This window comes from Vicia villosa, linkage group LG5, assembly GCF_029867415.1.
Source record: "Vicia villosa cultivar HV-30 ecotype Madison, WI linkage group LG5, Vvil1.0, whole genome shotgun sequence".
Lineage (NCBI taxonomy): Eukaryota > Viridiplantae > Streptophyta > Magnoliopsida > Fabales > Fabaceae > Vicia > Vicia villosa.
Window position 1 is genome coordinate 45,215,786 of NC_081184.1, and position 72,089 is coordinate 45,287,874.

Here is a 72,089-nt window from a genome sequence, read left to right on the forward strand (position 1 = left end):
AAAAAATTATAGTATATAATAAAAATAAAGTAGTTTTATTTATATTATATAATTAAAAATTAAAAAAGAAGATTTAATTAAAAATGTTCACGTGGATTTAAAAAATAAAAATAAATGTCATGTTGTCAACATAAAAATCCCACGCTGGAAAAGTGAGTGAATCTTTGGAGAAATCTGGCGTTCAGGGGTGTTATAGACGTAATCTAGAAATTGCAATAGGGGTTTTAAAACTTTTTTTTACCAGGGGCTAATATCAAATCTCCCTAATATTACAGGGGGGAGTTGTATATTTAACCCTTATCTTTGATTTTATCATCACATAAGAACCTCGAGTCTTCTTGATAAGGCTTGAGATATCTTCATGTTGATTACTGTAATGCCCCGATAATTTAATTAATTATTTAATTAAATTATTGCGGAATTTAATTGTTAAAAATGTTGAAGTTGGAATTATTGGCAAAATACTATGAGATATTATTTAATTGATGGGTGGATTAAGTTGTAGAAAATAATATAGTATTAATTTATTGGAGTATTATAAGACAATATTATTATGAGCTTAATTAAGTGTTGATGGTAGTTGGAGTGGGAGGTGTGAATGTTAGGCCCAATAGGTTTAATGACATTATATTAAGTTAATTATATAAGGATTAGGTTAATTAGAAGGAAAAAAGTCTTGGGGAATTGGTCATGGGAAGTTGTAACACCCCAAGTTCTACCCGAAAATATCATGCGAGAAATCAAAGTATTTTAAAAACTATCAACAAGCATTTGGGATGTCACAGTTACTTCATACAAACAACTCACAAACAGATACATAGAACTTTAATCTCAGAGAAGCACAAAACAACTTATAACAACTCTTAGACAAAACAACATCAATTTAATATGCAGTGGAATCATAACACTCGGCTTTATAAACAAATCATCTTATTTAATCGGAAACAACTTCAAACATCATAGTACTTCTCATTATCCAATTTGGAACTCAACAACTAAAACATGAACAACATAGAAACAATATAGACAACCCTCCGAGTGCTAAGTATCAGAGCGACACACTAACCGGACACGATGAAGCTACAAACTTCCACAGCTATACTTGAGTACCTGTCCATTTCCCATGGTAGGGGAAACATCAGTAGAAGGAGTGAGATATCAAATATTATAAAGGAAAGTATGATAATACATATAGAAAAGGTAAGATCATACACAATTCACCACTTCTCAATATAAGCAATTTGCATCACAAAAATAAAGTTAACTATCAACTATAACAATGTATTTAAGTTTACAAGTATGTCATTCAGGCACATAATAACATACACTTCATAATCACAACGGAAATTAATACAACTATCAACAATGGCAAAACATGGTTCATATATTCCACATATATACATATATCATTAATACATATCTATTCGCATTCTCATCATATATATTTCATTTACATATATCACATCTACACACATCGACAATTCATATCAAATGAATTCAACTTCGCAAACTATACATTCACACATCATAGCATTCACTTCATAAAAACAACAAGTCAAAATGCGACTCAAAATGCGATTCAAACTATGCATATGCATGTGGTACCATTGGAGTAAACTCCCAACGCTATCAATTGCCAGTAATTCCGAGGCATAAGGCAAAACCTTCAACAACAACAACAACAACGGCCACATATCAACATCACACCGTTCAACTTTATGGTATGCTATGCTATGCGATAACATACAACAACCTCGACTCGAAAACGAAACAACGACATAACAACAACAACGGTCACATATCAACATTACACCGTTCAAATTTAGCCATAGGCTCACAACACAACTTAACAACAATACAACAACGGTCACATATCAACGTCACACCGTTCAACTTTAGCCATAGATTCACAACAACACTTAACAACAATAAAACATATATACAATATCAAGATTCGCTAGGAATCATGCCGTAAGTCTATCCACACAACAATGCACAATAATGATCATATTGGCAATCACAACATTAATCACAACAAAAGTATCCAAAACAAAATCACAAATTACGGTCAATTTGCAAAATAATCGCAATATGCCAATATACCAAATAAGCCAAAACAACATCCAAATTAACATCTAACTCAATTAGAGATAACGTTAATTATCAAAACAACATCATTGCCATAGCAATATATTATTCTCAACATAAATATTCAACCAAAACACAATTACGGTCAATTTCTCAAGATCCCGTAATTTACCGATAAACTGAATAATTTATTCAAGTCTAAGTATTTTCCAATCAAATAGACTTATTGAAATTAATCCAACTATTAGTTTAATCGACCAATTAATATCATACCAAATTAATTCAATTCACTTCTATTTCTATTCCATTTCTAATTCTACAACAAAATCCATTATTTCACTATCAATGGTTTACCCCCAACAAATACAACAATCTAATACATAAAGATCAACAATTGCACACAACTTATCACATTTATATCATCACATTCCAACAAACCACCAAATACCCAACATTGCAACATAGAAGAACATGAATATTAAGTATAAAATCTACCCACCATAACCCACTATCATACACCCCTTTATCATGAAAGAACCCCACCCTTACCTTGGTAAATATGGACTCTTTCACCATAGCTCTAAGCTTTTCTCCAAAAGAAATCCTTTCTAACATCATTTGGAGACACACCTAAAAATCAGTTCGGGAATCAGCTTATTAGATGAACTTAAAACCCTCAAATCAAAATCGCTCCGGTCAGAACTTACCTCTATGAGTCAGGAACGTTGTGTCCAAGTACTGCAATTGGATTGAGAGATACGCCGGTTTTGCCAAGGTGACTCTATGTTGAAACTTGCTGTGAAAATTGAGGCTTCCTCCATAATGTTTCTTCTTCTCTCAAGTGCTTCTCCCTTCTTTCTCTTCTCTCTTATTTCTCCCCCAAATTGAGTTATGAGACTCCAACTCTAAAACCCTAACTTTATACTCTTACTATCTCTCTTATGTCAATTGGGCTTAACCCACCAATCCATCCATTATGTTCTATCACTTAGGCCCATTTAGTTATATCTCTCTAATAACTCAATTAAGTCAAACAACACAAACACTCACATAATTAAATACTTAAATAATTATTATATCACATAATAACTAAATAAATAAGTAATTATTAAAAATAACAAATAATACAATTACTAATATAATTAATAAAAATATTAATAAAAATTGGGATGTTATAGAAGTTGCAGAGAAGAGATAAAAGAGGAGAGAAATTCAATCCCGTTTTTCTTGCAGCAGTCTCACTAAATCGACGATCCCCATTTCGTTAACCATTGGGTCGTGCCCAAATTTTGAGGGTAGATTCGCAACACCTATATCTAACTTTTGACCGTTGGGATCTTCAAAATAAGTTCTGAGTTGTGAGATATCATCGTCGCACTGTAGCTGCATATTTGGGAAAATTTTCAGCTTTTGATTCTGATTTGGAAGAGAAAAGGTTGGAAGCTATGGCAAAAGGTTTCAATCGGTAGAAAGTTATAGAGCAACCTCCAATCTAAGGTAAGGGTGAGGTTCTGACTCTATAATGGGAATTATATCTAACTTTTGACCGTTGGAATCTTCAAAATAAGGTCTGAGTTGTGAGATATCATCGTCGCATTGTAGCTGCATATTTGGGAAAATTTTCAGGTTTGGATTCTGATTTGGAAGAGAAAAGGTTGGAAGCTAGGGCAAAAGGTTTCAATCGGTAGAAAGTTATAGAGAAACCTCCAATCTAAGGTAAGGATGGGGTTCTGACTCTATAGTGGGAATTATAATGGATATTATGTAGGGAGTTGGATTGTATAGAATTATTTTCTTGTCTGTTACTGTGTTGTGGTTAATCCTGAAAATTGTCTGATATCACATTGTATTGTGTTGATTGTCTGTTACTGTGTTATAGATGTTTATGAATGATCTGCATAACTAATTCAAGCGATCATGGAATTTTTCTGTTGTGAATTATTCATTGCTGATATGGTTGATATAATATTATGTTGTCCTTGTATGTTGTGAAAATGTTGATGATCGATGGATAATAGATGATAATAGACGGAAGAAGTCTGTGTGGAGACTGGGAAACACGATGTGCCGAGGGGCACAAGTGTTGTGCCGAGTGGCACGTTTGAGATTAGAGTGTGCCGAGGGGCACGAATGGTGGGTGTCGAGCGGCACAGGGAGTGGTAGAAGTATGCTGAGGGGCACATGTGTGTGTGTCGAGGAGCACAGTTGTGAGCCAAGCATGGTTGGTTTCAGTAATTACTTCGTATAACCGGAGTAAAGCTAGTGTAATCCAACATTATATAACAGAGTTAGTATTAATATATAACAAAGATAACTTATTAATAGTAGTATCAGTAGCATAATGGCAGAGTTATCAGAAACTAGTAGTATTGGTAGGGATACTATAATAGAAGCAAAAATTAGTTTAATTAATTACAGGATTAGTAATAAACTAATACCAGAGAGGATTTAGTAGCATAGTGTATGTAGCAGAGGTAACTCATTGGCAGTAATAATAAATAACAGAGAACTATCTATGATGTTGCTAGCAGTGGAAAGATAATGCATTAGCAGAGAAATATATTCAGTAACAGAGTAGTATAATTTAGCAGAGTATTATTAAATAACAGAATTAGTAATAATAAGAGTTAGTTAGTAAACTAGTAGTGTTGGTAATGATTACGTAGTTAGTTTATAACAGAGTCAGTTTAGTAGTAATATATCAGAGTTAATATATTAAATTGCAGAGTAGTATTGGTAACACGAATATAGTAATGACAAAATTAGTATTAATTGTTGAAGTAATAGTATACACTAGTAATATCAGTAGGACCCTGTTAATAATAGTATTAGCATATAAAAGTCGTTGTAATAATGATGTGTGTTAATTTGGGGAGTTGCAGGTGGTGTTGCTATAGTTGTTACATTGTGGTGGTTGATAATTGTTGCTAATATGTTATAGTTGTCAATAATTGTGTTGTTGTTGTTATGTGGTTGTTGTTATGTTGCCTCTAATTATTGGCAAGACTGAGTTGTAGGCTTATGGCCAGTGTTGATTTGTTGTTGAGTTGCTGTTGAATTGTTGTTGTTATTGTGGTGTGGTGTACATGACGTTTTCGCATACATATCATATCATATCAAGTTGGGGGCTTATGCTCTGTAAGTTGGCATGGATTGGCAAAAGTTTAAAGTTGAAGGCTTATGCCTTGTTTTAAAGTTGAAGGCTTATGCCTTATTTTAAAGTTGAAGGCTTATGCCTTGTTGATGCCTCTATTAACTGGCAGATTTTAAGTTGGGAGTTTTGCTCCGTTGGTACCACATGCATGTGCATCGTAATGAGTCGCATTCAAGTTGCATCTTTGAGTTATTGTGATGATGAAATAGTTGTTATACAGTGTTGATAATATCGTTGTGAAGCTGAAATAGTTGTTATGTTTTGCTGTGCATAAATGTTTTTTAAATGTTGTGAAGTGGTGATTTTGCATGAACTGATTCTAATATAGTATTTATCATACATCCGATTATATTGTTTGATATCTCACCCCTTTTGTTTGAATGTTACCCCTATGTTGGTAACGTGCAGGTGATCCAGAGTGAAGGTTGTTTACCTTCATTAGTTCGAGTCGGTGTTGGTCGCTCTGATACGTAACACTCGGGGGGGATGAACGCATGTTTTCCTTATTGTTGGTTTTATTATGTTACTGAATTTTAAGTTGAATTTTGTTAAATACTTTGTTGCTTTGAAGTCGTTTAGGTTGGACAGAGATGACATACTCTTTGAGTTAAAGTTTATGAATCCGCTGCGTGGTAATTTAAAAGTTGTTTTATTTTGAAGATCAAAATTATGTTGTTATCGGTTCATCCGAGTTTTAAGCGTTACGTATCTGCTTTACTTGCGATTAAATGATTTTGTTTTTAGTAGAAATGTGGCATCCCGTTTGTATGTTGAAACTTTGTAACTCTGATTTTAATATTATCCGCCGGGTAGAAATGGGGTGTTACAATTACCATCATCTGAGAGTTTTGAAAGGTTAAGCCATCGGTGATCTTTGAAACCTAAGTCTTCACTTGAAAGTTCTTGGACCATAATATTGACTTTAAACTGGTGTCTTTATTTTGATTCAAGAGGATAGCTTGATCAACCATCTTGTGCGTCTTTGACCGCTTGAGCTATCTTCAGTAGATGCTTGACTTCAAGTGTTGTCATCATCAAAACTAAGCATTTAATAATTGACTAACATCTTTGCTATCCATAAGCTTCGCCATCTTGGATCACTTATTGATTATACCCGTAAGCACATAGATCCACATTGTTCTCTCATGAAATACTGGATGGGTGGTTATGTAGATGAAACCTATGTTATCACAGAAGATAGTGATAGGTTTTTTATGGGGAATGGAGAATTCTTGCAACACGTAGATGAGGCATTGGGCTTTACATGATGTGTTTACTAGTGCCAAATATTCAATTTATGATGATAATTTAGAGACCACCTGTTACTTCTTGCTCTTCCAAAATATGAAAGAAGTGCCAAATAAAAGCATAATCAAATAGTTATTCTTCTAGTTTTATAGCAAACTACCTAGTTTGATTTTGTAAAACTAGTTAGTGTGAGGGTCGAATCTTGATGTATTTTAGAATTCATACAACAACTTGCATTTGTGTCTCAGTTTGTTTGGATAGGTACTAACTTAACACGGAGACAAAAAACTAATGTCAAATGTAGATTGAGTTAAATATAATAACTTACCAATAGAGCTTTTGAATTTGGTTGGATCACTAAGTGGCTTATCAGTATGATAGTAGGCAACCTATTCACAAGAAGTCTCCACCCGAAAGCTTTTATCTTAAAAGGAACTGCCATTTTCTAAATCCATTCCAAAACCTCATCATGTCTATTTGAAGGACCATAAGGAATACGCGATAAATCATGCGAAGAATAACAAGAAGAGACCGTATAACTTTTATCCAAATCCGACGTCCACTCCACGATGTCCTTTTCGCCGTTCAAGTCACTAAAAGACTCTAAAAGAGTCCTTAAGGCCGTGAAGTAAGGTAACAAATTGGCCGCATTCATTTTGACCTCCGAAATGCCTAAATCTCCCCATCTCCAAACACAATTGTAATACGGTGGGAGAACTGGCTTTTTTGAAATGTTGCGGATAGAAAGAGTCGCCACCGACTTTTATTTTATCCAATTGGAAAGGCAAAAAGAACAGGAAAGACCTTTGAAAGATTTTGAGTTCGGGGGGTAGGTTATACAAAGGGAAGGTGTAAGCACCCTTTGCATCCATGGTTATCCATGGGCTCTTAATTGCTTAGCTCACTTTGTTTGTTTGAAATGTTTGAAAAGTGTCGTGTGTGTGTTTAGAAAAATAGTTTTGTTTTGAAAATGTCTGAAAAGACAACGTTAGAAAACGGGGTGTGAAAAGTATTTGATTTGAATTGATTGTGAGCAAGCACTTAAGAGTTACCTACCCTAAGTTATAAGGTCTAACTTGTTCTTTATTTACTTAGGCGATAGTACTATCCATACTATTTAGGGGGTAGGTAGTCCTATACATTGGATGTGCGGGTCATCGAAGGGTCATCGAATCGTCATAGGGACTATCCATACCATAAAGAGGGTAGGAAGTCCTATGAGATGTGAATAGTCATAAAAGGCAACCAGTAGAGATACCTTAGCAATCCGAAGGGACTATCATCACTTATCGAAGGCAACTCGAGGGACGAGATCATTTCATTGTAGGCAACTCGAAGGGACTATGATCTTTATTCCGAAGGGACGATGATGATTTTGAATCATAGGCAGCATATGCTAAGGTATCCCTACGCTCGAAGGGACTTGACTATTGAATCAAAAGGCATCGAAAGAGGGGAAACCCTAGAGGTGAGTGTGTGCAACAAATCACGCGTGTTATGTTCAGATATTTATTTATCTTGAATTAAGGTTAGCTAGCGATTGATTTTTTATTGTCATACAATCCTATTAACCATACATCTAAACAGGTATATTGCAGTTTATATAGTGCGGGAAATAAAAGGCGGAAAATAAATCTACGCTATTACAAAAAAAACCTTTGCAACCTATACATCGATTTCTAGAATTTAAATAAACGATTAAAATAAAAAACTTAAATAACGAAAACAAATCACGCGACATTCATTAGAGTTTGAGATGAGAAGAAGAATCGGAGAAGTTGGAGATTAGTGAAAAAGCTTGATTTTGAAATTAGCAAAAAAAACCTAATTCTAATTATTTTTAATTAAATCTATCTAAAATTTATTTAAATCCTAAATACCTAATTAATTTAACCTAATTAAACTAATTATTTAAAATTAAAATTAACCTAAATATTTAACCTAATCCTAATTACTAAATTAATTACCCAATGAAAACTAAGATTAAATTAAGCTAATTACTAAATTAAAATTACCTAAACTAATCCTAATTAATGTGATTAATTTTAGTTGGTGGTTAATGATTTAAAACCTAAATGGTGTTTAATTAATGAAAAAACTAAACTAAAAGGAAAAGAAAAAAACAAGAAACAAAAAATAAAGAGAAACCATAATAGTGCAGCGCAGGGATCCTGTGCAATTGGCTCTTGAGGGTCTATGGTGAGCAGCGATCCGGGGCGTTTAGATTTGGTTGTATTGGAGATTCAATGGCGTGGCTTTGAGGACGCATCATGGACGCGTGCAGTCGCTTGCACTGGATCTGAAAGGGAACAAATTGTTAAAAATAAATGTGATAGCCCTAGTTCGAACCCAGGTCATAAAAGCTACGCCCTTTGCCACTCTGCCAATGGTGCTATACAATTAATCTGATAGATAAACACATAACAATAAATAAATATGAAAATATAAATTAAGAAAGAAATTCAAAATTTAGTCAAACGTGGGTCCAGTAATCTGATGTGAACCAATCAGGACTGGAGAGAGTCTTTGGAATGCTTGACTGGCCAATCAGACCGTATGTAACCGCCACGTAAACCTGGACCAGACCTGGAGATCTAAACCATCGCCCACGGCGGTTCCGACCTTCTTCTCCGATGAAGGGGGTTTTATCTACCTACAAGAATAAGCCAAATAAATGAACAAAAGACACCCTACCCCCCTAAATCGAGGGCTACGAGTTCATTGGTAGTGTTAGTTTCGCTCGAAAAGGCCTGCAAACTGCGTTTCGAAGCTTTGTAGTTCGAAAGCCCTAGTAATGGTGCGCGGCGATTCTGGTCGAGAGCTTCACATGTAATACGTCAGAACTATTCAAAACACTTCCAGAAACATGTTAGTACCATTATCTTGAGTTAAAACGGACAGTAAAATGAAGGTTAAATGAACAAAAAAAATGATGAAAGTAAGGTCATGTATGCATGACTTATTGTGTTAAAGTCATGGAGTTTGTTCCATACTTAACCAAACCTACCTCAGAGGTGTAGTGGAGGGCTTGAAATTGCTTGAGAAGAGCTGTAAAATCAAACTCGATTATGCAAGTTTTGTGAAGATTTTTTTAGAGTGAAACCCTAATGCTATGGCCTTCTCCTCGTCTCCCTTTGATACTGAATCAAGTGGGGATATATAGGGCATCATATTAGGGTTACAAGTTTGGAAGGAACCAATTGCTTTGATTGAGAAAATATTTGTTTTCAAAATTGCATGAAAAACTTTCTTTTTTTGATACAAATCTATTTTCATGCTTGCTTTCCATGTATCCTTGGCCTTTTAAATCAATAAAAATCTGATTAAATTTTGGTAAAATGCCTCACATAATCTTTCCCATTTAATTATGACTTATTTGATTTTAATTTGGTTTTAAATGAATAAAAATCAAAAATAAAAGAAATAAAATCATAAAATTACAGGAAGTTGATTTATGGGCTCCTTATAACCTAAATATCACGTGGAGAACTTAACACCAAAAGCCCAATACTCAAAAGTTTGAATTTTGTCAATTATGGTTTCATGCATTCTTCCACTTTTTTCCAACTTGCACCGATCATAACTCTCTCAATTTTTGTCCTATGAAGGTGTTCTACGACTTTTTGGAAAGCTCAAGATGTCCTCTATAAGCCACTTTGGAACTTTTTTTGCATTTGAGGATTTTATCTTGAAGATATGGCTCTTGACAAAAAACAACTTTTTGCGAGCTTCTAGAAGGATCTGTAATATTTTGACATATATCTCTTAGGCGGAAGCATTTCTTGACCTTGGGCCCAACATCAAAGTTGTAGAGGATGAAATTTCCTTGTGAATAGGCTTTGGTTGGACAATTTCTGATGAACCATGTGGGAGATATGCTCAGTCAAAGTTCAGTTGACTTTCTTCTACAAAACCCTAATTTAGAAACTATAAGTTTTGTTGATTTCTGAGCTTTTCTTGATGAATCATGATCAACCTTTGATCAAATGATGAATGTGATTTCAAAATGTTGATGTTGACCAAAAATTAGGAGTTTTGACTGTAATTTGACCATAGTTGACTTTCAGGTCAAGCTGGTCGACTATTGATCAATTGAGCAATTAGCTGAGCAATATTATGAATCAGAGGTTGAAACTTGATATGGGATTTCTTTGAAGCATATAGGAAGCCATGAAGTCCACTCGAGGGGTCAGAAACCTTATTTCCTTGAAAAGAAGCCAAACCCTAGTTGAGGATCTATTGCTTAGGAGAAGTGTGAGCATGCCTAATTCTTGTGTAGCCTTGAGCATCTGATGATCATATAACTTTGAAATATGGTGGGCAAATTTTTGGGTATGACAACCATCACACCAACCTCCCATAGCCGCCACTGAGACTTTTTTCAAAGAAGATACTGCATAAAGATCCATAAAATATTCCTTCTAAATAAAATTCTCTAACCATCTAACTTCCCAAAAAGGTGTGTTGAAACCGTTTCCAACACTAACTCGACAATTAGAGATAATTGGATCATTTGTAGAAAGAGAAGAAATTATAACCTTTTGAATATCGTGCCACCAAATAGAATAGGTAGACAATTTGGAATCATCTCCACCACAAGTTACTTGCAAACATAAATCTCCATATCGGGCCTTCAATACATCCAACCATAAAGAATTCTCCCCTCGAGCGATCCTCTACCTCCACTTGTTTAGAAGAGCAAAATTGAAATCGAACATATTTTTTATCGCTAATCCCCCTTTCAAATAAGATAATGTCACCACTTTCCAACTAACCCAATGGATACTTCTCTTCTCCTCAACACCCCCATAGAAAATTACTTTGAATCTTAGTAAATTCCTTTACTACTTTAGCCGACATCTTGTAAAAAGACATAGTAAAAATAGTAAGAGAACTCAAAATAGATTTCAAGAGAGTAATTCTACCTCCAAGATTGAGACAATGATTCTTCCATCCCACCAAACGCTTCCTCACTTTATCCAAGAGAGGAGACCATGTTGACACCTTTCTAGGATTGCACCCAATCGAAATCCCAAGAAAAATAAAGTTGCTTTCTTCAATTTTGCAAGAAAGATAAAAAGCGGCGGCTTCTAAAAAATGAGGCGACACATTAACTCCAAACAATTTGCTTTTATGGAAATTAATGCCGATACCCGAAATTAACTCAAAACGCTCTCAACACAATCTTTATCGCTTTTACATGCTTCCACGTCCCTTCTTCAAACAACAAAGTGTCATCCACAAACTTTATAATATCCACATTACAACTCCTTTTTATGACAAAATTCTCAAAATCTCCAATTTCAATAGATTTCCTCACCAACCTTGCTAAAGCCTCCGTTACTAACACAAAAACAAAAGGCGATAAAGGGTCACCTTGTCTTAATCCCCTCTTGACAACAAAATCCTTAGTATGACTACCATTAACTATAACCGACATATTACTATTAAATATCAATAATTCCATACACCTCCTCCATCTTTCCCCAAAACCCATATTAATAAGCAAATAACGAAGGAAATCCCACGATACTTTATCATAGGCCTTCTCAAAATCAACTTTAAAGAGAAGACAAGAATTACCTTCCTTTCTAGCATAGTCAACCACTTCGTTTGCCGCAAGAACTCCATCAAGCAATTGTCTACCCGGAACAAAAGCATTTTGACAAGGAGAGACAATGGAATTCAAAACTTGTTTCAATCTTTCCGCCAAAACTTTAACCATCACTTTGTACATACATCCCACCAAGAAAATGAGTCTATATTCATCCAAAGAAAGAGGATTAGAAATATTTGGAATCAATGCCAAGAAATAAGATGTAACCGCCTTAGACAACTCACCTCCCTCAAAAAAACGATCAAAGAACTTCATGAAGTCTACTCTTAAAAATGACCAACACCTCTTGATAAAAAGGAAGGAAAACCCATCCGGTCCCGGACTCTTAGATATGCCACAACCACTAATAGTCTCCTTGATTTCGTCCTCTTGAAAAGGATTTTCTAGCCACCCTCTATCCTCCTCACTAATCTTGTCAAAAAGAATCCCGTCAAGACTAGGTGTAACTCCATCCACTCCTCCAAATTTACTAGAAAAATGACGAACTACTTCCTCTTTTACTTCCTCTTTTCCACTAATACATAAGTAAAATAAGGAAAAAAATTTAAGCAAGCAAATAACGCACATACTAACAAACGTCCATACACACTAACAAACAACAAATAATTTTAATGCTAGCTAAAGATCATTCATTCTATTCTAACATCAAACATATCAAACATCAAACTAGTGCAACTAAAGATCATTCATTCTATTCAAGACTTAAAACATCCAAAAGATAATTTTACTCTGAATGGTTAGGGTTTGATGATGAAGAGTTTAGATTCAGACTTAAAACAACCAAAAATAATTTTACTTGAAACTTTCCGGGATTGATGATGAAGAGTTCAGATTCATGCATATCAAACATATAAAAAAAATTTGAAGATGCAGAGTTTGGATTCCGGCTACAACTACATATCATTCATTTGATTCAAACATCAAACATATCAAACATATCAAACCTATAAAAAATAGTTTAGATCCAGACTTAACATATCAATCAAAGTTAAAGACAAACAGAGAGAGGAAAATAGAGAAAGAGAGAGAAGGATAAAGTAAAAGATGAATAACTTAGATCGGTGGTGGTTTGTGGTTGAATGATGGATGGTGGTGGCGTTTTGTAACGCCCCAAATATTTTGTTATTAATTTTAATTATGTATTTTTGAATCTCTCAATGAAGTATGAAGTGGTTTAGAATTATTGGAGTTTATACTATTTTATTGGAATTAATTAATTAATTAATTAATTAGTATAATGAGAAAAATGAGTATTGGGCCTATTATGAGGTTAGGGGTAGCATTAGTGGGGGTGTAAGTTAAGCCCATTAGTGGAAGTGAGAAATTAGGGAAAAAAGAATAAAATAAAGGGAATTAGGAAAAAGGAAGGGAATTTTGAAAATTTTGAAAAGAACGTAGAAAGAGAGAAGGCCAAGAGCTAGGGTAAAGGGGGAACCTCCATTGAGAGCAACTTTTGAAGAAAATTTGCTAAGGTAAGGGTGGGGTTCTTACTCTCTAAGGGTTGGCATGATGATGGGTATGGTAGATGTTAGATTTCATAATTGTATATCCATGAATGTGTGAAGAATTTGAATTGTTATGTGTTTTTGGATATTATGAATGATGTGTGAATTCGGTGCTATTGAGGGAATAAATGTTTGTGTGTGAACAATGGTAAGATATTGGTATTTGCATTGAAAAACGATGATTTTTGGTGATTTTCATATGGGGAAAGTATGGGTTTTTGGGGTATTGAAGGGTTGAGGTTCGTAGCAGCAAAACAACAAATTTTTGGGGTCTGCTACAGCAGGAACCGGTTCCCCTAATAAGGGAACCAAGTTCTCAGAGTTTCTGGAGCCAAAAATGTGATTTTTAACTAGGGGAACCGGTTCCCCAAATAGGGAACCCGAGTTCCACTGAGTCGAACCGAATTTTCTTAAAAACTTCAAAAAGCCATAACTTTTGACTCGGGTGTCCGTTTCACGCGCCATTTGGACCGTTGGAAAGCTAAAATAAATTCCTATCTTATAAAAATGAAGTGAGAACCATTAGAAAATTATTTAATATAACTTATACTTGTTGTATGTGTTCGATCTGTATGAATTGATAATGATGTTGTATGTTAAATGCAATTGGTTGTATGTATTCGATCCGTGTGAGTTGATAATGATGCCTTGTGATGAATTAACAATAAATATGCACTTCTTATGTATTGTGTCATGATGTTATATAACTTGTGTACTATGATGTGTGCTGTTATTATGATGAATTGATGATGTTACGATGATGTGTGTAATATGAAGTCTGTGATGAGGTATGAATAACACGATGAATTGATGTTGTTGTGACGATGAAGTGATGGCCTATATTGGCGTTTGATGAAGGCTTATGCCTTGTGGTTGCATAGTTGTTGCATTGTTGTTGTTTTGTATGGTTATGATGTTGCATTGTCGAGTCGCATAGCATGGCATATTTTGACAATGGCGAAAATGGCAAACACGATGGCCTGAAAATGGCAAACACGATGGCCTGGATTGGCAAATTAAGATCAAGACCATTGTGTGGATTGAGTGCAAAATACGATGAAGGCTTATGCCTTGTTGATGCCTCTATTAATTGGCAAAGTGATGTGGGCTGATGCCCTGGGTACCACATGCATCTGCACAGGGTCGGTTGCATTGCATTATCATGGTTATGGTATTATTTGTTATTAATGATTAACGATGTGTTGTTTAATGATGAACGATGCTAATGTCGTATGAAGTGGTGAAATTATGTATAATCTATATTTCCTATATTATTTATCATGCATTCCTTTATATTTTAAGATATCTCACCCCTTCAGTTTGAATGTTACCCCTATATCAGTAACATGCACGTAATCAAGAATGAAGGCTAGTTACCTCCGAGTAGATCGAGTCGGGATTGTCGCTCTGATACGTAACACTCGGAGTGATGAACGTTATTATTTGCTACTTGTTTCTTGTTGGAATTTTAATTGCTTATTAAAGTATGTTTACAACTTGAAGCTGAATTTGTTGGATTAAAATGTCATGACATTCCTAAGCTTGAATATGTTGAATTCCGCTGCGTAATTGAAAGTTGTTTCTTTTGAAGACTGTACTGTTTTGGTTGGTTCATCCGCTTATACGTGTTATGTATCTATTATGATTATGAGCAATTGTTTTTGTATTAGGAAGAAAATTTAACATCCTGATTTCAAAGAATTATTTTAAATGAAGATTTTTATACTCTGATTTTATTAATATTATGCGGGGTAAATCAGGGTGTTACACGTTTTGTGGACGGTGGCGGCGTTTCGTGGACGACGGTGGTTGTTCGTGAAACTTGAGAAAGGTAAAAACCCTAGCAGAAAGGTGAAAACTTGGAAATGGGTTTGTGTCGTGTGAATTGAAACTGGTAATGTGTGTTGGTTGGTGTGTTGTTGGACTAAGAACTTCTTGGCCTGCAACGTCTCAGCCCAATATTATTACCCTAGCCTCCTAACACCTTACTGGGCCGGTCGATTTAGGATTTCGGTGGGACCAAAAATTCAAACCTAAACCGACCGCTTGAACCCATGTAAACCCTTTTCTTCTCAAACCGGGAAACCGATAAACCGGCCCACTCGAACCGGTAGCTAACGGGCCACATGGTCGGTTTGGGCTGGTTTCCTGTTTTTTGTCCAGCCCTAATTCTCTCTGTTTCAAAATGAATGTCGTTTTAGCAAATAAAATTTGTTTCAAAATAAATGTTATTCTCACTTTTTAATGTAGTAATAATTAATATTTTTGCAACTGTCATTTAATTATTACTCTGTACACAACTTTCAACATATTTAGAAGGTTAATATAGTAAAAATGCTATATATATTATGAATTATGACACTAGAATTACTTTCTTAATTTAATTTATGTCCAAAAATCTTAAGGGTGTGTTTGGTTGGAGGTAGATGGAGGGGAGGGGAGGGGAGGGGATATTTATAACAAAATGTGTTTGGTTCAATTTTTAGGAGAGGAGGGGAGGGGAGCAAAATCGCTCCAAATCACACTTTTTGCGTTCCCCCGAATTGGGGAGAATTGGAGGGGAGGGGAGGGAATGTCACTTTTAATATTTAATAAATTGATATATTTACTAAAATATCCTCAATTATATTTTATTATTTTAAAACTATTGTTTTCTTTTGTGTTTCTGCTTTTCTTTTTTGTGATTTTTCTCTATTGTTTTTATCAATTTATTATAATTATTCTTCAACTTCAACTTCAAATTAAATTTTTATTTAATAAAAATTATAATCACTGCAATATTTTAGTAATAAGTTATTTTATGTAATTAAAAATTGTTATCAAACATAGTTTAATTTATGTAAAAAGTTATAATATGAATCAAGTGTACTGAATTTTTAACGTTATGTGGTAAGTTATGAATTTTTAATCACTTAATATTACAAATATTATTTTCAAAAAAATATTTATGAAATTTCCACCTTTGAATATCATATCATTTATATAAAATTATAAGGATAGAAAAGTAAATTATTAATAAAATCCCTCTTCTCCCCTCGTGAATCAAACATATTTTTAACCAAAATCCCTCCCCTTCCCTCCCCTCCCCTCATTTGAACCAAACATATATATAATTAAAAAAAATCCCTCCCCTCCCCTCCACTTCCCCTCCCTCCATTAAAATCCCTCTCCTCCCCTCCCCCTTATTTGAACCAACCAAACCCTAAACGACTGTCATTTTGAAACAGATGGAGTATAATATAAAATTTAGCATGTACTACATAACAATAATTAATAACCGAATGATTTAATATTTAAAAAATTTAATATAATTAAAATTTTTAGTTTGTTGAGTTATTTATGCTATTTTTTTTATAAAATTTATTTTAAATAATAAAAAAAGCTTAGTGAATAGAATAATAATAGTAGATGTATTATGTTGAAATATTTATGGCATTCATAAATATTGTGTATAAAGGATAAAAAAAATGATAGGTAATTTGTTAAGAGATTTATGCCAAATTCATAAAAATAATCAGTCTTATAAAATCAAATAAAATAAAATATGTATAAAGAATAAAATAAATATATGTATGGATTTTGTTATTTATAAGGAAAGAATCAAAATTAAATATTCTAAATATTAAGGTAAGAATCAATTTTAATTCAAAATTTACATAACAGGAATATACGGGTAGGACAGCACACAGCTAGAATCCTAAACAGGACCAATCAAAAAAGTTATCTCTTTCGTGTTTCTCGAGTCTGAACCTATTAATTGTTTTTCAAACAAACTAACTGGCGATGTTCCTTCACGGCCCCGCTGTTTTCAGTTGACTCCAAACCTGAATATTCCACAATATATGCCAATTCCTTTTATGGCTCAACTAGTTTAATTCATATACTTTTAGTATAAATATTAAATGCAATAGATTTCTTTGAGATATTCATTAGGGTCTTTGAGGTTCAGAAAAATGGGTCTTTTTCAAAGCTTATTGGTACTACTAGGTTTGGTTTTGAATTTGGCGATTCTATGTAATGGAGGTACTACTAGTGCTTTTGTTAGGAATGTTGAGAAGGCCGTTGATATGCCACTTGATAGCGATGTTTTTGCTGTTCCTTCTGGTTATAATGCTCCCCAACAGGTATACTTTTCTTATTTTCTTTCTAAGCTTCTTTTTTCAATTTTGAATTATTCGAAGAGAATTGTGTAGTTAATCAGCTATAAACTATCAGTTATCAGTAATATGTTAGTTGATCTGTTATCAGCTATTTTTATCAATCAGGGCTTTTTATTTGATGACAAAATGATTTGGGATAAAAGTGGAGTTATTATATGATGTGATATTTTTGTGTGATGTTTATGTGCTTTTTAGGTTCATATAACACAAGGTGATCTTGTGGGGAAAGCGGTGATAGTTTCGTGGGTGACTGAGGATGAACCGGGGTCAAATGCAGTGCGTTACTGGCGTGAGAGTAGCAACCGGAAGAAGCTTGCTAGAGGGAAAATTGTTACTTATAGATTCTTCAATTATACATCTGGTTTTATTCATCATGCTACTATAAGGAATTTGGAGGTACTTTTCAATTTCATTACATACATGTCATGAATTTTGTTTCATGTTCAGATGTTTAAGCAAGATCTCGAGATTATTGAATTGGATAAGAAGAACATGATCTAGGATAGAATATTATACAGTAGAAATTGATTCATGTAGTTGACTCCGGTTAGTTGTTGTTGTTGTTGTTGTAACTGTTGATATTTGTGGTTGTTTTTGAACAGTATGATACAAAATATTATTATGAGGTTGGACTTGAAAACACAACAAGGAAGTTTTGGTTTACAACTCCTCCTGAAATCGGTCCTGATGTTCCATACACATTTGGTCTCATAGGTAAAACAAACTTGTTCACATTTATCAGCTGTCTATATAGTTGGTGCTATATAGATTCCAATAGGCTACTATGTTTGTTATTAACTGATGTATCATTGTTTGCAGGGGATCTTGGTCAGAGCTATGATTCAAACAGGACACTTTCTCATTATGAATTGAACCCGAGAAAAGGGCAAACAGTGCTGTTTGTTGGAGATCTTTCTTATGCAGACAATTACCCCAATCATGACAATAATAGGTGGGATACTTGGGGAAGGTTTGCAGAGAGGAGTGTTGCTTATCAACCGTGGATATGGACTGTTGGAAACCATGAAATTGATTTTGCTCCAGAAATTGTAAGATTCCAATAGAAATTGATTTGATTTAGTCTATATTGCACATACACCGAGTATGACATTGACACTAGTACTAATTTGAGAAAATAGATGTAATCACATGTTTCAGTTTGGTGTTTGTGTCAGACATCAAATATGCCTTCCATAGATTTTAACATTTGTGCAGAGCATTTTCCAAATCCAAATTTTGATAATGATTATCACGGACTGATGATTGTTTGCAGGGAGAAACAAAACCATTCAAGCCTTTTTCGCACCGATACCGTACTCCTTATAAAGCATCTCAAAGTACTTCACCCTTTTGGTATTCTATCAAAAGAGCTTCAGCACACATCATTGTCTTGGCCTCATATTCAGCATACGGTATTGCTAGATATCTAGATATCTCTTCTTCCCCATAGATAATTAGACATACGCTTAACCGTATTACTACGGTCACTGACTCGCTGTTTTCAAAGTTGTATAGCTGATGGTATAATGATCTATTTTTCTTTATCAGGAAAATATACACCACAATACAAATGGCTTGAACAGGAGCTACCGAAAGTTAACAGAACAGAAACTCCTTGGTTGATTGTTCTCATGCATTCACCTTGGTATAACAGCTACAACTATCATTACATGGAAGGTGAAACAATGAGAGTAATGTATGAGCCATGGTTTGTTAAGTACAAGGTTGATGTTGTCTATGCTGGCCATGTCCATGCCTACGAACGTTCTGTAAGTGCTAATATACTTAGAAGCTGCTCAAAGTAGTTTCTGTTATAATCACATTTCAGAAATAGATTCATTATTTTGTTTATGTGTCAGGAACGTGTCTCCAATGTTGCGTACAATATTGTGAATGGCATTTGCACTCCGATAAAAGATGAATCAGCTCCTGTATACATAACCATTGGAGATGGAGGAAACCTTGAAGGCTTAGCAACCAAGTAAGTTCCATATACATTAAACTTTTGAGTCTTATGAAACACTTCCTCTATTCATCTTTATTTGACATTTTAAGGTTTGAAAACTAAATTTTTTTATGGAGCTAAGTCTGATTTAAACATGATTTGAACTGCAGCATGACAGAACCACAGCCATCTTACTCAGCATTCCGAGAAGCTAGTTTCGGACATGCCATATTCGATATAAAGAACAGAACACATGCTCATTATAGCTGGCACAGGAATCAGGATGGTGAAAATGTTGAGGGTGATTCTCTTTGGTTTCTCAACAGATTTTGGAACCCACTTGATGATTCCTCAGCTCATGTTTCCCATTAACACTTTGGTTTACTTTTCAGAAGAATACTCAATGTGAATAAAGTCATGATTATGTAACAATTGTTTGTGTATCAATATACTACAATCAATTGTGGTTGTCATTACCTTTCATTTTACTTTGTATCATGACTGTTAGATAATGCAAAGGAGAAAACATCATCTTTTATGCTTTACTTTTCTATGTATAATTATTAATATATTATAGGTACTGATATATGAACTCAAATTTAAAGAAGGGAAGAAAGTGTATTATTGATAGAAAATAGATATTATAAAAGGAATGAGGTGGTGAAAAAAATTGTGACTCTAGTATAAAGACTCTGAAATAAATCAATATACAGTCGACAATTCATAGTAAATGTTGACATATTGAAGACTAATTATGACTGGCATAATAAAAATAAGGTGAATTCTTATCTACCCAACTTAAAAAGTTGAGTAAAGTTACCTTTAATGTAAAATGTCTTGGAAACAACCAAAAAATACTATTTAATAGTTAATTAAATAAGATAAAACTAAATGATGCAATGTGATTGGTAGAAGGTACATTACACAACTTTTTGTGATGGGTAGAGAAGTTGTCCCCTAAAAATAAAATAAAAGAAAGGATTAAATATGCATCTGTGTAATATTAGCAAATGTTCCTTTTTATATAATTTTTTAAAAATTTACCTTGATTTTTTTCTTAAATTATTTTTATAAACTTTTAATAAATAAATGTTTTTAATAATTTTAATTAAATAATTTAAATAATTATAATTAATTTTTTATCTTAATAAATAAATATTTTTAATAATTTTAATTAAATATTTTTAATAATTATAATTAAATATTTTAATAATTATAATTAATTTTTTATGTAAATTTATTTATGCACTAATTATTAAAACATTTCATTAGGGCCTAAAACTAATTTTTGTTTCAGCCAAATATTTGATGACTCTAAAATTGTGTAAAAGAGGTTTATAAATGTCATACCCTAAATTTGCCCTCATTAGTGTCAAGCGGTCAATTCTTAGTCTTATTAAACTTATTAGATTTTAGTGATAGTGCATTTAGCTAGAAATATAAATCATTATTTTAGTGAAAGTGGAGATGTATATGTTTGGGTGGGCTAACTATTTAAAACCAATATGAAAGGCCCATTTAAGAATATTTTTGTCTATTTAGAATGATATGATTTCTAATTAAAGGGTTGATTAAATATGAACTATTCAAATTTTGTCTACAAATATGTATAATTGACTCGTTGGTCAACTGATCAAGATATTTGACTTTACCTTTTTATTTTTACAAAAATAACATATTTAGCTTATCATAAATACTATTTTGTTATTATTAATATATTAACTATTACTTTTAAGATTTAGTATAATTTGTTACTTTTAGAATTTTAATCTTCTTTTAATATTTGGTAGACTTTTGTCATTTTTTATTAGGATTAGTATTTATTAGAATGTCATTTAAAAATAAAATAAAAAAGAAACCTTTTAGAATTACGGTTACTATTTTTTCAATTAGTAAAGAAAATTTTTCCAAAAAAAGAGTATTAATTCAAAAAAAAAAAAAAAAGAGAAACCTACGGTTACTACTTTTTGCAATCAGTAAGAAAGTTTTAATTTACTACTTTTATTAGAATAACATCAATTAAATTTTATTATTATTAAGTTTTATTAGTAGCTTTTTCTATTATATTAAAGTATTAATTATTAACTTAATTAGAATGTTTAAATCGTTACTATTATAGAATCAAATAAAGGATAGTCTACTTTTTTATTATTATTGCTACTATTATTAAGTTAATATCATCTACTTTTAATCAATTATTATCACTAAACCTGCATACTTTTTACTAATTTTAATATTAAAATTATTATTATTATTATTAATTATTATTAATTAAATCCTTCTCCAAGCCACAAGCGGCCGCCGCATACATCCTTCAGCCTTATACAAACCCTAATTTATCAGAACAAAACCCAAATTACAGATCTAGAAATGGAAACAAATCGGAATCAAATCATCTAATTTACACAACCTTTTATTGAAAGAACATATACATAAAACTGAATGCAAATCAACCCGAAAATACAAATTAATAACAAATCATTTCCTTAAAGTCTAAATATGAACAAATCAAATTCGGATCAAATATTATAACTAAGTCATAAACAAATGCAAAACTAACTAATTTGATTCTATAGACAGACTTGAATTTATTTCCTAATCTAACTAATTTTAAAACACTATAAATGAAACCTAAAACAAATAAACCGAGGACCGAAAAATTAACCGAACAAAAAATCACAAAAAATCAGAGAAAAATTACAAACGGAAGAAGGAGTAGAAAAATCTCAGCGACGAAATCCCTCACAAACAGACTTAGGTTTCGAAACCGAAACCTTAAGCCCTTTTTCCAGCCACGCCGTCGTCTTCAACCTTGATATCTGAAACTAATAGAAGAACATGATCAGAAGGAGTAGATCAGAAATCGGGAGGAGGAAAGCTCGAAAATTCACGGCAAAGAGAGAGGTAATCCGAAAAGACACTTAACTATAGGATTGAATATTGTGGTGATTGATTATTGTTTTGATTGGGTTTTTTGGGATTTAGGGTTTGAAACTATGTTTTTTTTCTTCTGGGTTTTTATATGAATGTTGCTGTTGTTGAGGCTATGTTTGGATCGATGGACTAGAACGGAGCGGAGCGGAGTGGAACATGATGGAATGGAGTGGAGCGGAGCGGAATGGTATTGAGATTCCATTCCATTGTTTGGGTATATTTTATAATTTGGCGGAGCGGAATAGAATATTTTAGTTCATTCCATTGCATACACCCCAAATTGGGTGGAATGAAAATTGAAGGATATGATGGAATAGGATGGAATGGATTCCATCATATTCTATTCCACTCCATCCATTATTTATAAATCCAAACAATGGAATCTTATTAAATACCACTCCACTCCATTCCATTCCATCACATTCCATCAATCCAAACATACCCTGAGAGAACGAGGAAGAGAGTGAAACGATAATAGGGAGAGAGCATTTGGAAATGAAAAAAATAAAAAATGGAATGAATTAAAAATAATCCCCCACGTTTTTATATGTCATAACATCCCGTGTTCCCCCATTACCGTGTACCCGCGGTCATTGCTTGATCTCAACCGTCTGATACGTTTACCGTAGATCGACGTATCAGAGTTAAACTCCGATAGCCATACGATCTAAATCTCGCACCCTAAATCCTACCAGCCCATGCTAACGCCTACACCCTGTCTCACCTTATCCAAACGGATCACGGTGATAGCTGTAACACCCCAAATTCTACCCGAAAATATCATGCGTGAAATCAGAGTATTTTAAAAACTATCAACAAGTATTTGGGATATCACATTTACTTCATATTAACAACTCATAAACAGATACATAGCACTTTAATCTCAGATAAGCACAAAACAACTTATAACAGCTCTTAGACAAACCAACTTCATTTTAATATGCAGCGGAATCATAACATTCAGCTTTATAAACAAATCATCTTATTTAATCGGAAACAAATTCAAACATCATAGTACTTCTCAATATCCAATTTGGAACTCAACAACTAAAACATGAACAACATAGAAACAACAATATAGACAACCCCCCGAGTGCTACGTATCAGAGCGACACACCAACTGGATACGATGAACCTACAAACTTCCATAGTTATACTTGAGTACCTGCCCATTTCCCATGGTTGGGGAAACATCAGCAGAAGGGGTGAGATATCAAACATTATAAAGAAAAGTATGATAATACATATAGCAAAGATAAAATCATACACAATTCACCACTTCTCAATATAAGAAATTTGCATCACAACAATAATGTTAACTATCAACTATAACAATGTATTCAAGTTTACAAGTATGTCATTCAAGCACATAACAACATATACTTCATAATCACAACGTAAATTAATACAACTATCAACAATGGCAAAACATGGTTCATATATTCCACATATATACATATATCATTAATACATATATATATATATATATATATATATATATATATATATATATATATATATATATATATATATATATATATATATATTTGCATTTTCATCATATACGTTTCATTTACATATATCACCAAAATCATGTATCAAACATCACCAAATTTAATTATCACATCTCATGCACACATAACAATCACCTAGTCACATAATTACATATATTCAAACATCACATAACTCCAATGTAACTCAATGCAAGACATGTGACTCTATGCATGTGGTACCCAATATGGACCCAAAGTTCCACCGCTTCCGATTCATATAGAATCTAGCCACACTTCAGATCCGGACAAGACCAAAGCCACCAAATGTAAACATATAGTTTACCGCTTTCCGATTCACTCTAGAATCCAAGCCACGCTTGTGTTTCAAAGCAATTCCACCTATGTTTCAAGGCACACTATGATATGAATGTATGTACAATCTCACAAATATATGCAATTAAGATCATCTCTACCATCTTAACTTTCCACATATCACAACAATTCAACTCTATGAATTATCCACCAATTGTACACAACATTCACAACACACACACATCATTCACATATGAGAGTCCAATTAATCAATTACGATTCATACAATCCAATTAACACTAGTAATCATACTATCTCATGTTAATTCTCATTTTTGTCAATTATACATAAACACACATTTTCAACATCAAGCAATTAGTCATTAGAATTAATGCTAACCAACTAACCATAAAGAATCAATATCAAAACAACATCATTGGCATGACAATATATATTTCTCAACATACATATTCAAGCCAAAACACAATTACAAACAATTTCTCAAAATACCGTAATTTACCGATAAACCGAATAATTGGTCCAAGTCCAAGTATATTCCAATCACATAGACTTATTGGAATCAATTCAACTAATAATTTAACTATCCAATTAATAATTAAACTATATTAATTTCAATTCAACTATTACATTTCTATTCCATTACTTTCCAATTCTATAACAAACCCATTATTTCACTATCAATGGTTTACTCACAACAAACATAACAATCTAATACACATAGATTATCAATTGCACACAACTTATCACATTTATATCATCACATTCCAACAAATCATCAAATACCCAAAATTGCAACATAGAAAAACATGGATATTAAAGTATAGAATTAAACCCACTATAACATACTATCATACAACCCTTTAGCATGAAAGAACCCCACCCTTACCTTGGCAAATATGAACTCTTTCACCATAGCTCTAAGCTTTTCTCCAAAATGAATCCTTCAAACATAATTTGGAGACACACCTAAAAACCAGTTCGGAAATCAGCTTATCAGACGAACTTAAAATCCTCAAAATCAAAATCGCTCCGGTCAGAACTTACCTCTATGAGTCAGGAACGTTGTGTCAAAACCACGCGACGATCCAACGGTTGGATTGAGAGATACATCCGTTTTGCTAAGGTGACTCAATGCTGAAACTTGCTGCGAAAATGAGGTTTCTTCTAGCTTTTCTCTTCCACCATTGTTCTCTTCCCTTTTGCCTCTTTTCTCTTCTTCCTATCTTTTCCCCCAAATGAAAATAGTAACCTCTAAAACCCTAACCTTCTCTTACTATCTCACTTATGTCAATTGGGCTTAACCCACCAATCCATCCATTATGTTTCTATCACTTAGGCCCATTTAGTTATATCTCTCTAATAACTCAATTAAGTCAAACAACACAAACACTCACATAATTAAATACTTAAATAATTATTATATCACATAATAACTAAATAAATAAGTTATTATTAAAAACACCAAACAATATAATTACTAATATAATTAATAAAAAAATTAATAAAAATCGGGATGTTACAACTCTCTCCCACTTAGAATATTTTCGTCCTCGAAAATACCATCGACGCAACCATCTCATCTCCAAAACTACACTTACTCTCCCCAGAATCACACGAACACAAAGGCGTTCCACACCTTCGACCATACAAAGCTTCAAAATACAAGCTCTCAAAAGATCCTCAAGTTACTGAATCGTCTTCTCCGTTTGACCATCAGCTTGCGGATGATAAACAAAACTCAAACACAACTTAATAATCAAAGTACTCTACAAAACTTTCCAAAATCTAGAAGTAAACTTTGGATCTCTATCAGAAACAACACTCAATGGAATACCATGCCAACTCACAATCTTTTCAAAATACAACTTTGCAAGTCTCTCCATCGGATAATCCCTGCTTATCGGAATAGAGTGAGCAAAATTCGTCAATCCATCTACAATGACCCAAATTGCCTCACAATTAATCGATTTCCTAGAAAAACCCAAAACAAATCCATAGAAATGCTATCCCACTTCCACTCAGGAATGGACAACGGTTGCATCAAACCAGACGGTTTCTGATGTTCAATCTTTGATTTCTGACAAGTCAAACACGAATACACAAATTCCGCAATATCCTTCTTCATACCTCGCCACAAAAATAACTTTCTCAAGTCTTGATACATCTTTGTAGCACCAGGATAATTACTCAACCACTTTGATGCCCTTCATCCCAAAAATTCTCTTTTTCAAATCCGAAACATCTGGAATACAAATTCAATCACGACATCTCATGACACCGTTCTCGTCAATCCGAAAATTATCACCTTATCCTCAATCAATCAATTTCATCTTGTCAACCAATTTCAAATCCGATTTCTGACCTTCTCTAATCTCATCAAGAATACCACAAGTAAGCTTCAACATACCAAACTCAAATCTCGAAATTATTCCAACAATTCCAATTCTTGAATCATCAACATAGACATATGCAATTATTTCCTACTCAATGCATTGGCTACAACGTTCGCTTTTCCCAGATGATAATTCAAAGCAAAATCCTAGTCCTTCAAGAATTCCAACCACCTTCTCTGTCTCATATTCAACTCTTTCTGATCAAGCAAATACTTCAAACTCCTGTAGTCACTATACACATCGAATCTAGATCCAAATAAGTATTGCCTTCAAAGTTTTAAAACAAAAACAACGGCGGCCAACTCAAAATCTTGCGTCAGATAATTTCACTCATGAATCTTAAGTTGCTTTGGAGCATAAGCTACAACTTGTCCTTTTTGTTTCAACATAAAGCCTTGCAAAACCTTCCTTCTTCTTAACCAACAAAAACATATGCACCTCTAGACGACACACTTGAACGAATCAACCTCTCCTCAAACAAATCTTCAAGTTGACTCTTCAACTCTTTCAACATCATAAGCAGACATCCTATATGGAGCCCTCGATACAAGACTAGTTCCAGGAACTAAATCGATCGAAAACTCAACTTTTCTTTCTGACGGTAAATCACTTACATCTTCAGGAAATACTTATGCAAATGCGCCAACTATCGATAATCCCCCAATCGTCATTTCCTCATGAACATCCAAAGTTGCAAACAACCTAAACAACATCGCACCATCTTGCACAGACTTATTCACTTCCAATATTATCAAGCTGGTAAGACAAGTCTATCTCATTCCAATACGATTCCGTCTACTATCAACATGAGATTAAGGGTGATCAGTTCCTCAATTTGTCAATAGATAGCCGACAACCATAATGGTAGCGTAAACCATCGTTACTTAACTGCAATAGAATCCTTTACGTCACCAAAAGTACCATACTTCATTAACTCCCAAAATCATCTGAACATGCTAACACACACCTTGTGATAACATTAGAACATAATTCCTTTACACCACTATCAACACTTTTTATTCTTGGAATCATACTCGTCCCTTCGCATTTCTAACTCTGACTTGAACGTTCCAACAACTTCGACAACTTTTCCAATATCTTGCCAAGGATCCCTTGACAAGGTCTACCGTAATTCGTCGCTTAATAATTATTCTTACGTCAACATCCTATGCAACGGTTACTTAAACTGGTAACTTCACAGTCCACCAATAATGCTGAATATGACAACTTCCTAAATTCCATCTTATAACAATTGTCCTTATTCCAAGACGTTCCGACTTATTAAACAACCAAAATCTTAAATCCATGTTACCTTCGAATTCGGAAACCAACAAACTTCTACATTGCTTGCTCTGTCTCCTTAAGAAATATATTGCACCAATAACTTACAAGTGAAACATATCCAAGAAGCACAGCTTCTTCCCTACTTCACTCAAACTAACCCTGCAACAAAACGAACAAGTACCAACAGTGTTTCACACACATGTCGCGTACTAAGGAATAAAACACTAACATCATTCAACTGTCACACAACTCAACTGACTCGACAACTTGGCCGGACGGACCGACCTGCTCTGATACCACTTGTAACGCCCCAGACTGCTTTCGGGATGATCGACTGACCCCACAAACCAACACAGGTCTTTTCAGCATGCTTTGACCTCACTCGCACGCTTTCCGGGAAACTTCCCAGAAGGTCACCCATCCCAATACTACTCCAAGTCAAGCACGCTTAACTGTGGAGTTCTTATGGAACAGGCTACCGAAAAGAAGATGCATCTTGTTGGTATAGGTAGTACCCATCAATCCTTATAAGCTTTCCTTCAACCATGCAGTCCCATACCTGCACGGCCTTAGGATTCCTCTCATTCCGATGTGGCGACCACCATTGCCTTCTTCGGCCTCAGGTGTTCCATGCGGTGCAACCACCCCTCGCCTTCTTCGGCCTCGGGTGTTACATGCCCACCAGCTTCCGCATGGTTCGTCCTCGAACCACATCGTACTGGGAGAGGTCTGGCTCTGATACCATTTGTAACGCCCCAGACTGCTTTCGGGATGATCGACTGACCCCACAAACCAACACGGGTCTTTTCAGCATGCTTTGACCTCACTCGCACGCTTTCTGAGAAACTTCCCAGAAGGTCACCCATCCCAATACTACTCCAAGTCAAGCACGCTTAACTGTGGAGTTCTTATTGAACGGGCTCCCGAAAAGAAGATGCATCTTGTTGGTATAGGTAGTACCCATCAATCCTTATAAGCTTTCCTTCAACCATGCAGTCCCATACCTGCACGGCCTTAGGATTCCTCTCATTCCGATGTGGCGACCACCATTGCCTTCTTCGGCCTCAGGTGTTCCATGCGGTGCAACCACCCCTCGCCTTCTTCGGCCTCGGGTGTTACATTTGTAACGCCCCAGACTGCTTTCGGGATGATCGACTGACCCCACAAACCAACACAGGTCTTTTCAGCATGCTTTGACCTCACTCGCACGCTTTCCGGGAAACTTCCCAGAAGGTCACCCATCCCAATACTACTCCAAGTCAAGCACGCTTAACTGTGGAGTTCTTATGGAACAGGCTACCGAAAAGAAGATGCATCTTGTTTTCGGGAGCCCGTTCAATAAGAACTCCACAGTTAAGCGTGCTTGACTTGGAGTAGTATTGGGATGGGTGACCTTCTGGGAAGTTTCTCAGAAAGCGTGCGAGTGAGGTCAAAGCATGCTGAAAAGACCCGTGTTGGTTTGTGGGGTCAGTCGATCATCCCGAAAGCAGTCTGGGGCGTTACAAATGGTATCAGAGCCAGACCTCTCCCAGTACGATGTGGTTCGAGGACGAACCATGCGGAAGCTGGTGGGCATGTAACACCCGAGGCCGAAGAAGGCGAGGGGTGGTTGCACCGCATGGAACACCTGAGGCCGAAGAAGGCAATGGTGGTCGCCACATCGGAATGAGAGGAATCCTAAGGCCGTGCAGGTATGGGACTGCATGGTTGAAGGAAAGCTTATAAGGATTGATGGGTACTACCTATACCAACAAGATGCATCTTCTTTTCGGGAGCCCGTTCAATAAGAACTCCACAGTTAAGCGTGCTTGACTTGGAGTAGTATTGGGATGGGTGACCTTCTGGGAAGTTTCTCAGAAAGCGTGCGAGTGAGGTCAAAGCATGCTGAAAAGACCCGTGTTGGTTTGTGGGGTCAGTCGATCATCCCGAAAGCAGTCTGGGGCGTTACAAAAACCAGGCTCTGATACCACTAATGTAACACCCCAAATTCTACCCGAAAATATCATGCGTGAAATCAGAGTATTTTAAAAACTATCAACAAGTATTTGGGATATCACATTTACTTCATATTAACAACTCATAAACAGATACATAGCACTTTAATCTCAGATAAGCACAAAACAACTTATAACAGCTCTTAGACAAACCAACTTCATTTTAATATGCAGCGGAATCATAACATTCAGCTTTATAAACAAATCATCTTATTTAATCGGAAACAAATTCAAACATCATAGTACTTCTCAATATCCAATTTGGAACTCAACAACTAAAACATGAACAACATAGAAACAACAATATAGACAACCCCCCGAGTGCTACGTATCAGAGCGACACACCAACTGGATACGATGAACCTACAAACTTCCATAGTTATACTTGAGTACCTGCCCATTTCCCATGGTTGGGGAAACATCAGCAGAAGGGGTGAGATATCAAACATTATAAAGAAAAGTATGATAATACATATAGCAAAGATAAAATCATACACAATTCACCACTTCTCAATATAAGAAATTTGCATCACAACAATAATGTTAACTATCAACTATAACAATGTATTCAAGTTTACAAGTATGTCATTCAAGCACATAATAACATATACTTCATAATCACAACGTAAATTAATACAACTATCAACAATGGCAAAACATGGTTCATATATTCCACATATATACATATATCATTAATACATATATATATATATATATATATATATATATATATATATATATATATATATATATATATATATTTGCATTTTCATCATATACGTTTCATTTACATATATCACCAAAATCATGTATCAAACATCACCAAATTTAATTATCACATCTCATGCACACATAACAATCACCTAGTCACATAATTACATATATTCAAACATCACATAACTCCAATGTAACTCAATGCAAGACATGTGACTCTATGCATGTGGTACCCAATATGGACCCAAAGTTCCACCGCTTCCGATTCATATAGAATCTAGCCACACTTCAGATCCGGACAAGACCAAAGCCACCAAATGTAAACATATAGTTTACCGCCTTCCGATTCACTCTAGAATCCAAGCCACGCTTGTGTTTCAAAGCAATTCCACCTATGTTTCAAGGCACACTATGATATGAATGTATGTACAATCTCACAAATATATGCAATTAAGATCATCTCTACCATCTTAACTTTCCACATATCACAACAATTCAACTCTATGAATTATCCACCAATTGTACACAACATTCACAACACACACACATCATTCACATATGAGAGGCCAATTAATCAATTACGATTCATACAATCCAATTAACACTAGTAATCATACTATCTCATGTTAATTCTCATTTTTGTCAATTATACATGAACACACATTTTCAACATCAAGCAATTAGTCATTAGAATTAATGCTAACCAACTAACCATAAAGAATCAATATCAAAACAACATCATTGGCATGACAATATATATTTCTCAACATACATATTCAAGCCAAAACACAATTACAAACAATTTCTCAAAATACCGTAATTTACCGATAAACCGAATAATTGGTCCAAGTCCAAGTATATTCCAATCACATAGACTTATTGGAATCAATTCAACTAATAATTTAACTATCCAATTAATAATTAAACTATATTAATTTCAATTCAACTATTACATTTCTATTCCATTATTTTCCAATTCTATAACAAACCCATTATTTCACTATCAATAGTTTACTCACAACAAACATAACAATCTAATACACATAGATTATCAATTGCACACAACTTATCACATTTATATCATCACATTCCAACAAATCATCAAATACCCAAAATTGCAACATAGAAAAACATGGATATTAAAGTATAGAATTAAACCCACTATAACATACTATCATACAACCCTTTAGCATGAAAGAACCCCACCCTTACCTTGGCAAATATGAACTCTTTCACCATAGCTCTAAGCTTTTCTCCAAAATGAATCCTTCAAACATAATTTGGAGACACACCTAAAAACCAGTTCGGAAATCAGCTTATCAGACGAACTTAAAATCCTCAAAATCAAAATCGCTCCGGTCAGAACTTACCTCTATGAGTCAGGAACGTTGTGTCAAAACCACGCGACGATCCAACGGTTGGATTGAGAGATACATCCGTTTTGCTAAGGTGACTCAATGCTGAAACTTGCTGCGAAAATGAGGTTTCTTCTAGCTTTTCTCTTCCACCATTGTTCTCTTCCCTTTTGCCTCTTTTCTCTTCTTCCTATCTTTTCCCCCAAATGAAAATAGTAACCTCTAAAACCCTAACCTTCTCTTACTATCTCACTTATGTCAATTGGGCTTAACCCACCAATCCATCCATTATGTTTCTATCACTTAGGCCCATTTAGTTATATCTCTCTAATAACTCAATTAAGTCAAACAACACAAACACTCACATAATTAAATACTTAAATAATTATTATATCACATAATAACTAAATAAATAAGTTATTATTAAAAACACCAAACAATATAATTACTAATATAATTAATAAAAAAAATTAATAAAAATCGGGATGTTACAATAGCTACATGGGCCTAGCCTAATACTACTCACACCCACTTTCACTCTTTTTTACAAAAGTAGTGTAAAATACACCCCTCCTGTCTTAATGGGTTCAGATTTACATCTGGGCCTGATTATATGTTCTAATACACCTCTAACCTTGGTTTAACACCCCTGTGTCGTTTAATCAATTAAATTACTAAGTCTATGTCATTATAAATTTCTATTTCTTTTTAATACATAACATATAGTTATTTAATATATTTTATAAAAAATCACTAAGTTGGATATAGTTATATTTTAAGATAAATCTCTTATTTTATTAACTTTCAAATATTTTCTTAATACATATTTTACTAAATTTTAATTTAATTATTATAGATACATCCAATTAAAAAACTCAAAACATCTAAAACTTTTTTACTAATACCAAATCAATATTAATTTCATAAAAAAAGATTGTACAATTGTCTTTTTACTAAACTTCGAACTACGCCCACAATTACCTTATTTTCTAAACCGGACGAAATTCAAAGGAGAATCTGAAAGTAATTATACAATCCTATAAAAAACACGAACCAAACCCGAACTACAAATTGGGACTCTGATTCTCCCTAAGGAGATACGTAGGCATTCAATCGAAAATTGAAGCGAGTCCCCTAATAAATAAATAAATCCTGTTTCTTTTATAAATATGAGAATAATGCTTTCGAAACCTTAGAAAAAAAACCTAGATCTAGAGGGGGTCCCCTTGAGTACAAGGGAAATAAAGGGTGCCTAACACCTTCCCTTTATTTAATTAACTCGCGAACTTAGAATCTCTGAAAATATAGGGAAATAAAGGGTGCCTAACACCTTCCCTTCCCTTAAGATAAAAATAATGGTGGCGACTCGAAAATTGTAAGCCGGTTGCTACAATAAACACTTTAATTTGTTTATCCAATTTCGACGTGGGACTTTATAAATACTTCCATAGACTTACCTGCAACACATACAAAACCATTACACCTCTTCGTACTTGTTTTTGACATGAAGCTTCTGTTCAAATTGTCATCATCGACGATGTGGTGAAACTAACTTATTAACTAACTCTCTTTACATTTTTATACACATAATTATCATCACATTCACTTAAAACTTGTTAATCTTGTGATGCATGATTGCTGGAATTTTGAACAAGATTTGATGCTCTTTACAAGCAAGTTTCATTGTTACTGCTAATAAACCTATCACACCATGGTTATATTTCTTCAATAAATTATTTAAGAATGGCACGAACAAGAATTTCTGATTACTCAATTCCAAGGTATATATTACCCAATTTTCACTCACTCCTATTATTTTCATGTTTTTATCATAAGATATTCTGATCTAATAAATCCAACAATTCTTAATGACAATAATATTCATTTTTATATATTGCGGGGCCCACCACTACATCATGTAAGGGGTGCTGAAATTAGGATTTGTTCGTCATTTTTATAGTTTTGAAATGTTAGGATTTTTAAATTAGATGATGAAATTGATGTCATAAAATTTTGTTTTTATGATGCTAAATGATTCTATATGTTATGTATATGTTAGAATACATCATTTCCCTGATTAATGGTTGTTTGGAATCGGTTTTTGGGTGAAAATTTGCATGAGACAAAATGTTGTCCGTAACAGAAAATTCTGCAGAATTGTAGTCGCGCTTAGCGCAATAGGGCGGGCTTAGCGCGCCCTGTTCTACAAAATTTATATTTTGTGAAATTGAGTTGGGTCTTATATGCTTGTGATTTATCATGAATTGTGGTGAATTTTCTATAATTTTCTGGAATTATTTGGATGTGTTTTGAATCAATTCTTTGTGATAACATGATACTTGAATTTTCCATGTATGCATGTTATGAATTGTGATTACTTGAGAATAACATGGTTGAGCTTTATTTGCTACTTTTTATTGGTGATGTGATGATTTGGTGAATATCGTGGAGATGTTTTCATGTGTGATTGATAACATGATTAAGTGTATGTTTGTGCAAAGGTGCGGTGAATTCATATATGATGAATTGGTGAGATATATGCTTGTATAGTTAAGATTGAGAGATGATCTTAATTGCATATGGTGATCGGTATTTGCACATGCATTCATTTATCAGGAGAGAAAGAGGCAAATGTTCGGTAGTTCCGTGGGAGATATTGACTTGTCCCAAACCGTGGAGATGGGTTTGAAGTCTAGAGGTCGGACTTATTTTGGTGGTTATCTATCTGGAGATGAGAGATGCAGTAAATCCTCTAAGGATAACATGGTACCACATGCATCTGCATTGAGTCGCATTGGAGTCACATGTGTCGATGTGAATTGCATTTGGTGTGTTTATGTGCTAATGGAGTAATTAGTGCTTTGTTGATACTTGTGATTGGATTACTTGTTTAGCTTGAATCTTTTGAGCCATGTTACACATGTGAATATGTAATATGCATTTAAGAAGTGTTAAATACATGTATACTTGAAGTGTGTGGAATTCCTTTGTTGCATGTGATATACATTACTTATTATTATATATTCCCATAATGATATGAATTCTCACCCTTATGTTGAAATGATGTTTTGTACGACATCGCTCAGGTACCGAGGAGTAGAGGTGCTCGTGTGCTTTTCGAGGATTTAGCCGAGGAACTTTTATTTTCCGTTTATCGTTTCTTAGGTATAGCAGGAACTCATGCTCTGGTTATGTAATACTTGAGGGTTTTACGTTCGATTTCATGTTTGTTATTGTTTTGAGAGATATTGTATTACTCTCTTTACATTTTGATTATGTTGGATTATGTGATGTGGCCGTAGTGTGTAACACCCGAAAATTTATTTAATTATTTAAATAAATTATTCAAGGATTTATTATGGAAATTCGATTGAAGTTGGAATTATTAGTGATATTATAAGACGAGGAATTGGATTATGTTGAAAAAAATAATATTAGTAATAATATTATTTAAATTGGTTTAGTTGTGGTGTGGTGTACATAGCAATATGGTGGTGTACGATTAGTAGGCCCATTAAGAAATAATAGTAACTATATTATTATTATTTGATTTATTGGATTAAAAGGAGAATATATGGAATTAGGTTTCTGTGGAAAATAAGGTTTTGGCTTTTTGGGAGAATAAATCGTGAAACGAAGTTGCCGACAAAGAGGAACGAGGTTTTGGCAAAAAGGAGGAATTGATCATTGATCATTGGGAAAAGGCTTGCACTCGATCGGATATTAGAGGCGACCTCCATATACAAGGTAAGGGTGGGGTTTGAATTATATAACCGGGAATATGATAGTTAGTATGTGGGATTGGGGTTGTGTGATTATGTGCCATGGATTTGTTGTTATTTTCGGGTAATTCCGATTCTTTGTTAAATTGTTGATTTCATGATTTATAATTGTCTGCTGAATTGTTATTCTCGATTGAGAATTGTTGTTGTGATGGGTTGGAAATAGATTGGTATTGTTGATCGATTGATTGTAAGGTTATAGTTGAATATTAAATTGTTGTGGTGAGGGAATTTAATCGTATACTAGATAAAGTTGTTGGTTGATCAGACGAATGGGTACGGTGCAATTGAAGATGAAGAAGAGATTACGAGGAGACGGCCGCCCCATGGCTTAAGGGGAGACGGGCGTCTCTGGGTAGAAGAAGGGTGACGGGCGTCATGCCCATAGTGGGATGAGGAGACGGACGTCTCCATATGGGGGGGAGACGGGCGCCTTAGGCCTTAGTGGAGGGGGACGATCGTCCCATGGTGTTAGTGGGGACCACAGTGTGAAGTTTGTGCCCTTTAGTTCTTTAGAGTATGGCTTTAAGACTTTAATAATATAAATAGCTACTATAACTTGAATGAAACAATTGAAGGATTATATTTTAGTAATGACAAGCTGGTAGCAGTGTAGGAAAAAGGGATTATCAATATGAATCGTAATAGTAGTGCAGTAGCAGAGTTAACTTTGTTACAGTTTCAGGGATAATACTGAGCAGGAATATTTTTAGTAGTAGTGTTGTACCAAGGTGACAGTGTAGTATGTAAGTAGAAGAACAAATTGTGTAACAGATAGTTTCGGTAGTATGAAAATATCTTGTATAGTAGTAAGTAGAATTTGACAGAAATTAGTAGTAATAATAATTAATGAAAATAGTATCGATTAACCAAATTAGTAGATTTTAAACGGTATAATTAGTTAAGCGAAATTAATTGAAAATTTTCGGAGTCGGTCGTGTATATTGGTAGATATTTTGGTTGATTTGTTTTGCTATAAGTTTGTCGAATAAGTTGAATTGCAGGTACAGCTAGGTAAGTTGATTCGTCCGGTTTATAAACATTGTTAATTATAGGTCCTATGACCAAAGTTGTATTGTTTGTGTTGTTGTTGATTAAGTTTTAGGTCGAACGACTAATGTTGGATTACGTTGATGGAATTTGTTGCATGTTCAAGTTGTTGTTTTGTTGTTGTTGTTGTTCTGGTTGCCGTTGTGGTTAATGTTACATGGCATACATTGTATTGTTTAAGTTGGCCTTGATGGCACCTGTTTTAAGTTGGCCTTAATGGCACCACTTCGAAGGCTTATGCCTTGTTGAAATGCCTCGATAACCTCACATCTGTTTAAGTTTGGAGTTCTGCTTCAAATGATACCACATGTATTTGCATAGTTGTGTCGCATTTTTAGTCGTTGTGAAGTTAACGTTGTTATGAGTTGTTGTTGATATAATTTGTGTTGGTTTGAGTTGTGAAATAATTATTGTAATTATTGTGATAATTAATGTTGCTGATGGTTGTTATAATTGTTGCTCTAAATTGTTGTTAGTTGTTATTATAACTGTTGTTTGAAAGTGGTGATAATTGTATGATCCAATCTAATATATTAATTATCATACTTTTGTTTATATTTTTCGATATCTCACCCCTTCTGCTGATGTTTCCCCTACCATGGGAAACAGACAGGAACTCAAGATAGCGGTGGAAGTTTGAAGTGGTTTTATGAAGTCTTTAGTTGCTACTAGTCGAGTTGGTGTCTTGCTCTGATACGTAGCACTCGGGATGGGATTATGATTGTATTTGTTGTTTTGTTTTTGTATTATTATTATAGCTGTTGAAATCCAAGTTAAATAATAAGAAGTAATTTACTGTTGTTTTAAGTTGTTTTTAGTTGAATAAAAGTTGATGAATAATTATAAGTTGAAGTTTGATCTAGTTGAATAAACTTGTGTGTGAATTATAATTTTAAAGTTATAGATGCCGAATGCTATGTATTAAAGATAAATAAAATACAGGTTGTTTATGGTTTTAAGTTGAAAATTTAATGCCTCGTGTTTGATGTTTAAAATTTTCCGCACTCTGATCTATTATAATTACCGGGTAGAAAATGGGGTGTTACATAGTGCCTAACGTTTATGCATGATTATATGCTATGAGATCTAATGATTGGTATCGCTTTATTATTCCAATGTGATGTGCATATGAAACATGATATTCAAATGTGTGTTATGAACATGACCAGATGTGTTAATTCTCTAAGTTTGTATGGTTGGCATTAATTTTGGTAAAACAAATTAGACAGCAACATGTTAGATAGAAGGCTTCAACATTGCAGAAAATATATGTTGAACAGGATGTTCTATCAACTACATCTAGTGTAACATGTCAAACAAGATGTCCTATGCAAAGATCATCCGACATCGTGACTAAGTGTCAAGTTGGGCTTTTGGATTCGGTTTAAGTTGTTACAGAAGCAGAATATTTGGAGAATATTATGCAATCCAATATAACGCTCAATCTAAGGATAAAAGCTTTTATCTGTTTAAATAGATTTGATTGATTTCTAAATTTGGAGAATATTTAGAAAACTAATGATTGAAGACCTATTTTCTTGGAGAATATTTCGTAGATCTGTAGAAGTCTCCATACTGCAGTTTGAAGCCCAAGTCCATATCAGATGTGTGCTATAAATATCAAAGCTACAAACCTTTTGAAGAGTAGAACTTACGGGATTAGGTTAGGGTTTGTACTTTTAATGTGAGCCTCTCTAATATCATGTTGATAGAAGAGTATGAGTGTTTGTGGAGTTGTAAGTCCTGTCATGCATTAATAAGCTTCTAAGAATTGAATTTATGTGTGTCACTTATGTATCGTTGATACAACTATCAAAGTGTGTGTTACTTGTGTTTCAAGTTATTTTTCTTTATCAAAGCTTTTAAGCAAGATCAAGTATTTGTTGATTAAGAGAGTCTTAATTGTGTATTATTTGTAATTGACAATTGTGGTCAAGGGCGGTCAATATCAGTAATGTGTGTTGTTAGTGTGAGATATCATTGCGGTGAATGGAAGTGAAAGGGGTTCACTTATCTAGGAAGTTCCTAGATAGAAGTTGCATTGGATAGGGATTAAGTGAGAAGTTTTAAACTGGAGGTTGTTTTTCTTCGAATTGATATTGCTAATATTGGATTTCCTTCCTGGCTTGGTAGCCCCCAGAGTGTGTGTTCAATTACTTTCCAGCATTGTTTTAATTCATGAATCTTGAGTCTGAAGGCCAGAATGTCAAGATGCAATTTGTATGTTATTTTATGTTTGGTATTTTGAAATACATGTGACACCCTCTTAATATGCATGCTTTTACTCTGATTATGCGATATAGTTGTCATGGGGTTTAGACGGTGTTACATACCTTCACTATTTAGAAGTTGTGGGTTGTTTGAAAGTACGGCGATCATATGTTAATAACACCTATTGTTTGGAGGTTGTGAAATTTCTAAAAGTATGGTGTTTTGACTTTGATGATTCAGAAGTTGAAAAACTATCTAGAAGCAAGTCTAGGGTAATATCTTATTAAGCATTTTTTTAGAAGTTGTAAACTTTCTGAAAGAATGTTAAACGCGTGCTTTTGCAACATTGATTATTTTACAAAGCTGTTAAGAAGTCGTGGCCTATTCGAAAGCTGTTGTAACCAAATTTCTGAAGGACCAAACTCTGATACTTCAGAAGTTGCAAACTCTCTAGAAGTATAGTAAGTCTGCTTTTGTTCTGATACTTTTTAAAGGTTGTGAACCTTTTGAAGACATGACTAGAAGACATGTTCTAAAATACATGGTTAGAAGACATGGTCTAAAGACATGTTCTAAGAAATGGTCAAGAGGTCATAAGATATATTCTAGCATGTGGTATAAGATATGGTCTTAAGACACGTTCTACGACATGGTCCAAGACACGTTCAGAAGAAATGGCTTAAGACATGGTCAAAATACATGGATGTCAGGAGATGGTTCACCTTCTGAACCTTATGATGATATGATGTTTGTCACCTTCTAGTGTGTAATCAAGCTTCTCGATAACCAACATTACCCATATAATTATTGCATCATCGGACAGAGCAATATTAAGGCTGTTTTTATATGATATATGGTATTTTAGTGGTTTGCTAGATATTTTCCACAGTATACTTTGGCGGTATATTTAACGTATGAATAGGCTTAACCTCCAAATCCTCAACAAAAAAAAACACAAATTTCTCATCATCAAACATGTTAATGTAAGGGAGATATGTCACTTCCTAATAATACTCCCGCAAGTAAAGCTAGGGAGCCACTGACTTATAACTATTTACAGATGTCAACCACACCAATATAAACAAGCAACAGCTGCAGGAAAATGTTTCTACAAAGTTAACTCTCAAAGCAAATAACTTTCTATTGAGTGTTGACAATCTAGATAAGGGAGATATCATATTCATGAAAACAGCTATTCTACAATAACGCCTATATGATCAAGGTCTATGAACTGTATCAGGACTCCTATCACTAGGATCACGCTTGCGTTTATGATCTTCAGCCAGAGCACCACCCTCAATGTTCACAGGTTCCATTAATGTAGTAGACAAGTCTTCAACCAGAGCAAATTGGGGGGTATTGCTAGATGGATTCACCGGTTCAAATTTGTTGACTGAAATCAAGTTCGAGTGCTCCTCAATTGAGAGATCACTGTTGTCTTTTTGTTGGTCCTTAATGGAAAGATCCTCATTGTTTTCCTTAACAGATAGATGTCTTGAACTGGTTTCAATAATCTTACCAAAATTGCATTCAAAGAAACTGTCTATGGTTTCTAGTGTCTCATTTTCTAAAACTTCAAATATGTCAGGAATGGAAAGATTCTCAAGGTATTCCTTGGCAGATAGATCTCCTGACTCCGAGTTGGTTTCTGGTGTCTCACATTCTAAGAATTTGGCTACTTGGTCATCAATGGAAATATCCCCAATGCTTTCCTCGACAGATGGATCTTTTGAGCTGGTTTCTGGTGTCTCAACAAGAAAGGATTCAAGGAAACTGTCGGTAATAGGACTTGTATGAGAAACAAATTTCACATCCAATAGTGGAATTTCAAAATCCACTACAGGTGAAGAAAGTGAATACCCAAGAACATTCTCTATGATGTGGTCATGGAAGGTGTTTTTTGGGGCTTCTTCTCTATAATCACTGGGGTTCTGACTATCAACATCCTTATTTGGAATATTACTTATATTGGACAAGATTACATCATTTTCTTCACCTGTGATTTTCCCATTGGTGTTGTCTTCAATTCTTAGACTAGGTTCAGCTGATGTCCTGTCAACACACACTTCGTCTCTATCTCCTTGTGCTTTGCAAAACAAATCACGTTGTTCAGCTTCCTCAGCAGTTTCTTCACAGTTCTTATCATTAGAATCATTTTTTACTTTCTCTCCCTTATCAAACGAAGGCACTTGGAAGGGGATACATTTGCCAACTGAGTCACTGTTCACTGGCTCGCTATTGCTCTCTTGGTCATCATCTTCATTTGAAAACTCAGGAGCTTTAACATGTAGACTTTTGGTATGCTTTGTAAATTCTGATGACAGAGACGACGACAAAAAATTAGCTAATGCAGAAGATAAAGCGTCATCAATTGACAGCTTTGCTTTATCATTCGAAGGACTCATTTCTTGTTCTGATGCATTATCATCTTCATCCTCGCCCTCAGAAAACTCCGGGGCTGTAACTACAAGACCTGGGAGCAATTGAGTCGTATGTTCTGAATCAGACATATCTTGAGGAGAGTCATCTTGAGGAAATCCATTTAGTACCTCTGTATGTAAAGATTTCTTATCAGATTCAATTTCTCCGAGGACACTAAAATCAAGACAATCCTCACAAGAGTCAGTATCTGATTCAATAAAAGAAGCATCAGGAGCAGATATTCTATAACATGATGGCGGTTTAGGGTTTTGCCATTTCATAGACAATGTCTCAAGCTGCTGTTCAACTCGCTGGAGTCGAGCCTCAATGCTATTCATGGGCATTACCATTTTCTCTTGAAAGCCCAAACAGATTTCTTCTATCCTGTCCATTCGTGACATAAGCTTTTCCAATGCCCTTTCAACATTGCCCCCTGAAAATTCACCTTGAGAGGGAACAGCACGGAAATGGTTATCCGTTTCAGTAACTTTTGAGGGTGTAGCTTTGCAATTGTTGTCCATTTGAGCAGTTTGAGAGGGCATAGCAAGATGGTCGCTCTCCATTTTAGCAGTTTCTGATAATGTTTCTGGCTGGGCCGGACTAACTGAACTTCCTTTCACCTCTTTCAACTCAATTTCATGAGGATCAGTTATGCTATTTTTCCCTTTCAGCTGATTTTCTATCACAGAACCACTAGGGTGGGGGGTTTCCTTCAAATCATCTTCCAAAACAAATTGTTTGTCCTTTCTAACATCATTTAGACTACTGAGACCAGTTGTTTTGGATACTTGCATTAAAGTCGGAAGAAGCATAGCCATGAGAGAACTGCTGGATGAGTTTTCATTACTACTTTCTTGGATTTCTGAACCAACAGGATCACCAAATACATAAATCTCATCCACACAAACACTGCCTTTAGTCTGAAGTGAGAGTAGACGAAGCGTGACAGAAATGCAAGGATTCACGTCATTAATCTCAGCTGTAGCTTCATAAAGATCCTAGGAACAAAAAAAGAGGACATTAATTTCAGAAAACAAATCTAACATTGGCATGATATTTCGTACCATCATATATTCATGTTCATGCGGCCGGCATGATATTACCATTGTATATTCATCTTCATTAACCATGAATAAAATCTAAAAATAGTAATAATTTGTTGGCCCACAAAGGACGCATTTCAGTAAAAAAATAACTTTAAAGCACACATTCAATCAACTATTCTAGAGAATTGATAGCTTTCACCAATAAGCTATTCTACAAAGCTTATTGAAATTTTTTATAAATGTATTCAAACATGAAATAAGGAAAATAAGCACTTCCCAACCCTATGAAATAAGGCAAAGAAGTACTTCCCAAGCCTCTAAGACCACATTTAGACTGTCTTATAAACAAATCATTTAGACACATCTACTAATAGTCAAGACAAAGCATTTGGGAAAGCTTATCACATGTTCATAAACAATGTTCAGCCTGTTTCAATAAGCTCACTAGAATAGCTTATGAAAAAATCTCTCTACCCCTCCATATAAGTCACTATAGCAAAACAATTTTTCTTATTCTATTTATCTTTTACAACATCAACAAATCATTCATATTACACCTCTAGGTAAAGCTACACATATCCGAACACCAACACCAAACACAATATCAACACAGCACTACACTAACACATAAACATTAGCAATAATTTGAGAAAATGCAAATAATTTATTAGAACAGCAACAATATAGAAGACAACGAACACGATCACGATCAATCTTTGTTAACATATTTCGGCCAATAATGCCTAGCTAGAGATAAATAACCATAAACAATGTAATCTTCATACCTGAGCAATATTTGTCAAGTTAATATAGGGTTTTGCATGCGAATTAGCATCAACAGCTTTAACATCAACCCAATCATCTTCACTTCTGACATTCTCATCACTCAAAGAATCAACATCGTTACCACAACGCGAACGAAGAACCTCACCCTCTCTAACAGCGACACCACAACGAACGGTACACAGATACTCATTACTCGATTTCAAATCAGATGCGATATAAATCTCATACACTCGCGCAGTGCTTCGAATGTAGATTTGCCTCACCTCGTGTTTCTCTGCAAAATTAACTACAAAACAAAAAACAAAGAAGCAATTACAAGAAGTGTTGTTGTTAGGTTAAGAGAATAAGATCGAAATCGATGATTACTGGTGATTTCGCAAGGGGTGGAATCTGGTGAGGGAGAGTGTAGGAGAAGAGGATGAGATTCGGTGACGGTGGATTCATCTTCGTCGGAGAAAGAGAGAGACGATTGGAAGGTGAGGCAGTTAGGGAGAGTGCCGGATGTTATGGTCCAGTTGGTTTGGGAATTCGGATTTGATTCTTCCATTATCATCGATCAAGGTTTCTTTCTTTTCTTTTCTTTTTCGAGATTTTTTGAAGGAGAAGAGTGTGAAAAGTTGAATTGAAAAAGGATTTTAATTTATAGGAAGGAGAAAAAAAAAATTTCGATTTATTATTTGGTGCGTACATAATAAGTCGAACTTTGATTACGAGATGAATATGAATAAACTCTTAATTAGTGAAATTTTAAAATAAATCTTTTTCAATCAACGATACTTGTAAAATTGGATTAGATTATGAGAATTAAATCGATATTTACTAAATAAAATATTTGATTTGATTATTGAAATAAGTAAATTCCATTGAATATTAAATTGACTTAAAATATATTTATGATAGAATAGTTAAATATATTTATGCGGTTATGTTATGTACTGATCGTGAAAAATAATTTTACACTGTCAAACAATAGGAATATATTATTTAGCTATGTCATATCAGTAATTTAAAATTTACAGTATAATGTGATAGAATTTATATTACTAATTAGTTGACAGTGTAAAATAATTTTACACGGTTAGTGTATACCATTTTTTTTATATTTATTTACTAGAGTAAGTAAACCTATATATTTTTACCTTTTATTTTTGGTGATTTATTTATTTTTACCTTTGTTAATACAGAATATCTTATGCGGAAATATTGTAGAGTAATGCTACTCTTACATCCAATTCCTACACCCAATACTTACACCAAACATTGTTCACCGTATTTATACGGTGAACAGTGTTTTTAAAATAAAATAATAATATTTATAAAAAATATTTTTTATTTTTAAAATTACGGACGACACTGTTCATGTACAAACGTGCATTAACCAAGTTCAATATTGCATTAACCAAATTTTTACACTGTATTAACCAAGTTTGATGACTGCTAAAAATTATTTTTAATACTTGGATTTTGCATTAACCAACTTCATTACTGTATTAACCAAGTTTGGTGACGGCTAAAAATTATGTTTAATACCTGGATGTTGCATTAACCAACTTCATTATTGCATTAACCAAATTTTTACACTGCATTAACCAAATTTGAATAATGTTATTCTCACACCCATGAACAGTACTTTACAGTAGTCACCAAATTTGGTTAATGCAATGTAAATTGTTGGTTAATGAAATTATAAAGTTGGTTAATGACACAAATTTAAAAAAATAAAAAATTATTTATTATTGTTGTTGTCGTTTTTTTTACCTCCCCGTTTCACTTGGGAGGACGGCACGCTAGACCCTTCACGCGAAATTTGGAAGGAGAATGCGCCCGTGGCGGGATGAATTTTATTTCAGTTCTTCCTACGATATCACACGAACTTTCTTATTTGTCCTACGAGTAGGAAAGGGGAAAAAAGATCTCAACTAAACCCTAGGAGTTTGCTAAGTGTGGGGATTTCACCTAGACTAGAAATTCTGGAGTCCGGGAGGTCGGTTATACATAGGGAAGTGTTTAAACACCCTACATATCTGTAGTACTCTACAGGAACCTTCTCTGTGTCTAAATGTGTTTGTGCTGCTAATGATTATTGGGAAAGTTTCTCCTTTGTGTTAGGAGAAGGAATTGAATTGAAATAAAAGAAAGACAGACAGACAGACTGACTGACTATTTTTGGTATTTTGTTAGCTCGCTGAGATTCCTTGTGAAACTCATGCCTACATATCCCTAATGGAAGTCAGAGCTTAATGTAGTTCGGGGAACTAATTAGGGAAATTAATTATTTTTGGGTGCCTTGCTTGAAGCTCAAGGTTGAAGCTTGAATTAAATCTCTGTTTACAGTAAAGAGACATGAAGTCATCTTTATAGAGAGGTATTTCTACTATTCCACCACAAACATTTTAAAAGAGTGACAAAATGATTGAATTCATTTCATTAAGAGAGTGACCTTACTTGTGTGTTTGCAAGTATGCTAGTATCTCTTAAATGAAAGAAAGATGCTCGTCCAAATTAGGGAAAGTGTACAAGTCTGGGGATGTGCCAGAGCATGTCTTTCAGTGTCCTAAATGGGAGACTTTGATTGAAATTGAAATGTGTAATGTTTGTTTGTTTGAATGTGGTGAGATAGAGGAAAGATCTCTCTATAGAGATAAGCTATGTCTATCTACTGTATAAAAGATTTGATTTTTTAGCTGGCTTGTGTGAGGCCCAAGCTTGAGGCTTTTTGATTGATTGATTATTATTATGACTCTGGGAGAAAACTCCATTGGGGATTTATTTACAAGGGATTTTTATGTTCTGTACAAAGCCCAGAATTGAGGCTGACTCTACTTGAGGAGTGTTTATTTGATGGATTTTATTTGGTGTTCTGTACAAAGCCCAGAATTGAGGCTGACTCTAACTAGGGGAAATATTATTTTCTGCCTTGTATGAAGCCCAAGGTTGTGGCGGACTCTTAAATAAACTGAGTATGGATGACTCTATGGGAAAAGATCCTAGATGTTAGGAATCTTTGACGCATGAAATATGGTTTATCTGCCTTGTACAAAGCCCAAGGTTGTGGCTACTGAACAATGAAGGACTCACTGGGGGAGACTCTATTATCTGCCTTGTACAATGCCCAAGGTTGAGGTTGACTATTAACAGGGAGTTTTATTGTTTTGGTGCCTTGTATGAAGCCCAAGGTTGAGGCTAACTGTTTTTTGTTGGATTTTGACTCTATTGAAGGATTTATTTATTAAAAGACTGATTTTTGGAAGCTAACCCTTTCCAGGGATTTTGACTCAGCTGGAGAAATTGTCTGTTAAAAGACTGATTTTTGTCATGTTTTTGGAGGCTGACCCTTCCAGGGGTTTTGACTCTTTTGGGGAAATTATCTCCTAAGAGAAATGAATATTTGGTTTTTGAAGAAGTGATTTTGGAGGCTAACCCTTTCCAGGGGTTTTTGTTAAAATGAAAGAATGTGTGGAGGCTAACCCTTTCCAGGGGTTTTTGTTAAAATGAAAGAATGATTTGGAGGCTAACCCTTTCCAGGAGAAAGTTATGTAGTTTTGAACTTATTTTGGCTTTAAGCAAATGGGTAAGAGGTTTCACCGGGAATAATTCCTCTTTGGGTGGATGTGTCCTATTTTGGGTTCTAAGGCTTTTGCCAAGATGTTTCACCGGGAATAATTCATCTTGGGGGTTTGAACTACAGATCTCTAATTAGGAAAGAGCCTTCACCGGGAAGACATTCTCAATCCTAGGCTATATTCCTATAATATGTATATAGTTTAACTGTCCTAAGGTTTATACTCAAACGTAGTTCTAAACTAATATATATGCACAGTTTATATTTGACAGTAATTTAAATAAAAACTGTAAATGGAAAGCTTGTAAAGCCTAACCTGGATGGAGTGGAGGCCATTGAAGAAGTATGTACAGAGCCTCAACAGTAATTGGTGGATAACAGTTGAATATATATATGATAAACAGTTAATGGTTTTTGAAAACAGAAGAAGTGAAGATGGACAAAGGTCACATAGGTATCTGAAGAGTTTCACCGGGAATAATGCCCTTCAAATACCAGAAGAATGTTTTGAAAAAAGAAAGAAGATTTTGAAAATACAGTTTTGAAAACAAGCTAAGAAGAGAAGAAGGTGTTGGGACTTACACTCTATTAGAGGCCCACTTGAAAAATGATTTACTGTTTATGAGAAACAGTTGAAAATGATTGAAATGATATATAAGGTTTTGTTGTTTGAAAACCTTAATCATCTGTTTGATCGGAGATTGAAAACAGTTTTGCAAATTGACAAAAGTCAACTTAATTAAGGCAAAGATGAAATCTATACCTAATTAAGACCTAAATAATTAGGGTTTTATCATAAAATTATTCACAAAGTAATTAGGCTAAAACAAAATGAAAATATATATTTTAAAGTATTTAAGAAAACATTTAAAACATACTATTTTAAACCTAATTAAAATACATGAAATAAATAATATTTTTATGATTTTTTTGATTATTCATAAAATAGGTATATTAAATAACAAGTGTGTGAAAAATGGAGTGAAAATGATTTAATTTGATAGGTGAATTAATTGTGTGAAGTTGTGAGAAAAGTGAAGGAAATAAGTGATTAAAAAATGGTTTTGTCTCCTCCAAGGTTTGAACTCACGCCCTCTAGGTCACAAACCCAAAACAACACCACTGAGCCAACGCGCGTGTGGTGATAACAAACTGGTTTCAATGCAATTCATATATTGCTCAAGTGTATAGGAGCAAAAAGAAAATAAAATCAAAAGGTCTGGGGCGAGGGGGATTCGAACCCCAGACCTTGGGCATGAAGAGACTAAGAGCGCATGTGTGGCCACTGGGGCAAGTTATTCAGTCGTTTATGAAACACCTATCATTAAATATAAGATAAACTCTGCCCTGAGGTTTGAAATTTGCGCGCCACCACCATTGTCATCTTCTTCCTCAAGCTCCAACAATTTGAATTTCTGAACTCTCTCAATTCTCAACCATTTGCAACGATATAAAGACCAAACTTGCTCTAAATTCACTCACGATTCTAGATATGTAACTATTATGAATTTATATTAACTATATCTACTGAATTATCTAAAATACGTGAAGAACCCTAAAATTTGGAATTCAAATTAAATGACTATACTGAAGCATAAATGTCTGATGATGGAGGGTTTTTAATCCTCTTATGATGCTGAATAGAATGGTGTTGAGTTTTAGCCAGAAAGATACACGAATCAAAGAGGTGGAGTTGAGAAACTTACCTCTGAAAATGAAGGTCGTGAGGATGTTAGAGAGCACCTGGGCTTGTATGAATGATCCCAAAAGCTTCCTTGTGACTCAGTGATGCTAACTGGATGTTTATTGTAACTTCAATTCTCCTGAATTGCTCTATGGACCTCCCTCGATTTGAGCTTCAAGTGGACATGGAGAGTGATGGTTCTTGAGTTACAGACGAGCTGCAGCCATCTGAACAGCTTCACTATGACCAGAGGAACGTGTCTGGATGCTTGGCTTTGTTGGAAACATTCTGAATTGCTCTATGGACCTCCAACTGCAACAGCTCCAAAGTGAGAGCAACAATGGCGTTCCTCCACTTACAGAAGTCATCCAGGTGCTTGGATCACCTCAAATGAACCCCTTTGAGATGTTAGAATGCTTACTTTCCAAAGATAAGCTCTGGTTTGAAGAAAACGATTCTTCTTGCCAAAGAACTTTGAAAAACCAATAAGCAAGAGGAGAGAAAGAGAAAGCAAGGAATATGGTTGCTTTGGTGTGTTTTTTGAATGAGAAAGAGTCCTCTATTTATAGGCAATTGATTCAGTACTGATTGGGAGAGTGAGCTTGCTTAATGAGGGAGTTTTGATTTCTTGGCCATGAAGAAATTCAAAGAATCTTCAAAATGCAATGATGGCCAAATCGAGCTAGCTCCCTATCTATTGATCTTATCTGGTCTTGGGGAACATTTCTGATGCAGAGGAGTGTTCCAATTGGTTGGTGAGAAGATTCCTTGGGTGATTCATCAATTTGCCATAAATTCACAAATGTAATCATTACATAATCACATGTTCTTGTTTTTAGAATCTTCTTCAATTCTCATGTCATGGTAAAAATGAATGCATGGCATGTTTGCAGAGGTGTTATGGGTCATGTAGCATCCATAAGAGAGGTCATTTGCACAAAATTACAAAGTTTCAATTTGTACATGACCTATAATTTTACTTCATGAGGCCAACTTTGAACAAGCATAACTCTTAGCTCAAAATGAATTTGGAGAAGGTTGAACACAATTTGGAAAGCCCTAAACATCTACTTCAAATCATTAGTTTGGAGTTTCTTCAGAATCCCTTGGCAAATTTGTGAAAAATGAGGCCAAAGTTGGAAGAAAACTAGGTTAAAACACTTAGAAAAATTTCTAAGTTTTTATAACCTAAAGCTTCAAAATTCCAAAACTCTTAAATGGTTGATCTTTTGAAAAAAGTTCCTATGTAAGATGTTGTTTTATTTTGCAAGATCTACAACTTTCATGTTGGAAGTTTTTTGAGTTGTGTAGGTGAAATTTTGAGTTCCCACAATGCCCTCAAAAACCCTAATTCCCGACTTTTTGCTCCTTGAAGATTCTTCTTGAATTTCTTTGGTCAAATGAATTTAATATCCATATATTGATGATATTGATCCTTGAAAGTCATGGTTTGACCAAAAATCTTAAAAGTCAAAGGTGATCCCATACAGTTGACTTTTTCTAAATAAAGTGAAATTTTGGACTTTTGTGTAGAATCAAGATCTTCTCCTCAAATGAGTGATGTAAATGGGTTATATTGAGGTAGTAGAGGTTCTTGAATCATGTCTTGAGTTTTGGATCCATGCCCTGATTAAAAGTCAACTATCCTGGTGAATTAGGTCAAAAACCCTAATTGTCGACCAGATGAAAATGATGACTGTAGACTTTGAATTAAGGTGTGATGTCCAGTGGATCTTGTTATATGAGCTATTTGAATATGATTGATGTCTTTGAATGATCCCCTGGGGCTTTTTAGGGTTTCCCAAAGGTGATTCCTGATTTTAGTCCTTGATAGGCTCAAAAACCCTAGTCTGGTGACCTGAGTAAACCTGTACTCAGAGGACTGGGTGTTTAATCAATCATAGGTGAAAAAATAATGAAGCTCTTGAGTCCTATGATTATATTAGAGACTAATCCTTCTACTGATTGATCCTTTGCCTGAGTTTTCTTGTCTTTGAACATCCTTGATTAAATGCCAAATGAAGAAGTGACTGCTCTGGGTACTTGCTTTGACCTGATGAAAATCCTGAGGATATGTCATCTCAGGGGGGTCAAAAATTAGGGTATGACAGATGCCCCTATTTAAGTTTCTTTTATCTGGAGGGAGAGAGATTGATATCTCGATCTCTCCTGCGTGAAAGAGACTTAAATATCAAAGAATGCCCGAATTTTGGGCGCTCCTGAGATGTTGTAATTGATAAAATCTTTTCATGACTTGATCCCGTTGTCGCACTTGGCGGGGGATGAGGAGACAAACTCCTGTAGAAATACTTGATGTGGACTCTGGTGAATGGATGGCAGTGTAGAATGCTCAATCCATCTTCTTTAACTAAGTGTTGACACCTAGAAAAAGGTAAACAACCTCCCCCTTGTTTCGGATGTCCATATCTCGAAACTGGTCTCAGTCGTGTTTGGACAATATCTCAGATAAAGAGAAAAATTTCCAAAGATTTGTTTCCTCATCAAACTTCTCATCAGCACTTGGAGATGAGACGCCATTTGATGGTAGTAGAGAAACTTCAAAGGTTTGTTTCCTCATCAAACTTCTCATCTGCACTTGGAGATGAGACGCCATTTGATGGTAGTAGAGAAACTTCAAAGGTTTGTTTCCTCATCAAACTTCTCATCAGCACTTGGAGATGAGACGCCATTTGATGGTAGTAGAGAAACTTCACCATCTTTCCTTTTGACTTGACGTCTTTGAAAGAATGTCATATGGCCTCATGATCTTTTGAAGGGCTAATGACTTTGCTTGAAAGCGGACGAACTATTTTCGGGGTGAAAACCAACATTCACCGACTTATGCCAAGGAATCAACAAACTGTTTTCCTAAGAGGAAAAACTGCCATTTGTCGACTCATGCCGGGGAATCAACAAACTGTTTTTCTTAAGAGGAAAACTGCCATTTGTCAACTCTGAGGGGAATTAACAAACTGTTTTCCTAGGAGGAAAACTGCCATTTGTCAACTCTGAAGGGGATGAAACATCCCAGAAACAGACAAACTGTTTAAAGAAACTGCTATTTGTCGATCTCTTGAGTGTTTAACAGACATACTGTCTTTCCTTGGGGAAAGACTGCCATTTGCCAATTGCTAGGGGAACAAACTGTCTTCTACTGGGAGAGACTGCCATTTGTTGATCCTGTCGTGAAAGAAAGTGAGCAAACTGTCTTCTAATGAAAGAGACTGCCATTTGCTGACTTTGTTGAGGAATCTTTAAGTGAAACGAACTGTCTTCATGAAGAAGGCTGCTATTCGTTATTTTTGTCCGAAAAAGTGAGTGAACTGTCTTTTGCCGAAAGAGACTGCCATTCATTGACTTCGCTGGGGATCATTTGTCGATCTGCTGAGGAGATTCCCAATTATTTTCTTTGACGAAGAGTGGCATCTCTTGATCCTGCTGGGGAAATACCAAACTGTTTTCCAGGAGGAAAAACTACCACTTATCAATTATGTCGGGGAATCCACACTTCTTGGAGAAGAGAACCGCTCATCGACCCTGTGGGGAATTCCAAAATGCGAAATAGACTATCTTATTTGAAGAAGATTGTCGAGCGTCGCTCTGCAGGAGATTCTCAGTTGGGGAATTCCAAAAGTGAACAAACTATCTCTTTGAGGGAGACTACCATTTGTTGACTTGCTTGGGGAATTTGGGTGTATGAACCTTCTTTATGAAGAAGAAAAACCCTTTCACAACTTTGCAGGGGAATCTTGAGTATATGCTTTAATGACTCGGGCATTCACATGATCAAAGCCTATCTCGACTATGCAGTTATAATGTATGCATGAATATTATGACAAATATAAAATGTAAAGTGAAAGTGAATAGAATTGTCGCGGATGTAAAATCCTATGATACGACTTGAATCTTGTTGATCAGAAGATGTCCTCTTCTTGTAGTTCGAACTCTGTCGGGAATACCTGGTTATCAGTTGTCCGCTGTCCGAAGTGAGTAATATGAATTGAAGTGAAGATCCATCATCGGGAGATGTTCGCAAAGCGACCTCATGGGGAAATCTTGGTTCCCGGAGTCTCAACCGTTCTCGGAGCAACTGTTTGCATTCTTCTTATTGTTTGTAAACCTCAGAAAGAAATTTCACTTTTATTTTTTTTTTTTTTTTTTGCAAGTAAATTCATTTTATTTTATGAAAACATTTGTTTCAAGAAAATGACTGTTTAAACTAAAAATGCATTTCAAGAAACTGAATAAGACTCGATTTGCAAAGAAAGGCACAAGGCTCAAATTATTATTTATGGAATGGTAATCAGCCAAATGCTTGATTCCATGGAGTATTTACAAAGTCGGAAATTGGTAATTTTTCGGGAAAAGGGCTACGATGAAACGTGACGACCGTTATCTTTCCCTTCCACTCCGAGTTGCGCTGTATTCGTGCTTCGTAGAAGATGACCTACTGCTGATGAATACTCCGCTATGGATTTTTGAATGATCAAGTTTGTCCTGAACACAGTTACTTGCCATTTATCCCTAACTTTTGCGTAAACTACCCCTTTCGGGTTTTAAGTCTACCGGGATTGATTATTTATTTTTATGTCTCTAACTTTTGCCTGAATCGCCCTTTCGGGTTTTCGATTCACCGAGACGCTCTTTTTTGGCTAAGTCGCTCTTTGCGAGTTTTCAACTTAGCGAGCTGTTCTTTTAATTATTTAGGCGAAGTATTTCTTGACTGCGTCGACGTTCACAGGACGGGTGAATTCTTCTCCATCCATAGTCGTGAGTATTAAGGCTCCTCCTGAGAAAGCTCTCTTGACCACGTAGGGGCCATCATAATTGGGAGTCCATTTCCCTCTCGAATCTGTGAGAAAAGATTGAATCTTTTTGAGTACGAGGTCGCCTTCTTTGATTGTGCGAGGTCGAACCTTTTTGTCGAAAGCTTTCTTCATTCTTTGTTGATATAGCTGACCGTGGCATAAAGCTGTCATGCGCTTTTCTTCGATTAAGTTCAATTCATCGAATCTGCTTTGACACCACTTGGCTTCTGTTAATTTTGCCTCCATCAAGACTCTCATCGATGGAATCTCAACCTTTATAGGTAGGACTGCTTCAATGCCATATACAAGGGAGAAAGGAGTTGCTCCAGTCGAAGTACATACTGATGTACGGTAACCATGAAGAGCATACGGGAGCATTTCATGCCAATCTTTGTAAGTGATGACCATCTTCTGAACGATTTTCTTGACGTTTTCGTTAGCTGCTTCTACAGCTCCATTCATCTTTGGTCTGTAAGGAGATGAGTTGTGATGTTCAATCTTGAATTCTTCACAAAGCTCCTTCATCATTTTGTTATTCAAATTTGACCCATTGTCAGTGATTATCTTGCTAGGAATGCCGTAGCGACAGATGATGTGATTCTTGATAAACTTGACGACAACTTGTCTTGTAACGTTTGCATATGAAGCTGCTTCAACCCATTTGGTGAAATAGTCTATAGTTACCAAGATGAAGCGATGTCCGTTGGACGCTTTTGGCTCGATCATTCCAATCATGTCGATTCCCCACATGGAGAAAGGCCAAGGGGAAGAGAGTATGTTGAGAAGGGATGGTGGCACATGAATTCTATCGGCGTAGATCTGACATTTGTGACACCTCTTTGCGTACTGGTAGCAAACTGACTCCATCGTCAACCAATAATATCCTGCTCTTAGTATTTTCCTTGTCATGGTATGTCCATTGGTGTGAGTACCAAAGGAACCTTCATGTATTTCTCTCATGAGTACTTCTGCTTCTTTTCTGTCAACGCATCTGAGCAGAACCATGTCGAAGTTTCTCTTGTACAGAACATCTTCATTCAGGAAGAATCTACAAGCTAACTTTCTCAAAGTCTTCCTATCTTTCTTTGACGCCCCAAGAGGGTACTCTTGCTTTTGAAGAAAGTTCTTGATGTCGTGATACCACGGTTTGTCGTCGATGATTGCTTCTACTGTGAAAACATGAGCGGGCCTATCCAGGCGCATAACATCGATCTGAGGAATGCCATTCCAATGATTTATCCTAATCATGGAAGAGAGTGCGGCTAATGCATCAGCCAAGTTATTTTCTTCACGAGGAATGTGATGAAAATCTACCCTGTCGAAGAATGGTAACAATCTTCTCGCGTAGTCTTTGTAAGGAATTAGCCCTAGTTGGCGTGTTTCCCATTCTCCTTTGATTTGATTGATGACCAAAGCAGAATCTCCGTATACATCCAAGTGTTTGATTCTTAGATCCATGGCTTCTTCGAGATCCATGATCCAAGGTTCATATTCGGCCTCATTGTTTGTGCACTTGAAAGTTAATCTGGCAGTAAATGGAATATGGGTACCCTGAGGTGTAACAATGATTGCCCCAATTCCTCGTCCATAAGCATTGACAGCCCCGTCAAAGATTAAGCCCCACTAAGATCCTATTTCAGGTCCTTTGTCTGGTAGTGGCTCGTCGTAATCTTTCATCTTGAGGTACATGACGTCCTCATCCGGAAAGTCGAAACTGGTTGATTCATGACCATTGAGTGGATGGTGAGCCAGGTGCTCAGCTAGAATGCTTCCTTTCACGGCTTTCTGTGCGTGATGCTCAATGTCATATTCTGATAGCAACATCTGCCAACGGGCAATTCTCCTAGTTAAGGCAGGCTTCTCAAAGATGTACTTGATTGGATCCATATGAGAGATCAAACAAGTAGTATGTCGAATCATGTACTGGCGGAGACGCTTGGCAGCCCAGGCCAAAGCACAACACGTCTTCTCGAGCATGGAGTAGCGGGATTCACAGTCAGTGAATTTCTTGCTTAGGTAGTAAATGGCATGCTCTTTTCTTCTCGTCTCGTCTTGCTGTCCAAGGACACAACCCATGGAATCTTCTAAGACGGTTAAGTACATTATCAAAGGTATTCCTTCCACTGGAGGAGACAAGATGGGTGGTTCGAGCAGATATTCCTTAATGCTGTCGAACGCTTTTTGACAATCGTCTGTCCAGACGCAACTTTGATTTTTCCGTAGAAGTTTGAAAATAGGAGCGCAAGTTGCAGTCATGAGATATATGAATCTCGAGATGTAATTCAGACGTCCAAGAAATCCTCTAACTTGTTTCTCGGTTCTGGGTGAAGGCATTTCTTGAATTGCCTTGACTTTGTCTGGATCTACTTCAATTCCTCGTTTGCTGACAATGAAACCAAGGAGTTTTCCTGAGTAGACACCAAAGGTACACTTGTTGGGGTTCAGGCGAAGCTGAAACTTCCGTAAGCGTTGAAATAACTTTGTCAGATTCGGTATGTGATCTTCTTCATTTTCTGATTTGGCAATCATGTCGTCCACATAGACTTCCACTTCTTTATGCATCATGTCGTGGAAAAGCGTAGTCATGGCTCTTTGATATGTTGCCCCTGCGTTCTTTAGTCCAAAAGGCATAACACGATAGCAGAACGTGCCCCAGGGGGTGATGAAAGCTGTTTTTTCCATGTCTTCAGGTGCCATTTTGATTTGGTTGTATCCTGAAAATCCGTCCATGAATGAGAAAACTTTGGATTTTGCTGTACTGTCTACCAACATATCAATATGCGGTAAAGGAAAATCATCCTTAGGGCTAGCTTTGTTCAAATCTTTGTAGTCGACGCACATGCGGACTTTTCCGTCTTTCTTAGGAACGGGAACAATGTTAGCTAACCACTGAGGGTATTCTGAAGTGACGAGGAAACCTGCGTTGATCTGCTTTTGAACTTCCTCTTTGATTTTCATGGCCATCTTCGGATGAGTTCTTCTTAATTTTTGCTTGACCGGAGGGCATTCTGCTTTTAATGGCAAGTGATGCTCCACTATACTGGTATCCAACCCTGGCATATCTTGATAAGACCAAGCGAAGACATCTGAGAATTCTTTGAGCAGTTGTATCAAACTCTCTCTGATCTCTGAACTGAGCGAAGCTCCAATCTTAACCTCTTTTCTGTTTCCATCGGAACCAAGGTTAATGATCTCTAGAGGCTCATTGTATGGCTGAATGGCCTCTTCCTTTTGTTGAAGTAATCGTGAAATTTCCTTTGATATTTCTTCGTCTTCTTCTTCCTCTGCCTCAAATACAGGAAACTCAAAGCTTGGAGAAGTCATACGATTGCACGTTTCAACGGGGTATTTTATGATTAATCTGCATATGTGTGATAAGTTTTATTTAGACAACGAGGGAAGACTCGGTGTATGCAGTTAATAATTTTTTTGATGTTTTTTTTTAAGGGTGTTTTTTAGGATTTCCAATTTCCAAAAAAAAGAAAAGGAAAAACTAACGAAGGAATAGAATGACATTTTTATTTATTGACAGTCATTTCTTGAAACAAAGACCCTATAAAACAAAACTCTATTGCTTTGGGCGAAGCAAAGAGGGACATTTTCCTAAGAAATAGTAAAATGCAAAGCCCTATGAAACATCTCTTCACCCTGGGCTATGGTTAGAGGATAAAATAACGGTGAAAGTTCCTACTTAGGAGTGCGAACAACAGTTGAAACTTCAACAACTGTCCAGTAGTGGCGAACCCCATTGTGCACTAGGTAATCTGGAACCTTAGGCTTAAGCTGGCCTGTGGTAGGTCTTGATTTACCAACCACTGTCTTTGCAACACTCAAACGATCTTCTTCTACTTCAGCAGACTGAGCGGTGTGAGCATACCCATTTCCAAGTGGAGTAGGTCGAACTTTCTTTTGAGGAAACTTCCAATCTTCTGAATGGAGAGACTCGTTGTCGGAGACACTTTCGAGATCATCCTCTTCTGTACTTTGGTCTTGCTCTTCTCCCAAGATGGCATTGACTAGATATGTGAACTCTAGATCCGTAGCCTCGGAAGGTGACTTGGGGATATAATCCTCAATGATGATTTCACCAGTCGATGATGATGAATAGCAAGGGTTATACATCTCTTTTGGCTGAGTAAGGTACTCGTAATCAATGTTCCATCCAGTTGGAACAATATCTTCCAAAGAGGTTTTTGAGCTTTCAGGAGCGGAGTATTTCACCATGTAGTCGAATTTTCCGCTTGGTTCTCCTAATGTATCCCAGGTCTCTTCGGGGATAGGAGGAACTTCTTCTGATGAACCATGACTTCTGGTGGTGAAGCTATTTGTAACTTCATCACTGCTTGGTTGAGTCTTACTTTCAGATCCCTTGGTCGGATAACAGCAAGGTGATCCAGACTCTGATAGGGCTATGTATCCTGCTTCGAGAAGGTAGGACATACATTCCACTTCAAAATTCTCATCGGTGTCTTCCGTACCGATGGTATTGACTGTTTGTTGAACAGGTTGAAGAAAACCTCCACTGCAGAAAGTTTCTTGAATTGGGAGAACTACCTCAATCCCTGGGATAGCTTTTGATGATGTTGGAAAGAATCCAACTCCTGTTCTGTTCTTGTTGTTGGTAGGAATATTAATGTGCCCCCAACCACTGGTAGTGCCATCCTTTACAACTTGGATTGCATCTCTGTAGGAAGAAATAGACGCTGCTTTCTCCTTTCCTTTTTCCTTATCCAAGGAAAGTGCTTGGAATTTAGTTTCAACAACTTCTTTTGGTTCTATGTCGGAGAATGATGACAGGTTGCTGACGATCAGAGCTCGTTCTCCACATACGGTTACCAATTTGTCATTTCTTATGAACTTCAGTTTCTGATGAAGTGTTGAAGTAATTGCCCCAGCCTCATGAATCCATGGGCGACCTAGCAAACAACTGTATTGTGCTGGAATGTCCATAACTTGGAAAGTGATTTTGAACGTCTGAGGTCCAATAGTTATGGGAAGATCCACTTCTCCAAAAACTGACTTCCTTGATCCATCAAATGCTTTGACGATGACATGACTTTTTTCTTAGAGGGTAATCTTCGAAAGATAATCTTGACAATGTTGATTTCGGCATGACGTTGAGAGAGGACCCATTGTCTATTAGGACTCCTGTGAGTACATCACCCATGCAGCCAACTGAGATGTGAAGTGGAAGATTGTGGTCTACTCCTTCTTCAGGAAGATCTTCGTCACAGAAACTAAGGTTAGTTCCGGCGGAGATGTTGGCAACGATGTTGTTGAATTGGCTTATTGTAACGCCAGGTTCTACAAAAGCTTGTTCCAAAACTTTCTGTAGAGCTTCCCTATGAGCTTCAGAACTCAATAGCAGGGAAAGGATAGAAATCCTAGACGAAGTATGTAGTAATTGATCTACAATGTTGTATTCACTCCTCTGGATTAACTTCAAGATCTCATCATTTTCTTTCGCTTGAACAGCATTGGTCGGATGATTGTCTTGCCTATGTGGTACTTCCTCCGAAGGTTTCTCCACATTTTCTGTTGTTCTGTTGAAGACTCGTCCACTTCTGGTGACTCGACTGATATCAGCAATGTTGACAACAGACGGTAATGGTATTTCCTTACCATTTTCAATGAATGTAGCATTGTACTTGTATGGTATAGCCTTGCTGGACTCATACGGTACAGGACCTGGTAAGTAGATGACTAGTGGAGCAACTGCTGTCTTCCTGCTATCATACTTAACTTGCATTGGTTCAACTTGATTAATTTGAGGAGATACGGTAAAGACTTCGTCATCTTCTCTGTTGGCAAGAACAGTAATGGTATTGTCATCCATCAGCTTTTGAATGTCGTTGCGAACACGCAAACATCCTCGTGAATTTCTTCGACAGATTTTGCATCTACTGTAAGCGTGGAAATCTGTTCCAAAGTAGGCAAGTCCATTTAAAGTCTTATGGAACCTGACTACCGATCCTTCGAGATCTTCAACTTTGTAGATTTTGTATTCTCCTGGACGTCCTTGAACCATGTTGATGTCATGTTCAGTTCTAACTCGGATATGTTGAATCCATCCTAAGTCCATTTGTTCTTGTAATGCAGCTTGAACTACGGCACATCCTTGATTATTATTTGGACAAATATCGCATGTGAAGTAGTTGTGCGGTGGTACGTGGCCGTACCCAGCTTGTTTAGCGTGCATCTTTACAAGATTTTCCCTTATCTGACGAATGTCGTAGATTTGAATGACGTTAGGGTGTTGATCTATCAGATTTACTGAAGCTTCTTTATGCTGCGGCAAAGGATTTGCTTGGACGTTTGGACTAGTATCTTTGAAGGATAGCATTCCGCTCTTCACTAATCGTTGGATGTCAATCTTGAAAGAGAAACAGTTCTCAATATTGTGACCTGGTGCCCCCTGATGATAGGGACAGGATTGGTCAGCCTTATACCATGGTGAGGAACTGTTTGTAGGATTTGGAGGACTCCTTGTCTGAATGAGTCCTTTTGCCAGTAATGTTGGAAATAATTCTGCATACGACATTGGTACGGGGTCAAAGGCAGGATACCTTGGAGCCCGATTGTTGTAATTTGGAGGTCGAACCTGCTGCTGAGGTTGCTGCGACCTTTGTTGAATTTGTTGTTGCGAGACCTGAGGTTGATAAGCTGGCGCTGAGTTAACAACCGGAGTTATTGCTGCAACTTGAGGTTGGAATTTCTTTTTGATTTTGTGCAAGACATTGCTGACATCTTGATCCTTTTTCTTCTGGAAAGAACTTCCATACTTCCTTGGACCAATAGAAGATTCTGGTTCTTTGTTCAAACGACCTTCTCGAACTGCTTCTTCTAAACGTACACCCATGTTTACCATCTCGGTAAAGTCATTTGGTGCACTTGCAACCATTCGTCCGTAGTAAAATGGACTCAAAGTTTTGAGATAGATTTTTGTCATTTCTTTCTCTTCAAGTGGTGGACAAATTTGAGCAGCAACTTCACGCCATCTCTGAGCGTATTCCTTGAAGCTTTCTCTATCCTTTTGAGTCATGTCCCGGAGTTGATCTCTGTCGGGAGCCATATCCAGATTGTACTTATACTGTTTGACGAAGGCCTCTCCGAGGTCTCGAAAAGTACGAATCTCTGAACTGTCCAAGTTCATGTACCATTTGAGTGCAGCACCAGTCAGGCTGTCTTGAAAATAATGAATGAGTAGTTGTTGATTATCAGTCTGAGTTGACATTCTTCGAGCGTACATTACGAGGTGACTTTGCGGGCATGAATTCCCTTTGTACTTCTCGAAATCTGGTACTTTGAATTTGTGAGGAATCTTAACATTTGGAACCAGACAGAGGTCTGCAGCATTCTTTCCAAATAGATCTTGTCCTCGGAGAGTCTTGAGTTCCTTCTGCATTTGCAGAAATTGTTCCTGGAACTCGTCCAATCTTTCATACACGCCAGCGTCCTCACTGGGAGCGTGATGATATACTTGTCCGCCCTGTGGAGGAAAATTATGCATAATGGGCTGTGGAGAAGCCATGACAGCATATCTTGGAATCTCAGCATTCTGTTGTGTGAAACCCATTGCCGTTGCTCTTGGAACTTCAATTTCCAGAGGTTTGTAACCCTCCGGCGGTTGCATCTCCATTGTAGCTCTTGGAACTTCAGAAACTGGGGGTATGTACCCTTCTGGAATAAAGTTATACGGCATACCCCAAGGTCGGTTGGGTGGCATGGTATACTGAGGAATAGGAGTAGAAACAATCTCGAAAACCACAGTCCTTTGTGGTTTTTCTGGCGTTGGTCGATTCTGTGCAACTACCAGGGCTTCTACGATACTATTGAGCCTTTCAATAGCACCTTTGAGAGTAGTAATTTCTTCTCTGAGTTCTCCATTCTCTTGCTCAAAGTCATCCATTCTTTTCTTGCGACTTGAACGAGTGTTGTATGGATGAGACAGCTTAAAAGTCTTGGTTCACCTCCTTCTCCTCCTCTCTTTCTAGAGAAAGGAAAGTGACTATTAGATCCGCGACAATTCTCGTGTCAGTGCGTACGACTAAAGCGATGTATGATATGCAATTAAGTTAATATTTTTCAAGGAAACACCATAATTACGTTATGAAACATCAAACTTTTATTAATTAAGCGAAAACGCCGTTTTTTACACACTTTGATAAGGGAAATACTGATAGCACGATTTTATATCGTATATTTAGCTTGAAATCCATAGATATTTATAGCATTTTCCATTTATTATGTTAATTTATTATGATATTACGCGAGTATTTGCTTTGTTTCAGGTTTTACACTCTAATTACGACTATTTGCGAAAAGGAAAGAAAATGGAGCTTAAATGACCAATATTTATGCCTAAAAGATGAAAAAGGAGTGCTGAAGTGAAAGAGGGGTGCAATTAGGACCCAAAAGGCCCAAAAGAGACAGTTCAGCCTACTATGGAACCAAAGGCGCGTGGCCCAAACCTTCCCAGCAAGTGGAGATGCACGTCTCCAACGTTCTTCTGCCACGTCACCAAGAGGAGACGCCCGTCTCCAACTGCTCCTAGATTTTCTCCACTTGAGACGCACGTCTCAAGTCCTGCACCCAATCTTCCTGAAGAATCGGAGACGCACGTCTCCACACCCAGTCTGCAAAGTCTCCTCTTTTCACGCAACGTCACAGCAAAACCTCTCCTATAAATAGAACCTGCTACCTCACTTCCAAAGGGTCCGATTTCCTGCCAACGAAGTGCTGCCGAAATTGTACCGCGAACCGTATTTCTTTATTCTGCTTTCATTCAAACACTTATTTTCTCACAACGATTTCTACACTGGAAATTGTTGTGAACTTTTTATAGATCTAGCCTTACGTTAGATTTATCGCCTTTATTTCCTTGTTTTATTTACTGCCATTCGAAGAACGGTCCAGCCAACCTGTGGTGGAAGTTCAGTACTTGAAGATCCAATTACCATTTATTTAATTCAGGTTTTTATTTACCGCCTTATTTATATTTATTTGCATGATATATTGTATGCCATTTACTATGCCTATTATTATGAACCGAACCGATTTATGCATGTTTAACCATATTAATATGTCTGGCTAAATTATTAAGATATCGGTATGTAAAGTAAGTTAACCGTAGGGATCCGAAATAAATTGGCTTAATTATGTTTTATTAACTATCACTTGTTTTTGGTCTGTATGTCTAATTTAATTAGTAAGTCTTAAAACCAATAGAGCGAAAGTTTGAGGTCTTAAGACGGTCAAAGGTTAAAATCAATAGAGCGAAAGTTTGAGATCTTTAACTGGATAGTAGATATAGGACATTAGTTTTAAGGATGGCGAAAGCGTATTAAAACTAATTAGAACTTATTTATTTTCAAAAATTGTTTTTACACCCGAGCGGGATGGCGAAAGCGTACGTTAGGGATATTAGCATGTTCCGAGTCAACAGACCGAAAGTTTGAGATTAGGAGATTTAAATAGATAACAACTTCATAAAACGGGCATTTTATTAATTACGTTGTTTCCAAAAAGCTTTTCTAAAATCTAATGGGATGGCGAAAGCGTACATTAGGATTAGGACAGTAATCTAAATCAACAGAGCGAAAGTTTGAGACGAGGATTTTTAATCAATTGAATTAGTAAAGATTTTTAATTAAATTATGCAAAAGCCAATGGACCTTCGGATCACCTTAAGTTAAACGAAATACATACTGATATCTGTCTTTTATTATATTATTCATTTCTCACAATCACTTTCCCTTAGAAACAATCAAAATTTTAGTAGCCCTAGCTTTACATAGTAACCTTAGATAACGGTAGATCGATTCATAGTCCCTGTGGATTCGATATCTTTTAAAACTACACGACACGACTGTGCACTTGCAGTCATCAGATTTATAGACACGTAAAGTCGCGATCAAGTTTTTGGCGCCGTTGCCGGGGACTATTTAAGTCGATATCGTAACTCACTGTTACACCGTAGAGACTAGGACAATTCTTCCCTTTCTTTCTGAACGATTGTATGCCAAATACTCGTTCACAAGGAGGAGATTTAATACAACGAATTAACAAGATCGAACGTTTCATTAACGTCAAACGTCGAGCTCGCAATCTTCCCGAAGTAGCACCAATTCCTATTAATCAGGAATTGACTTCTACTGATCAAATCAATCAAATTATCCCGAAGTTAGAGATGGCTGCTATTCGTCCTCTTAGAGACTATGCCGCTCCTTCGCGCACTGAACCGCATTCAAGTATCGCACCACCTGCGATTGAGGCAAACAATTTCGAACTGAAACCTTCGCTGGTCCAAGCTGTTCAACAGAATCAATTCTCTGGAAGCCCTGTAGACGACCCTAATCTCCATTTATCTGTGTTTGTGCAATACGCCGACACTGTCAAAGCCAACAACGTTAGTCCCGAAGCTATTCGATTACGTCTCTTTCCTTTCTCCTTGAGAGATAGAGCTAGAGCGTGGCTTCAATCCCTGCCTTCCAATTCCATAACTACGTGGGACGAATTGAAGAGAGTATTTTTAGCGAGATACTTTCCGCCTAGCAAAACTGCTATGCTTAGAGGTCAAATCAACGGATTTACCCAGAAAGATAACGAATCACTCTTCGAAGCTTGGGAACGTTACAAGGACATGCTTAGAATATGCCCTCATCATGGACTCGAACCATGGCTGATCATCCATACTTTCTATGGTGGTCTCTTATATAACACCAAAATGACTATAGATGCCGCTGCTGGCGGAGCATTAATGGACAAACCCCATGATGAAGCATACAAACTCATAGAGAACATGGCACAAAACCATTACCAATGGGGTGGAGAACGAGCCGCTCTAGAGAAAACCCAAACCAAAGGAGGAATGTACGAAGTAAGTGGTATAGACCGCGTTAACGCTAAAGTAGACGCTTTAACTCAAAAGATCGAGAACTTAACCATCACTCCTTCAGCCACCGCTGCCGCTGTAACACCTAACTGCGAGATCTGTGGATTGACTGGACATGTAGTCGCCGAATGTCAACTCTTGACTGGAGTCCCATCTGATCAAGTAAACTATGCTCAAGGAAACCCTTATTCTAACACGTACAACCCTGGATGGAAAAACCACCCGGACTTTTCTTATAAGAACAACAATGCGTTGTACGCACCTGGACAAGCACCTGCTGTACCACCTGGCTACCAAAAAGCGCCTGTAACTGCTCAAAACACCCCTAGGAAGTCAAATCTAGAAATCATGATGGAGAACTTTATAGCTTCCCAACAACAAACCAATAAGGACTTCCTAAATCAAAACATCCACAATAGCGAGCAACTAAAACAACTATCGAACAAAGTAGATGCCTTAGCTACGCATAACAAAATGTTAGAAACTCAAATCTCACAAGTAGCTCAACAACAAGCACCTACTGCTGCCCCTGCTGGCACGTTTCCTGCTCAACCTCAACCCAATCCTAAAGGACATGCGAACGCGATAACACTACGAAGTAGAACGAATTACGATGGACCCATAGATCCTAGAACTCAAAACGCACCCATGCCACAACAAGAGCCAAAGGAAACCCAAAAGAAAACAACTAACGAACCAACTGCTAAGACTGATGAGAACAATAACGAAGTGGAACCTGAAAAAGAGAAACCTTACGTTCCACCACCACCTTATAAGCCACCAATTCCTTACCCTCAGAGATTAGCTAAATCAAAAACCGAAGCGCAATTTAAAAGATTTGTAGAACTTCTGAAGCAATTAAACATAACCATACCATTCACAGAAGCCATAACAGAAATGCCTTCGTACGCTAAATTCCTAAAAGAAATCCTATCAAACAAAAAGAAACCCGAGGATAACGAAACCGTAACACTTACCGCTGAATGTAGCGCTATCATCCAAAATAACATGCCTCCAAAACTGAAAGACCCTGGTAGTTTCTCTATACCCTGCGTAATAGGAAAGACCATCATAGAGAAGGCCTTGTGCGATTTAGGAGCTAGTGTTAGTTTGATGCCTCTTTCGACCTGTAAGAAACTCAATCTAGGTGAGCTTAAAGCAACGAGAATGTCTCTTCAACTAGCTGACCGTTCAGTAAAATACCCTGTAGGAATGTTAGAAAATATCCCTGTTCGTGTAGGTCAATTCTACATCCCAACTGACTTCATCATAATGGATATCCAAGAAGATTCTAACATCCCGATCATATTAGGAAGACCATTCTTAGCAACCGCTGGGGCAATTATAGACGTAAAGCGAGGAAAGCTTACTTTCGAAGTAGGAGAAGAGAAAATATAATTTATCCTTTCCCAATTCCTAAAAGCACCTTCTATAATTGACACATGCTGTTCTGCTGACATAATCGACGAGTGTGTCAAAGAAATAAAATCCGAACCAAACAAGAAAAACCGAGATCCTAAGAATTCCTATGCCGCCAATTCTTGAAGATGACAACTGGCGTGAGGAATATCAAGATGACCACCTGAGTGAATGCTTAGCCTTAACTCCTGATCCTATACCTGGACCGAAGAAGCCTGCTATAGAACTGAAAACATTGCCTACCGATCTTAGATACGAATTTCTAGACGAAGAACTAAACCGACCAGTTATAGTAAACGCCAACTTAGGACGAACCGAGACTGAAAAATTACTTAATGTCCTAAGAAAATACCCGACCGCTTTAGGATATAACATATCAGATCTGAAAGGAATAAGTTCTTCCCTCTGTATGCACCGCATTATGCTCGAAGACGATAGTAAAACCTCTAGGGAACATCAAAGGCGAATAAATCCTATTATGAGCGATGTGGTTAAAAAGGAAATCCAAAAACGGCTAGAAGCCGGAATAATATATCCTATATCCGATAGTAAATGGGTTAGCCCCGTTCACGTCGTACCAAAGAAAGGAGGAGTTACTGTAATCACAAACGCTAAAGGCGAATCTGTAGCACAACGTACCCAAACTGGATGGAGAATGTGCATTGACTATAGGAAGCTAAACAAAGCTACCCGAAAAGACCATTTCCCTTTACCTTTCATAGATCAAATGCTCGAACGCCTAGCTAAACACTCACATTTCTGTTATCTGGATGGATACTCCGGATTTTTCCAAATTCCTATTCACCCTGACGACCAAGAGAAGACCACATTTACCTGTCCTTATGGTACATTCGCCTATAGACGAGTGCCTTTTGGACTATGCAATGCACCCGCGACCTTCCAAAGATGCATGATGGCAATATTTGCCGACTTCCTAGATGGAATAATGGAGGTCTTTATGGACGACTTCTCTGTCTGTGGAGGAAGTTTTGAAACATGTTTAGAAAACCTTGAAATGGTACTTAAACGATGCGTAAGCGTTAACCTAGTCCTTAATTGGGAAAAATGCCATTTCATGGTTCGACAAGGAATTGTACTTGGACACATCGTATCTGATAGAGGAATCGAAGTTGATAAAGCAAAAATTGAAATTATCGAAAACCTTCAACCTCCCAAAACCGTTAGAGAAATAAGAAGTTTTCTAGGACACGCTGGTTTTTACCGACGTTTCCTTAAGGATTTCTCTAAAATAACCAAACCTTTAACCGAATTACTTATGAAAGACGCCGAATTTATTTTCACCGATAAATGCACTGACGCCTTTCAAACGCTTAAACGAGCATTAATCTCTGCGCCAATTATGCAACCTCCCGACTGGAATGAACCTTTTGAAATAATGTGTGACGCGAGTGATTATGCTGTAGGAGCCGTTCTAGGGCAAAGAATGTCGCACGCTCGCGAAAATGATGAACAGAGTCGCCACTAACATATTTATCCCATAAGGGAAAGGAATATCAGAAAACCTAGGAAAGGATAAGAACAGGGTCTTGCGACCAGAGATAAGGTACGGGAGTCGGTTACGCAAGGGGAAGGTGCTAGCACCCCTCACGCCCATCGTACTCGATGGTATCCACCTATGTTTGTTGCTATCTAAAGGGTGTATAAATCTAAAGCTTAATTACTAAGGGAATGCATGCAAATGAAAGAAAAGAAACACGGGGAAAATAAGGTTTTTAAATAGTTGTGCTCGCTTAGGCCCCGCGACCTAATGCCTACGTATCCTTTTCAGGAATCAGAGCGCCGTAGTTCGGCTCTTTAGTTTTTGTTTGTTTTTGTGTTTTTTAGTGGACGAAGTTACATTCGCACTCCGCTGCTCGACCTCTGGAGTCTTAAGCAATAGAGAAACCTTGATCACTAATATCTTTGATCTCTGTGCCAAATTATTGATTAATGATGCATGAGTTAGATGATTTAATGGATGGTATGCATATGAAATGGAAGGCATAAGCCAGTTAGAAATAAAATTAGATGGGCAAATTTTGGGGTGCAACAGCTGCCCCTATTTAATCGTCTTAAACCTGAAGGTGAGATTGGCGCTAGCCTTTCGAAGATTCGAGGTAGAAGAAGATTAAATATCAATGGAACCTGAAAAAATTTGCCTGATGAAGAATATGGAATCCTCTAGGGAAAAAGTGATATCAACTCCACGGGGGAAGAATGTATTAACTCTGGGTTAAAATGAAAGGGATGTCAACTCTGGGTTGGACATAGGAGATCCCCAACTCTGGGTTGTTAAAGGAGAAAGGTCAACTCTGGGTTGAGCAAGAAATAATATCGACTCTGGGTCGAAAAAGAGATAAACGTCAACTCTGGGTTGAGAGGGAAAGTGACATCAGTATTAATGGGACAAGATAGGCATCAACTCTGGGTTGAGAAATAAAGCAAGGAAATCAACTCTGGGTTGAACAAAGATTTGGATAATGACCATGGGTTGAAAACGAACAGATGAACAATTAGAAATAACCGTCAACTCTGGGTTGAGTGGGATAAGAAATGAAATTCAATTCTGGATTGAACAAAGGATAACCATCAACTCTGGGTTGAGTGGGAAAAAGGAATCAACAAGGGATAACCGTCAACTCTGGGTTGAGTGGGAGAAAAGATAACCGTCAACTCTGGGTTGAGTGGGAAAAGACAAGAGATAAGAAATATCCGTCAACTCTGGGTTGAGAGGGAAAAGACAAGAGATAACCGTCAACTCTGGGTTGAGTGGGAAAAAGACAAGGATTAACTCTAGGTTGAATAAAAGATAACCGTCAACTCCGGGTTGAGTGGGAACAACCGTCAACTCTGGGTTGAGCGGGAAAAGACAAAAGGTAACCGTCAACTCTGGGTTGAGTGGGAAAAGACAAGAGATAAGAAATATCCGCCAACTCTGGGTTGAGAGGGAAAAGACAAGAGGTAGCCGTCAACTCTGGGTTGAGTGGGAAAAAGGAGAAGTCAACTCTGGATTGAATAAAGGAGGACCGTCAACTCTAGGTTGAGAGGGAAAATACAAGAGATAACCGTCAACTCTGGGTTGAGTGGGAAAAGAGAAGGATCAACTCTGGGTCGAATAAAGGATAACCGTCAACTCTGGGTTGAGTGGGAAAAAGAAATCAATAAGACATAACTGTCAACTCTGGGTTGAGTGGGAAAAGGATAATCAATTATGGATTGAACAAAGGATAACTGTCAACTCTGGGTTGAGTGGTAAAAGAAACAAGATGGCCGTCAACTCTGGGTTGAGTGGGAAAAGACAATTAACTCGGGGTTAAAAGATGAAAGGAAAGTCAACTCTGGGTTGAACACAAAAACATCAACTCTGGGTTGAAGAAAGATGAACATGATTGACTTTGAGAGATGACACCATAATGGTAACTCTGAGTGATCCAGTGGAATATCAACTGATTGCTTATAGGGACCTCATCTGATGAGTGACTTGGCTTATGCTTCACATGCAATGTTTGATTTATTTGTGCACTTCTGGAGATGCAATGCAATGAATTCTATATGCAGTGTACTGATGGGATGGTCAGGGTTTCTGCTTTTGTGGAGAATAGATTAGGCAGAGTTCTGAAACTCTGTTTGAGGATCAAGGTGGGGTGGATGCCCCTGGTTTGTTGATGATTGGATCATGCGGGAGAAATGATAACGTAAATGCAATGATATGCATGATGTATGTATGATTATGAATGTAATGATTGTTTCCAAGATATAAGGAGTGGATGGAGAATGCCTTTGTGGAAAGGTCATTACTTGAAGGATAGAACTTGTGAAGGTGAGGTGTTTGGCTTGACTCCTTGACACCTATCTCGATATCTGACACTTGATTGAAGATGAAGAGATGAATTGTTACTAGCTTGCCCCAGCGTGTATGATCTCTTGAGATAAAACTTTGATAATGCTTGAATCATGGATATTTGCGATGGTCTGCCCAAGTGTAGATTATGGAATGGATGCCCCAGATTGAAAGGAACTCCTCCACTTAATGGATTCTTTGGATATTTGCTCAGCGGACGACCAACCTTTGCCCTAGTAGGATTACTCGATGGAATTTCAATGTTGAACTTTCCTTGGTATCAAGTACTTACTTTCGGGTTAGAGACAATTCTGTTTTGAAAAGGATAATGAGAATGCAATGCACATGTTAATCTCAAAAGAAAAGTTTTTATTTGTCAGAAGGTTGTATTGGTACTAACACAAGTGACAAGCAACATTAAGAGTCAGTTTTGACATGATTTTACAGTTTGTATGCTTTCAGAACGGACCCTGCTTCAATTAGGACTTTCGAGGGTTGTGACGTGGCCGGGTTCACGGTTTAAGAAACAAAGGATAAAGGCTCAAGTTCTACTTAACCCACCCCTTCTTCGTGATGTTCTCCAGTCCTACGTTCAGCTAGCTCGACACGAGCATTCGCCTTTCAGAAGGATTGTGATGGATGAGGATCTTTTATGGCTTTGATGGAGGTGGCAGTCACCCTTCGGTGCTTTCATTGATGATTATAACAACTTGTCCCTTGGAGGATTTTTGTTCTTGTTATTTTCTTTTGCTTTCCCTAACTTTTGCCTGGACATAAAGTTTCTTTTGATTTTGGTTTTCGTTGTCCAGCAGGATATGCCCTAATTTTTGCCTAAGTCAATTGCTTCAAAGATTTTCTTTTTTCTTTTGACTTAGCGGGCTATTGTTTCTTTCTCTTTGATCATGATTCATAACATTCTTTTCATTCTTTTTTTTGTCTCGTTCGGGAACAAGTTGTATGACTTTTGTGATTGACTTGATGAAAAGGTTGTGACTGCCTTCTTCTTAGTGAATGAGAGACATTCGTTGTGGATTGTGCTCTTCTTCTTTTGTTGTGAGATATGATTGATCCTCTGATGGAATATCTGAAAATTGAGCGCTCGGTCGCACTAACTGAAGACTACCCTGCCCTTGGTTAAGATTGAGGGTTTTGTGTTTTTTGAAAAGAAACTACTACTCCTTAGGCTCAAAGGGGTTGACGAAGGTTTCACTCCCTTATAATTCCGGTGTTTAGGAATTGAAACAATGCCTGTACATCGTCAGCAGGATCTTTGTTCCAAAAGCATATAGTTAGTAGTTCATGTGTTTTTGATTTTCATCATTCTCTTTTTTTAGTTGCTTAAGACAAATGAGTTGAATATCAATGAACATAATGACAAAGATGAAATGATTTGAGAAAAGCATGTATATTACATTATTTTTATCTATTCAAACAGAATGAGTTTCTTACAATGAGAAGTACTTGATAACAACAAAAGTAATACAGTTGAAAATACTTTGAAGTAATCTAGACAATGGCAAGCTTGGCCTTATGCAAGTGAAATGTTCTCTGACAAACACAAAGTCTTCAGGCTCTGCCCTCATGAGGAGGCATGGGGTCCTTAGATAGTAGCTTGATTTTGTTTGTAATTCCCCATGATTCTTCTTCTGTGAGCTTTTTTCAGATATTGGCGTCGAGGAATCGTCTTGTCTGATCTGATGGAGAGGTAGGAGGTAAGAGTCTTGGTAACCATGGATGCACATGCATGAATGCAAAATGTTAATGAAGATGCAAATGTATCATAAATAAGGATCAAGGATCAAGGCCTCTTGGATAACAACTTCTCATGGTCAATAAGATATGGTCGAATCCTCCAGATTCAGAGGTTCGACGTTGCTTTCTGGATAAATAGCTTGTGCATAAGTCAAAGGTGGTCGAACCCTCCAGATTCAGAGGTTCGATGTTGATTCTGATAGATAACCTTTGCATAAGTCAAATAAGGCCGAACCTTCCAGATTCAGAGGTTCGACGTTGATTTTGATATATAACTGATGTAGAACTTCTGTATAAGTCAAATGTCTCAGGACCAAAGGTTCGACGCCTTTTATTGAATAGCAGAAATCCGGGTATGATGAAGGTCAAGTTTCCTGTCCCATCCCAATCTCACGGGTATGTAGTCTAGACACGGACAAGTGGTTCCTAATGGTCACTAGGGTCTACAGTTCCCATGGGGTACAAAGTGTTTGAGGCAACAAGCGTGCCAGACACAGTGTTCCATGAAAGAACCTCGCCCAGTTGTGGTACCGCATGTCAAGCTCGATCATAGCAAGCGCTACGGGAGTCAACATGAGCATCCACGCTAATCCTATGTGTCACTGGCCTGGGTAGT

General features: G+C 36.4%; 2 protein-coding genes and 1 non-coding gene across 3 annotated transcripts; 1 reads left to right on the forward strand and 2 right to left on the reverse strand.

Annotated features, from left to right (window-relative positions):
• The first annotated feature begins 17,301 nt into the window (after nt 1–17,301).
• LOC131601617 (purple acid phosphatase) lies at nt 17,302–20,262 on the forward strand. The gene is made up of 8 exons (XM_058873483.1): nt 17,302–17,736; nt 17,968–18,168; nt 18,375–18,486; nt 18,592–18,821; nt 19,046–19,184; nt 19,321–19,541; nt 19,632–19,753; nt 19,888–20,262. Exons 1-8 carry the CDS (start codon nt 17,566–17,568, stop codon nt 20,087–20,089), a joined length of 1,398 nt encoding a protein of 465 aa, XP_058729466.1. The 5' UTR covers nt 17,302–17,565; the 3' UTR covers nt 20,090–20,262.
• A 19,943-nt stretch (nt 20,263–40,205) lies between these two features.
• Nucleotides 40,206–44,171, reverse strand: LOC131601618 (uncharacterized). The gene is made up of 3 exons (XM_058873484.1): nt 43,880–44,171; nt 43,513–43,799; nt 40,206–42,679 (listed from the first exon to the last, which is right to left on the reverse strand). Exons 1-3 carry the CDS (start codon nt 44,064–44,066, stop codon nt 40,478–40,480), a joined length of 2,676 nt encoding a protein of 891 aa, XP_058729467.1. The 5' UTR covers nt 44,067–44,171; the 3' UTR covers nt 40,206–40,477.
• Nucleotides 44,172–64,131: 19,960 nt separating this feature from the next.
• LOC131608331 (small nucleolar RNA R71) lies at nt 64,132–64,238 on the reverse strand. Its single transcript, XR_009285598.1, has one exon. It is a non-coding gene; the product is annotated as a small nucleolar RNA R71 (small nucleolar RNA).
• Between the last annotated feature and the right edge of the window lie 7,851 nt (nt 64,239–72,089).

What these genes read in the sequence shown, in the direction of transcription:
- LOC131601618 (XM_058873484.1), bottom strand. Translation starts at nt 44,066, where the DNA reads ATGATAATGGAAGAATCAAATCCGAATTCCCAAACCAACTGGACCATA. An exon ending in CACCCCTTGCGAAATCACCA is followed by an intron (nt 43,800 to 43,879) that starts GTAATCATCGAT and finishes TTTGTTTTGTAG; the next exon opens with TTAATTTTGCAGAGAAACAC. An exon ending in ACTTGACAAATATTGCTCAG is followed by an intron (nt 42,680 to 43,512) that starts GTATGAAGATTA and finishes TTTTGTTCCTAG; the next exon opens with GATCTTTATGAAGCTACAGC.
- LOC131601617 (XM_058873483.1), top strand. Translation starts at nt 17,566, where the DNA reads ATGGGTCTTTTTCAAAGCTTATTGGTACTACTAGGTTTGGTTTTGAAT. An exon ending in GTTATAATGCTCCCCAACAG is followed by an intron (nt 17,737 to 17,967) that starts GTATACTTTTCT and finishes TGTGCTTTTTAG; the next exon opens with GTTCATATAACACAAGGTGA. An exon ending in ATACACATTTGGTCTCATAG is followed by an intron (nt 18,487 to 18,591) that starts GTAAAACAAACT and finishes CATTGTTTGCAG; the next exon opens with GGGATCTTGGTCAGAGCTAT.